At 45.7% G+C, this 71,892-nt stretch overlaps 2 protein-coding genes and 2 pseudogenes across 2 annotated transcripts; 2 read left to right on the forward strand and 2 right to left on the reverse strand.

Moving 5' to 3' along the window:
• Positions 1–7,245: 7,245 nt before the first annotated feature.
• Positions 7,246–8,013, forward strand: LOC135886178 (olfactory receptor 14A16-like). Its single transcript, XM_065414032.1, has one exon. The coding sequence runs from the start codon at positions 7,246–7,248 to the stop codon at positions 8,011–8,013; it is 768 nt and encodes a 255-aa protein (XP_065270104.1).
• Positions 8,014–23,317: 15,304 nt separating this feature from the next.
• Positions 23,318–35,283, forward strand: LOC135886179 (histo-blood group ABO system transferase 1-like). Its single transcript, XM_065414033.1, has 5 exons — positions 23,318–23,349; positions 24,297–24,335; positions 31,474–31,509; positions 32,362–32,496; positions 34,599–35,283. The coding sequence occupies exons 1-5, from the start codon at positions 23,318–23,320 to the stop codon at positions 35,281–35,283; spliced, it is 927 nt and encodes a 308-aa protein (XP_065270105.1).
• Positions 35,284–51,680: 16,397 nt separating this feature from the next.
• On the reverse strand, positions 51,681–52,595 carry LOC135886986 (olfactory receptor 4D1-like; annotated as a pseudogene).
• An 11,801-nt stretch (positions 52,596–64,396) lies between these two features.
• On the reverse strand, positions 64,397–65,336 carry LOC135886830 (olfactory receptor 4D9-like; annotated as a pseudogene).
• Positions 65,337–71,892: the final 6,556 nt, after the last annotated feature.

Below are 71,892 nucleotides of genomic sequence, written 5' to 3' on the forward strand. Positions count from 1 at the left end.
TTTCCTTAGCGGGTTCATCTAGTGGTACTTGCCAGTACCCTTTGGTTAAGTCTAAAGTAGAGATGAATTGGGCATGTCCCAATTTTTCCAATAGCTCATCTGTGCGTGGCATTGGATAGTTGTCAGGACGAGTTACAGCATTTAGCTTACGGTAGTCCACGCAAAAGCGTATTTCCCCATCTGGTTTGGGAACTAGAACCACTGGAGATGCCCATGCACTGGTAGAGGGGCGGATTATACCCATCTGTAGCATGTCCTGGATCTCCCTTTGTATAGCCGCTTGGGCATGAGGTGACTCCCGGTAGGGTGGGGTTCTAATTGGGTGAGCATTACCTGTGTCAATGGAGTGGTATGCCCGTTCGGTCCGTCCTGGAGTGGCTGAGAAAATCGGTGCAAAGCTTGTGCACAGCTCCTTGATCTGCTGTCGCTGCAGACGTCCCAGGGTCGTGGAGAGGTTCACCTCTTCCACGCCACCATTCCTTTTTCCTTCATAGTACACACCTGCAGGCCACTCCGCGTCATCAGTTTCCTGGGCTGTAAACTGGCAAACGTTTAATTCTCTAGAATAAAAGGGCTTAAGAGAATTAACATGGTATACCTTAGGCTTTATGTTGGAGGTGGGGGAGGCTATGAGATAGTTAACAGCTCCTAGGCGCTCCTGGACCGTGAATGGTCCTTCCCACGACGCTTCCATTTTATGGGCCTGGAGCGCCTTTAAGACCATGACTTGGTCTCCTACTTTGAAGGACCGTTCTCTGGAATGTTTATCATACCAGGCCTTTTGCTCTTCCTGAGCATCCTTTAGGTTTTCTTTAGCAAGGGCTAAAGAGTGTCGGAGGGTGTTTTGTAGGTTGCTTACAAAGTCTAGAATATTAGTTCCTGGAGAAGGCGTAAACCCCTCCCATTGCTGCTTCACCAACTGTAATGGCCCCTTAACCTCGCGGCCATACACAAGTTCAAATGGTGAAAACCCTAAACTGGGATGTGGTACAGCCCTGTAGGCAAAAAGCAACTGCTGCAACACTAGGTCCCAATCATTGGAGTGTTCATTTACGAATTTACGTATCATGGCCCCCAAAGTTCCATTAAACCTCTCCACCAGACCATTGGTTTGATGGTGATGAGGGGTGGCAACCAAGTGATTCACCCCATGAGCTTTCCACAGGTTTTTCATGTTCCCTGCCAGGAAATTAGTTCCCGAATCTGTAAGTATGTCGGAGGGCCACCCTACCCTGGCAAAAATGTCTGCTAATGCCTGGCACACACTTTTAGCCTTGGTGTTGCTTAAGGGTACAGCTTCCGGCCATCGGGTAGCAAAATCCATGAAAGTCAGTACGTACTGCTTTCCTCTGGGTGTCTTCTTTGGGAAAGGACCCAGAATATCCACAGCTACTCGCTGAAATGGGACCTCAATTATGGGTAGTGGCTGGAGAGGGGCTTTAACCTGGTCTTGGGGCTTTCCCACTCGTTGGCACACCTCACAAGACCGGACATAATTAGCAACGTCCTTGCCCATTCCCTCCCAGTGGAAGGACTTCCCCAACCGGTCTTTGGTTCTGTTCACCCCAGAATGGCCACTGGGATGATCATGGGCTAAGCTCAAGAGCTTTACCCGATACTTAGTGGGAACTACCAGCTGTCTTTGAGGATGCCAGTCTTCCTGGTGCCCACCAGAAAGAGTCTCCTTGTATAAAAGTCCTTGTTCTACAACAAACCGGGAACGGTTAGAAGAGCTGAGAGGCGGTGGGGTGCTCCGTGCCGCTGCCCAAGCTTTTTGAAGGCTGTCATCTGCTTCCTGCTCGGCCTGGAACTGTTCCCTTGATGCTGGAGACATCAGTTCCTCCTTGGACTGTGGACTGGGGCTTGGTCCCTCTGGAAGCGATGCAGGTGCTGGGGCTTTTTCCATTGACTGTGAACCGCTGTCCGCTGGTGCACTATGTGGTATTTCAGGCTCTGGCTGAGCCTCTTGGGTAGGGTTATCTGCTGCTTCCGCCAGTTTAGGCTCGCTGGTGCCCTCTGCCATTGGAGTTGTAGACGGGGTTGCAAGCGCTGGACTCAGTGCTGGCAATGGTTCTGGTGCTGGTTGCGTTGCCAGTTCCGGTTCTGGGACTGGCTTTGGCTGGGTCTCTGGGATTGGATCCACTACAGCTGTTGCAGTCGTTGGCAGGGGATCCGGTTCCACCACCTGTGTTTGGGTCTCCGGTAACACAGACGGGGTCCTGGTGGACGGCTCAGGAACAGGGATGGGGGTGAAAGCTTGCTTAGCCTGGCTGCGGGTGACTATTCCCACCCTCTTGGCTAGCTTCACATGGTTAGCCAAGTCTTCCCCCAGTAGCATGGGAATGGGATAATTGTCATAGACTGCAAAAGTCCACATTCCTGACCAGCCCTTGTACTGGACATGCAACTTGGCTGTAGGCAAGGTTACAGACTGTGACACGAAGGGTTGAATTGTCACTGTAGCCTCCGGGTTGATGAGTTTGGGGTCCACTAGGGATTGGTGGATAGTTGACACTTGTGCCCCAGTGTCCCTCCAAGCGATAACCTTGTTTCCGCCCACTCTCAAGGTTTCCCTTCGCTCCGAGGGTATGAGAGAGGCATCTGGGTCTGGGGTTCTTTGGTGTGATTGTGGTGTAATGAACTGTAATTGGTTGGGGTTCTTGGGGCAGTGAGCCTTTATATGCCCCAGTTCATTACATTTAAAACATCGCCCTGCTAAGGTATCACCGGGGCGATGTTGGTTGATGGAGACTGGTGTGGTGGGGTGAGAAGGCGTCTGGGGTTTCCCTTGGGATGTGGGTGGGGCCTTGGGTTGTCCCCGGTGATAAGGTTTTGTTTCGGTTTGCCCCTTCTGATATTCGCTCCAACTGCTACTAGCTTTTTTCTTTTCTGTCACCTCCACCCATTTGGCTCCAATCTCCCCCGCCTCGGTTACAGTTGTGGGCTTCCCATCTAGGATGTACCTTTCTATTTCCTCAGGAACACCCTCTAAAAACTGCTCCATTTGCAATAGGAAGGGCAACTCTTCCGTAGATTTAACATTTGCTCCTGATATCCAGGCATCCCAATTTTTCCCAATGTGGTAGGCATGTCGGGTAAATGACACATCAGGTTTCCACCTTAGGGCTCTGAACCGCCGACGGGCATGCTCAGGTGTTAGCCCCATTCTGATTCTGGCCTTGTTTTTAAAAAGTTCATAACTGTTCATGTGTTCCTTAGGCATTTCAGCCGCCACCTCTGCTAAGGGTCCACTGAGCTGCGGCCTCAGCTCTACCATGTACTGGGTTGGAGGGATGTCGTATCCAAGGCCGGCCCTTTCAAAATTTTCTAAGAAGGCCTCAGTATCATCGCCTGCCTTGTAGGTGGGGAATTTCCTGGGATGGGAAGTGGTACCTGGAGAGGAGTTGTTAGGATGGTCTGATGCACCCTGCCTAGTCCTTGCTGCTTCCAGTTCCATCTCTTTTTCTTTCAGCTCCATCTCTCTTTTATGGGCCTCCTGTTTGGCTTTCTCTTCTCTTTCATGGGCCTCCTGTTTGGCTTTCTCTTCTCTGTCATGTTTGGCTTTTTCCAGCTCCATCTCTCTCTTGTGGGCCTCCTCTTTGGCTTCTTTCTCGAGTTTTTTAATTTGAAGTAGTTTCTGATGTTTTTTCTCATTTTCTTCTGCTTCTAGTCTGGCCAGTTCTAGTTTGCTAGCTGCTTCACTGGTAGTCATTTTCCTGCTTTCCTGTGCTGGGCCACACCCCTCTGCAGTTGACTGAAACTGGGATGTACTCAGCTCTGGCTGCTGCTGAGTTAACAGAGACTTTCTAACTAGCTACTCACGAGGATGTAAAAAGAAAAAAAACAAAAAAACAATTCAGCTTGTAAATTCCTTTTACCAGTCGTTTGCTCATTAATTGAACCCTTCTCTTAACAAAGGACCTTGTTAAAAAAAACGTAACACCTCTGCCTTCAGGCAAGGAGAGATAAGATATGCATCTACCTTCAGCTCTGCTCTCCAAGCAGCTAGAAGGAAAAAAAAATCTCTTACTGGCTTTTGGGTTTAAAACGATCCCACCGCTGTGCCACCATGTCAAGGCTGTATCCCTACTTTGAACTTTAGGGTACAAATGTAGGGGCCTGCATGAAAACTTCTAAGCTTATCTACCAGCTTAGCTCTGGTCCGCTGCCACCATCTTAAGAATTCCCTCCCTGGGAAGCCTTGAGAAACCTTTCACCAATTCCCTGGTGAATACAGATCCAAACTCCTTGGATTTTAAACAAGGAGAAATTGACCCTTCCCCCCTCCTTCCTTTCACCAACTCCTGGTGAATACAGATCCAAACCCCCTTTGGATCTTAAAACAAGGAGAAATTGACCCTTCCCCCCTCCTTCCTTTCACCAACTCCTGGTGAATACAGATCCAAACCCCCTTTGGATCTTAAAACAAGGAGAAATCAATCAGGTTTTTAAAAAGAAGGCTTTTATTTAAAGCAAAAGGTAAAAATCATCTCTGCAAAATCAGTATGGAAAATAACTTTACAGGGTAATCAAACTTAAAGAGCTCAGAGGAATCCCCTCTGTCTTAGGTTCAAAGTATAGCAAACAAGATAAGCACTCTGGTAAAAGGTACATTTACAAGTTGAGAAAACAAAGTAAATCTAAGACGCCTTGCCTGGCTTTTACTTACAATTTTGAAATAAGAGAGACTTGTTTAGAAAGATGGGGAGAACCTGGATTGATGTCTGGTCCCTCTCAGTCCCAAGAGCGAACAACCCCTTAAACAAAGGACACACACAAAAGCCTTTCCCCCCCCCAAGATTTGAAAGTATCTTGTCCCCTTATTGGTCCTTGGGGTCAGGTGTCAGCCAGGTTACCCGAGCTTCTTAACCCTTTACAGGTAAAAGGATTTGGAGTCTCTGGCTAGGAGGGATTCCATAGCACTGTACACAGGAGAGCTGTCACCCTTCACTTTATAGTTATGACACAGGCAACCAGCTGTCTATGTGGCCCTTGGGTGGAATCATCACAGAGGAGCTACCACTTATAAGTCTGGGTGTGTCTATGTTGTATTTCCAGGGAAAGTAGGAATCAGGCTGTTTTAAAATGTTAGTTTCATGCCCAAATTTTGAGTTGATCAAAATAGGGGAAGCAACTTGGCTAGAATTGTTGGATTTGGGTTGTATTTTACCTCTGTTTGCTCACAGCTTGAAACCTTTCATTAACAAAGACCCTTGTTAAAAAAATGTAATGCCTCTGCTTTCAGTCAAAGAGAGATAAGATCTACATCTACCTTCAGCTCTGCTTTCTAAGCAGCTAAAAAGGAGAAAAAAAAATCTTACTGGCTTTTGGTTTAAAATGATCCCACCGCTCTGCCACCATGTCAAGGTTCCCTCCCCACTCTGAACTTTAGGGTAAAGATGTGGGGACCTGCATGAAAGCCCCCTAAGCTTAATTACCAGTGTAGGTTAACAGTAAACTGGCACCACCAAGCGTGTTCCAAATTTTAGGGGAGAGCCACTTGGAAATCTGCCTGCTCTCAAATATTTGCCAAGTCTCTAACCCCCCCCTTTTCCTGGGCAGATTTGAGACTAATTCCTCTCCCCCAAGTCCTTACCCCCCTTTCTCAGGGTAGGCTTGAGAGTGTACCCTCACCAATTAGTCCTGGTGAAAACAGATCCAAAAACCTTAGATCTTAAAACAATGAAAAATCAACCAGGTTCTTGAAAGAATAATTTTAATTAAAGAAAAAGGTAAAAATCATCTCTGTAAAATCAGAATGGAAAATAACTTTACAGGGTAATCAGATTCAAAGAGCCCAGAGGAACCCCCTCTAGCCTTAGGTTCAAAGTTACAGCAAACAGAGGTAAACCCTCTAGCAAAAGGAACATTTACAAGTTGAGAAAACAAAGATAAAACTAACATGCCTTGCCTGGTTGTTACTTACAAGTTTGAAATATGAGAGACTTGTTCAGAAAGATTTGGAGAACATGGATTGATGTCTGGTCCCTCTTAGTCCCAAGAGCAAACAACCCCCAAAACAAAGAGCACACAAACAAAAGCCTTCCCCCTACCCAAGATTTGAAAGTATCTTGTTCCCGTATTGGTCCTTTGGGTCAGTTGTCAGCTAGGTTACCTGAGCTTCTTAACCCTTTACAGGTAAAAGGATTTTGGTGTCTCTGGCCAGGAGGGATTTTATAGTATTGTACACAGGAGGGTTGTTACCCTTCCCTTTATAGTTATGACAGGCATCTTATAGACTAACAGATGTATTGGAGCATAAGCTTTCATGGGTGAATACCCACTTCATCAGACGCATGTAATGGAAATTTCCAGAGGCAGGTATAAATATGCAGGCAAGAATCAGTCTAGAGATAACGAGGTTAGTTCAATCAGCCAGGATCAGGCCCTCTTCTAGCAGTTGAGGTGTGAACACCAAGGAAGGAGAAACTGCTTTTGTAGTTGGCTAGCCAGTCACAGTCTTTGTTTAATCTTGAGCTGATGGTGTCAAATTTGCAAATGAACTGAAGCTCAGCGGTTTCTCTTTGAAGTCTGGTCCTGAAGTTTTTTTGCTGTAGGATGGCTACCTTTAAATCTGCTATTTTGTGTCCAGGGAGGTTGAAGTGTTCTCCTACAGGTTTTTGTGTATTGCCATTCCTAATATCTGATTTGTGTCCATTTATCCTTTTACGTAGTGACTGTCCAGTTTGGCCAATGTACATAGCAGAGGGGCATTGCTGGCACATGATGGCGTATATAACATTGGTAGACGTGCAGGTGAATGAACCGGTGATGTTGTAGCTGATCTGGTTAGGTCCTGTGATGGTGTCGCTGGTGTAGATATGTGGGCAGAGTTGGCATCGAGGTTTGTTGCATGGATTGGTTCCTGAGTTAGAGTTACAATGGTGCGGTGTGTGGTTGCTGGTGACAATATGCTTAAGGTTGGCGGGTTGTCTGTGGGAGAGGACTGGCCTGCCTCCCAAGGTCTGTGAAAGTGAGGGATCATTGTCCAGGATGGGTTGTAGATCACTGATGATGCGTTGGAGAGGTTTAAGATGAGGATGATAGGTAATGGCCAGTGGAGTTCTGTTGGTTTATTTCTTGGGCTTGTCTTGCCGCAGGAGGCTTCTGGGTACACATCTGGCTCTGTTGATTTGTTTCCTTATTTCCTCGTGCAGGGAAATCTAATCTTGAGCATTTTCTTTGTTCTTCCCTACACAGGCAGGACATGATGTACTGAGAAGGAAAATGTTCAACCGAACCACCATGACCGAGTTCCTTCTCCTGGACTTCTCTGAGGGTCAGAAGCTGCAGATTTTACAATTTGTGGTGTTTCTAGTGATTTACCTGGTAACCCTGATGGGGAACCTCTTTGTTATCACTGCTGTAATCCTTGACCACCTTCTTCACACCCCCATGTACTTCTTACTGATAAATTTATCCATCCTGGACCTCGGCTTTATCTCTGTCACCATCCTCAAATCCATGGCCAACTGCATCATGAACACCAGGTCAATTTCTTATTTTGGATGCTTTGCCCAAGTCTTTTTCTTCATATTATTTTCTTCAGCAGATGTCTTCTTACTCACCATCATGGCATATGACCGATATGTCGCTATCTGCAAACCACTGCACTATGAGAGGGTGATGAACAGGAGAGCTTGTGTCCAAATAGCAGCCAGTGCCTGGATCAGTGGTCTTCTCATTTCTGCACTGCACACTGGGAGCACATTTGCCATAACCTTCTGTGGAGGCAACATGGTGGATCAGTTCTTCTGTGAAATCCCCCAGCTACTCAAGCTCGCCTGCTATGACTCAAACCACAGTGAAGTGCGAGTTATTGTAATTATTATCTTTTTAGGCTTAAGCTGCTTTGTTTTAATAATTGTGTCATATGTCCAGATCTTCAACACAGTGCTGAGAATCCCCTCTGAGCAGGGCCGGCATAAAGCTTTCTCCACCTGCCTCCCTCACCTCACTGTGTTCTCCTTGTTTGTTTCCACTGACACCTTTGCCTACCTGAAACCCACCTGAAGCTCTCCAGCAGGTGTGGATCTCATGGTGGCTGTTCTCTATTCTGTGGTGCCTCCAGTGATTAATCCGATCATCTACAGCATGAGGAACAAGGATATCAAAGCTGCCCTATGGAAAATGATTGGATCGAGGTTGTTCTCCAAGAATAAAATGCCCATATTTCTTCCATGGCCATAGTTTCATTCAGCATTTCTTCATAAATATAACCAACTGATGATACAATTGTTTTCATGTGAACATAGCATGCAATCTGTTTATGCGGTAGAAAAAATCCAGACTAGCTCCATTGAACTCAATGGAGTTACTGTAGGGTTTGACTGGTGTAAATAAATCTGTCTAATTAGTAGCCATAAGTAAGTCTTAAGTGCACTTCATAGAGTCTGCCTCTTCTGCAATTTTGGGGTAAAATATCTACCTGGGGTATTGGAGTTTTTATTTGTTTTTGCTTGATTTTGTCTTTTTTATGTTCTGTTTGTTGGGTGTTTGATTAGTGGCTTTGTTATAGATATTTGGGGTAGTCTGCTTTTGGGGAGGGTGGGATATGTTTGACTTGATGCCAGTGTCTTTTCACTGTCATCTATGGGGGAGCTCAATGTCATCAGCTCTGTGATGGGGTTTTCTGAGAGAGCTGACATTTCCCATAAAGCTGAAGAGATTGGAAAGAGTCTCCACCGCTGTCTGGATGGCTGAGTTCCCAATCAAATCATGATTGTAATGTTGCTGGGTTTTTATTCTGTATTAATGGTCTATTAGTCACTAGGAGTTGCTCTGTAATATTTTCTAGTAAGTTATGCTTTGCTCCAGCTATGCTAGATAAATCATTGGAGAAGGCTTAATGTAGTACTGGTCACAGATCCTGGCAGAAGAACTGCAGGTACCAAACACACTCGGATCTGCTGGGAAATCACAGCTGTTCCACAGGGTGTTTTAGCCCAGAGCCCCATGTAAGAATGGGAGAACTTCATGACTCCATGACAAGATAGGGACAGGAACAAGGCCCAGACCTGAGGGGGTGCACTCAGAAAGACCAAAGAAGGGGGCGGAGGTGGATATCCATGTGCTCTCTCATTAAGACTTTATCAGGGGTGTCACTTGCTATGGGGCAGGGGGACAGTTGCCCCCTCACCCCCACACTTTCCCCCAGCCAGCTCTGCAGTGTCTCCCCTGAGTCTGTGGGGCTCTTGTGGTTATGTCTACACTGCAGCTGCAACTGTGCCAGATTTACATGACATTGTAATCTAATGCACTGGGTCCCACGCCAGCACTCAAATGTGGCCAGACTGTCCAGCCATCATGATGGAGGGGCAGCCAGGCTAAATCTGCCACCCTAGGGTGTAATGATGCTGCCTCTGGCAGCACACACCTGAGAGTATCAATTTAGGACAAATTGCTTAGAGCAGGGCAGTAACAGCCCAAAGCTGGGGTTTCTCCACTTCTAAGGCACACCAACCCAGCCAAAAAGAGAGGACTTTGGTTTTACCCCATTGGCTAACCATAAATCATACAAGTACTTTCCTTAAACACTCCAGTTTCCCAGTATCACCACTAGTGCCACTTGTTATGGGGACGAATGGTTATGAAAACCAATACCCCAGTAAAAGAAAAAAATTCTCCCAATCCCAAAGGACCAAGCCCCAGACCCAGGCCAATATACAAATCAGATCTTACTCACAAATCATGCTGTTGCCAATCCCTTAGAATCTAAAATCTAAAGGTTTAATCATAAAAAGAAAGAAATATAGATGAGAGCTAGAATTGGTTAAATGGAATCAATTACATACAATAATGGTACAGTTCTTGGTTCAGGCTTGTAGCAGTGATGGAATAAGCCGCAGGCTCAAATCAAGTCTCTGGAGTACATCCACAGCTGAGATGGGTCATTCAGTCCTTTGTTCAGAGCTTCAGTTTGTAGCAAAGATCCTCAAGAAGTAAGTAGCAGGATTGAAGACAAGCTGAAGGAGATGCAGCAGCCTTTTATAGTCTCTTGCCATGTGGCCTCTGCTTTCTTTGTTTCAAAGACAAGCTATCCAGCACATTGCATGGAAAAACCTCTGTCCATAGGCACGTCCCTGCATGCCTTGCTGAGTTACAAGGTGTATCTGCCTTCTCTCCAGGGCCGGCTCCAGCATTTCTGCCGCCCCAAGCAAAAAAAAAAAAAAGCCGCGATCGGCGGCGGCTGTTCAGCGGCAGGTCCTTCGCTCCTAGAGGGAGTGAGGGACCTGCCGCCCCTGAATTGCCACAGGTGCCGCCCCTCTCCCTTGGCTGCCCCAAGCACCTGCTTGTTAAGCTGGTGCCTGGAGCCGGCCCTGCTTCTCTCAATGGGTCAATTGTATAGCTGATGGTCCTTAATGGGCCATCAAGCAGACTAGGCAGTGCTGATGCCAAATTGTCTGGGGTGTCACCCAGAAGCATAGCACAAGTTTGAAATACAGACAATATAGAGACAATACTTATAACTTTAAATTCAAAAATGATACACACATACAGACAGCATAATCATAACCAACAAATCATAACCTTGTCATAGACACCTCACTCGACAACCTTTGTACAATATTTGCTGCAAATATATAACATTGGTTGCAACAATGATCTATACGGTCACAGTTCATGTCAATAACGTCATATAGGGCTATGAGGAGTAGGGGTGGCACATTGTATTGAGCAGCTCTGTCAGCACCACCCCCTTCTCCCTGCAGGCCAGAGAGGAAGCAGCAGTGGCAGCCTAGGCAGCAGCTGAGCATGGAGCGACCTGGTCTCTGATCTCCGTCCTGTCCCGTGGCCCCTCTTATTCCCTAGGATAGAACTGGTCTGTCATGTCCCTGTCCCTATCCAGGATAGGAATGCCCTGCTAACCCCACACAAGCAGCTGCAGCCTCAGCGGGAAGATGGCAGCAGGGAGGAGGACACAACTCTGTCCCCCCTCCAAATTTTTCTGAAACGATGCCCCTGGACTTTATGGCAAGAATTTTTCAAAGGACACTAAGGGAGTTAGGTACCCAAGTCCCTATTGACAGATCCTGTGAGTAGAGGTTGGTGAAATTTTTCAGGTGAGCAGCTTATTCACCTAAAAACATGCACCTTGGGGTCGACAAAAAATAAATGTTGACTTTGGGTAGAGTTGGCCAAATAGTTTAAACTGAACCAAAATCTTTGGAAGGTTTTGGTAACATTGGAGCCAAACTAAATGTTTCGTTTTGATCCCCAAATTGTTTTGATGTCCAGGCTTTTGTCAAAAGCAAAGGAGGATTCACTAAATGAATGAAGTAGAAGTAGTAGGAGGTGGTAGCATTGCCTCCTTTATAAGCTTTAGCTCAGGGGTCAGTGTCATATACTTCTGTACCAGAGATGGATTGGCTACAGCATTTGCTTATACACACCAGATGTGTTCATCACAAGATCTGTTAATGTTCCGTCAGGTATGGCTGAGGTTTGTTTAAATCAGGTATGTTACACACAGTGACTGAACAACATAATACAGATTAGCATTCTGTTACAGTGAGAGTGCTGATCTGGGACATCAAAGACCTGCATTCGAGTCTTCCGTCTGCCTGAGGAGGGAAAGGGTTTTGAACTAGGGTCTCCCACATGACAGAAGAATGTGCACAACTATGTCTTTGGGCTGTACTGTGACAAAAGGGATCAAAATGAAATATTTCAGGTCAGAACAAAATATTTCATTTTGACATTACTGAAAGGCTTCATTTCTACAGAAGTGTGTGTGTGTGTGTGTCCCTGCAGCCCCCTGCAGGAGGGGATGAGCCCTGCTGTGTGTGTGTGTGCATGTTATCCCCTGCTGGAGGGAATGATGGTGGCTCAGTGTGTGTATGTGTGTGTGTGGTCCATGCACTACACCTTTCTGGAGGGAATGAGGATGGCTCAGTGGGTGGGTGGGTGTGTTAATAGAATATTTCCCTGTACAAAGTCCCCTAGAGACCAGACCCTCCAAGGAATTTAGCCCTGGTGGATCTGGGCTGCAGGTACTGGGCTACACAGGACCTGTAACACCCCAGCCCTGGGGAGGGGGTGCTGACATGGACCATCCAGCCAGAAACACAAGCCCCCCTCCCTCCCACACTCCCCTCCATTGTGGTACCCCCCACAGAGGGCTCACCCCACTTCCAGCAGCTCTTATCCCCTCTGCCCCTCCCTCTCCCGTGCCCCCCCCCGCCAGTGCCACTGTGGGGCAGTACATCTTCCCCTCTCATCTGCCAAATGCTGCCTGTCTGCCCTGCTCCACCCCTCTCACTCTCCCCTGGGACACAATTTGGCTCCCCTGAGTTCTGCACAAAATCTGCACCCCAAAGCAAGGCAGCTGATTGGGACAGGCCAGGAGTCAGCTGGTGGAGAGGTGGGGACTGCAGGGAAGCTGCTGTGACTGCTTGTACTTTCACTTTGTGCTGGTATGGGGAGCAAAGGGGAAGGGGGGTGGGGCCCAGCCAGATGGGTATCAGGTTGCAGCCTGTCCAGATCCCTCCCTTGTCTGAGATAGCTGCTGTACCAGAAAGCCTGTGAAGCTGGCCCGTTTTACGGTCTCTGGATTGTCCCGGATGTCCTGGTTTTTTTATTGTAACTCACAGGTAGTAACCTTAGAAGGGCAGGTGCAGGGAGGGAAAAGGAGCGTGGCACAGGCTGGGAGCTGCTGCATGGCAGTGCTGGCCTAGGGTACATTTTAACTGACCCCCTTTTCAGATTATTTTATTTCCCTGCTGGTCGAAGAATTCTTTCTCTGACTGTTTGCAGTCAAAGCTCAATCTGGTGTGTGTCTGCTGTCAAAAGGCGATTTTTTCCAAGGAGTTATGCAGAGGGAAAAGGTGAAAGAGGAAGTCAGCTCACAACATAAGGAGAGATTGTGATTAACCTGGTTAGCTGTTGCAGTTACACCCTCTAAAACAAGGCTGAGAAAGGAAGAAACAGCATCTGCTGCTGGCTTGCACCTTCTAAATTCTGCCAGGGAATCTGGGTAAGGCTGTGGAAAACATTATTATTAATAAATCTGTTCTTTTCTGTGCTTTCATTACATTACACCAACATCATGCGAATCAGAAAAGTACACCTGCTCGTTGTGATACTGATGGCTGGGATCATTGTATACTTCAGGTAAGTGTTTCAGTAAATACTCGGGCCTGACTTCCGGTGGCATAAATCCATTTACACCAATCAATAAGCTAGACTTTCATTTTTTCTTGGGGCTTGAATAGGCACAGGGAGAGAATAAATTCAGTAGAGCCGATTGAAAGTTTTTTTTTCAAATTATTCTTTTTTTTCATCCAAAATCTTTTCATGCAAAACCACTTATTAGAAATGGAAAATTTCCACAGAAAATATTGATTAAAATAAATATTCCCTTTTCGAGGAAATGGAACAATGTAGACTTTTCTTGGGAGAGGTAGGTTGTTCTTGTTTGGGGGTTCAGGTGTTTGTTTGGGGTTCTTAGGGTTGTTTGGTTTGGGAGTTTTTTTGGAGGGGGTATTTCATTTTTCTGTCATTTTGTCCTTATTCCCCCACTTCTTCAGACACAAAAGGGAGAGGGGAGAGAAAAGGGTAAACGGAAAGGGGGGGTGAGAGGAAGGAACAAAATGGAACATTTTGAAATAAAACTTTGGAAAACCAAATATTTTCAATAAAAAATTTCAATAAATAACAGAAAATTAGGGCTTTCAAGCAACTAAAAAAAAAAATCCTGATTATAGAATACCGTTTATTTAAATATTTTTGGATGTTTTCTATATTTTCAAATATATTGATTTCAGTTACAACATAGAACACAAAGTGTACAGTGCTCGCTTTATATTTATTTTTATTACAAATATTGTACTGTAAAAAAAACAAAAGAAATAGTATTTTTCAATTCACCTAATCCAAGTAGTGTAGTGCAGTCTATTTATCACAAAGTCTTTAATTTACAAATGTAGAATTATGTACAAAAAATAACTGCATTCAAAATAAAACAATGTAGAACTTTAGATTGTCTGAACAAGAAGTAGGAATGAGGGGACTTGTAGGTTCTAATGTTTTACATTGTTTTGTTTTTCAGTGCAATTATGTAACAAAAAAAAGTGTAAATTGCACTTTCACGATAAAGAGATTGAACTACCGTACTTGTATTAGATTAATTGAAAACCACTATTTTTTTGTTTATCCCATTTTTACAGTGAAAATATTTGTAATAAAAATAATAATTTAAAGTGAGCACTGTACTCTTTGTATTCTGTGTTGTAATTGAAATCAATATATTTGAAAATGTAGAAAAGCATCAAAAATATGTAATAAATTTCAATTGGTATTCTATTATTTAACCGTGCAATTAAAACTGTGATTAATTACAATTAATTTTTGAGTTAATCACGTGAGTTAAATATGATTAATCGATGGCCCTACAGAAAATCATTTCTTTTAAAAAAACTGCAAAATTAAAATGACTCCAAAATGTTAAATATTTCCCCCCACAGAATTTGTTTTTCTTCATTTTTATGATCAGTTCTACTCAGGAAATTGGTGCATGTACAGATTGCTCTCAGTTAAATCTGAGCATACTCAGAGTAACTCCAGTGAAGACAATATGAGTCAGAATAACAGGTTAAAGTTAAGAATGGGGTTAGAAAGTAGAGTTCAGCTAAGGGAGAATACAGAATTAATGGCAGCATTCATGCTAAGGTTTTAATTTTGCCTAAAAATATTTAGAGCCAAATCCCCAGCTGGTGTTCACCTATGTATGCTGGCTAGCATATATACATTATTAATGTGTGTGTGTGTGTGTATATATATATATATATATATATATATATATATATATATATATATATATATATTCTCACCATATACATATTAGTATGCATTAAGCAGAAAGCAGTTATATATGCTAAATTGCCCTGTACCTTTGTTATAATCCTGATCACTTATGCTAAGTATCCCACAACACCCTGTATTCACTGAAGTAAGTTTTAGCTTAAGTAAATAGGGAAACTAACAGGATTAAGTCATTTGAGTGTTTTACTGTGGCAAGCAGTGGTAGTTACTCTCACAGACCAGTACCTGGAATGGTCCAGAGGAAACAGATAATGTATGAGTGCTCTACCCTTGGACAAATGTAGGAAGTTCCTTCATGTACTTTGGTATCAGGAATGCATCTGTTCAGGACAAAAAGATAAAGGGTGTACCAGAGAAACAAGGTAGAAAGCTGATTGGTTAAATTTAGTTTGAGCTGGTGCACGCAGTACCCTTCTTCTTGTGAACAGGTTGGGTAAAAAGAGGGGTTTACGGGTGTTACTTTTGGAGCTCACCTTCTGTGTTAGGTGAATGTAACAATGCTGAATGAGACACCTTCCTGGAGACTGGGAGGTGACTCCTGGGAGAGCATAGGGAGGGAACAAATTAACAAAAAAAACCAACAACACTGAAGTATTGGGAGTGTGTCAACAAGAAACTGTCTCAGTATTATAGAGTCACATCCTCAGGTGCTGTGAATTGACAGACTTCAACAGAACTACTTTTCTCAACACCAACTGTGAATCTAGCCCTCTTGGAGCTATGGATCCGTTACTCCACACTTGTTGACACAATCCCAATACTTCACAGTGTTCTTTTTGCTTTGTTAATTTGTTCCCTCCCTACGCTCTCCCAGCTGTGACACTCTGAGTAAGGGCAAGTCTACACTAAAAATTAAGTCAACCTAAGTTACTTTGACGTACAGCCACTGCAGTAATTGAATCTGTTTTACACGTCCAGACTAAAGTGCATGTCCTCACCAGGAGTGCTTGCACTGATTTAAATGTAAATGTAGGGCATTGTGGGATTGTTTCTGAATGGTAGCAACAGTCAATGTAAACAACGCAATGTCTACACCGACAGTGTGTTGACCTAACTACATCGACTTAAGTGCTACACCTCTTGCAAAGGTGGAGTTATTAAGTCTGTGTAGTGGGCGAGTTACTTTGGTGGGATCCACATTTTAGTGTAGACGCTTACAGAGTTAGGTTGACGTAAGCTGCCGTCAACTGTAGAGAACACCAGGCCTCTATGTTTCCCAGATATGAAGAAGAGCCCTTTGGCGCTCAAAAGCTTGTCTCTCTCTCCAACCAAAGTTGGTCCAATAAAAGATATTACCTCACCCACCTTGTTTCTCCATTATTTTAGGTGTCAAAAGATTTAACACAATGTCTAGAGTCAAGGAAACACGAAAGCATTGAGTTGGCCCCAAAATCACAAGTTAAACACAAGGGAACAGATCCCCAGCTAGTGTAAATGTACTTCAATTGAAATCAATGGGACCAAGTCCCACAGGAGTGTAAATCAGCATAGCTCCACTGAAATTAATTGAGGTATGCCAATTTGTTCCAGTTGAAAATTTGGTGCTATTCTTGTAACCTTTAAATAATAACTAGTAGATGAAAGCCTATGCTGTTTCCTGGGTGTAATTCATAAAGTCATGTGTGTAAAAAGCCAAAAATGGCTGAGGACTTAAAAACTGGACAGCAGCAGACTGAATTCCATTGAGGACTGAACCCAGTGATATACTGAACAAAGATCCCTCCACCATTCTTGTAGATGTTTCTATCACTTCATGATGACTCAACAGACATTCTAGGCTTCAGAGTGTAGTTTGGGGTCATTGCGTGTGCTGCTTGTGTTGCGTGCAGGTTGTGTTGTGCTGGAAGAGTTGTGTAGATTTGTGCAGATGGCAAGTGAGGTGTGTGTGCTGCCATGAGGGGCTATATAGAGTTAGTCTGGATTTTTGTTGCTGTAATTGGCCCTACATTCCTCATACTAAAAGAAACATTCCATTTATATTAACATGTGGTGCTCTTCTGTTTCCCTAGTATATCAGACATCATCCGGACCTCATGCCAGCCCATAGGGTAAGGACATTTTTTACCTTAATCCAGATCTCCCATAGCCCTGCTCCTTATATATCTTCACTGCTGTTGTGTTGTGGCTTGACTCAGGGCCTGATTCTACTACCCTTCAGAAAAGCAGACTTTGAGTCCCTCAGGGAACTGATGGGCAGGATCCCCTGGGAGGCTAATATGAGGGGGAAAGGAGTCGAAGGAGACCTGGCTGTATTTTAAAGAAGCTTTATTGAGGACGCAGGAACAAACCATCCTGAGGTGCAGAAAGAATAGCAAATATGGCAGGTGACCAGCATGGCTTAACAGAGAAATCTTTGGTGAGCTTAAACACAAAAAGGAAGCTTACAAGAAGTGGAAACTTGGACAGATGACTAGGGAGCAGTATAAAATATTGCTCGACCATGCAGGGGTGTAATCTGGAAGGCCAAAGCACAATTGGAGTTGCAGCTAGCAAGGGATGTGAAGGGTAAAAAGAAGGGTTTCTACAGATATGTTAGCAAAAAGAAGAAGGTCAGGGAAAGTGTGGGGCCCTTACTGAATGGGGGAAGCAACCTAGTGACAGATGATGTGGAAAAAGCTGAAGTACATAAAGCTTTTCTTCCCTCTGTCTTCACAGACAAGGTCAGCTCCCAGACTGCTGCACTGGGCAGCACCGTATGGGGAGGAGGTGAGCAGACCTCAGTAGTGAAAGAACAGGTTAAGGACTATTTAGAAAAGCTGTACATGCACAAGTCCATGGGACTGGATCTAATTCATTCAAGGGTGCTGAGGGAGTTGGCTGATGTGCTTGCAGAGCCATTAGCCATCATCTTTGAAAACTCGTGGCAATCGGAGGAGGTCCAGGATGATTGCAAAAAGGCAAATATCATGCCCATCTTTACGAAAAAGATAGAAAGAGAATCCAGGGAACTAAAGACCGGTCAACCTCACCTCAGTCCTCAGAAAAATCATGGAGCAGGTCCTCAAGGAATCCATTTTGAAGCAGTTGAAGGAGAGGAAGGTGGTCAGTAACAGTCAACATGCATTCACAAGGGAAAGTCATGGCTGACCAACCTGACTGCCTTCTATGATGAGATAACTGGCTCAGTGGATATGGGGAAAGTAGTGGATGTGATATACCTGAACTTTAGCAAAGCTTTTGATACGGTCTGCAATAGTATTCTTACCAGCAAGTTAAAAAAGTATAGATTGGATGAATGGACTAAAAGGTGGATGGAAAGCTGACTAGATCATCTGGCTCAATGGGTAGTGATCAATGGCTCGATGTCTAGTTGGCAGCCAGTATCAACTGGAGTGACCCAGGGGTCAGTCCTGGGGCTGGTTTTGTTCAACATCTTCATTAATTATCTGGATGATGGGATAGATTGCACCCTCAGCAAGTTCGCGGATTACAATAAGATGCGGGGAGAGGTAGATATGCTGGAGGGTAGGGATATGGTCCAGAGTGAGCTAGAGAAATTGGAGTTGAGTTCAGGATTCTGACACAAGGAAGAAAGGAGAGCAGGAAAATACGAACCCTGAACTTCAGAAAAGCATACTTTGACTCCCTCAGTGAAATGATGGGCAGGATCCCCTGGGAGAATAACATGAGGGGGAAAGGAGTCCAGGAGAGCTGGCTGTATTTTAAAGAATCCTTATTGAGGTTGTAGGAACTTGATGTGTAGAAAGAATAGTAAATATGGCAGGCGACCAGCTTGGCTTAACAGTGAAATCCTTGCAGATCTTAAACACAAAAAAGAAGCTTACAAGAAGTGGAACATTGGACAAATGACCAGGGAGGACTATAAAAATATTGCTCAGGCATGCAGGAGTGAAATCAGGAAGGCCAAATCACACTTGGAGTTGCAGCTAGCAAGAGATGTTAAGAGGAACAAGAAGGGTTTCTTCAGGTATGTTAGCAACAAGAAGAAAGTCAAGGAAAGTGTGGGCCCCTTACTGAATGAGGGAGGCAACTAGTGACAGAGGATGTGGAAAAAGCTAATGTACTCAATGATTTTTTTGCCTCTGTCATCACGAACAAGGTCAGCTCCCAGACTACTGCACAGGGCAGCACAGCATGGGGAAGACGTGACCAGCCCTCTGTGGAGAAAGAAGTGGTTCAGGACTATTTAGAAAACCTGGATGAGCACAAGTCCATGGGGCCGGATGCGCTGCATCCGAGGGTGCTAAAGGAGTTAACTGATGTGATTGCAGAGCCACTGGCCATTGTCTTTGAAATCTCATGTTGATCAGGGAGGCCCCAGATGACTTGAAAAAGGCTAGTGTAGTGCCCATCTTTTAAAAAGGGGAAAAGGAGGATCCGGGGAACTACAGGCCAGTCAGCCTCACCTCAGTCCCTGGAAAAATCATGGACCAGCTCCTCAAGGAATCAATTCTGATGCACTTAGAGGAGAGGAAAGTGATCAGGAACAGTCAGCATGGATTCAAAAAGGGCAAGTCATGCCTGACTAACCTAATCGCCTTCTATGATGAGATAACTGGCTCTGTGGATGAGGGGAAAGCAGTGGATGTGTTATTCCTTGACTTTAGCAAAGCTTTTGATACGGTCTCCCACAGTATTCTTGCCAGCAAGTTAAGGAAGTATGGGCTGGATGAATGGACTATAAGGTGAATAGAAAGCTGGCTAGATCGTCGGGCTCAACGGGTAGTGATCAACGGCTCCATGTCTAGTTGGCAGCCAGTTTCAGGCGGAGTGCCCCAAGGGTCGGTCCTGGGGCCCGTTTTGTTCAATATCTTCATTAATGATCTGGAGGATGGTGTGGATTGCACCCTCAGCAAGTTTGCAGACGACACTAAACTGTGAGGAGTGGTAGATACGCTGGAGGGTAGGGATAGGATAGAGAGGAACCTAGACAAATTAAAGAATTGGGCCAAAAGAAACCTGATGAGGTTCAACAAGGAGAAGTGCCGAGTGCTGCACTTAGGATGGAAGAATCCGATGCACTGCTACAGACTAGGGACCGAGTGGCTAGGCAGCAGTTCTGCAGAAAAGGACCTAGGGGTTACAGTAGTCGAGAAGCTGGATATGAGTCAACAGTGTGCCCTTGTTGCCAAGAAGGCTAACGGCATTTCGGCTGTATAAGTAGGGACATTGGAAGCAGATCGAGGGACGTGATCATTCCCCTCTATTCAGCATTGATGAGGCCTCATCTGGAGTACTGTGTCCAGTTTTAGGCCCCACACTACAAGAAGGATGTGGAAAAATTGGAATGATTCCAGCGGAGGGCAACAAAAATTATTAGGGGGCTGGAGCACATGATTTATGAGGAAAGGCTGAGGGAACTGGGATTGTTTAATCTGCAGAAGACAAGAATGAGGGGGGATTTGATAGCTGCATTCAACTACTTGAAAGAGGGTTCCAAAGAGGATGGAGTTAGGCTGTTCTCAGTGGTGGCAGATGACAGAGCAAGGATTAATGGTCTCAAGTTGCAGTGGGGGAGGTTTAGGTTGGATATTAGGAAAAACTTTTTCACTAGGAGGGTGGTGAAGCACTGGAATGGGTTACCTTGGGAGGTGGTGAAATCTCCTTCCTTGGAGGTTTTTAAGGTCAGGCTTGACAAAGCGCTGGCTGGGATGATTTAGTTGGGGATTGGTCCTGCTTTGAGGGGGTTGGACTAGATAACCTCCTGAGGTCTCTTCCTACCCTGATATTCTGTGATGCTGTGATTCTATGAACTGGGCTTCTTTAGTCTGCAGAAGAGAAGAGTGAGGGGGCATTTGATAGCAGCCTTCAAATACATGAAGGGGGGTTCCAAAGAGGAGCTAGGCTGTTTTTAGTGGTGGCAGATGATAGAACAAGGAGCAGTGGTCTCAAGTTGCAGTGGGGGACATCTAGGCTGGATATTAGGAAAAACTATTTCACTAGGCGGGTGGTGAAGTACTGGAATGGGTTACCTAGGGAGGTGGTGGAATCTCCATCCTTAGAGGTTTTTAAGGCTCTGTCAGGGTTTCCTCCCCACTCTGAACTCTGGGGTACAGATGTGGGGACCCACATGAAAGACCACCTAAGCTTATTTTTATCAGCTTAGGTTAAAAACTTCCACAAGGCACAAATTCTTCCTTGTCCTTGGACAGTATCGCAGCCACCACCAAGTGAGTTAGACAAAGATTCAACAATAGGACCACTTGAAGTTCCTGTTTCCCCAAAATGTCCCCCCAAGCCCCTTTACCCCCTTTCCTGGGGAGGCTTGAGAATAATATACCAACCAAATAGGTAAACAAGGTGAGCACGGACCAGACCCCTGGGTTTTTTGGACACTAAAAACCAATCAGGTTCTTAAAAGCAGAACTTTATTATAAAGAAAAAAGTAAAAGAAGCACCTCTGTAAAAATCAGGATGGAAGGTAATTTTACAGGGTAATACGATTTAAAACACAGAAGATTCCTCTCTAGGCAAAACTTCAAAATTACAAAAAGCAGGAATAAACCTCCCTCTTAGCATAGGGAAAATTCACAAGCTATAACAAAAGTTAAGTTAACACATTTGCTTGCTATTACTTACAGTTTTTGTAATCTTGGATGCTTATTTCAGGTAGGGTTTTAGGAGATGGTTTTTCCTGCCCTGGTCCCTCTCTGTCCGAGAGAGAACACACAAAAAGAGCACAAACAAAACCTCCCCCCACAGATTTGAAAGGATCTTCTTCCCTTATTGGTCCTTTTGGTCAGGTGCCAACCAGGTTATTTGAGCTTCTCATCCCCTTACAGGTAAAGGAGGGATTTTATGCTACCCTTAGCTGTATCTCTATGACAGGCCTGGCTTGACAAAGGCCTGGCTGGGATGATTTAGTTGGGCTTGGTCCTGCTTTAGACAGGGGGTTGGACTAGATGACCTCCTGAGGTCTCTTCCAACCCTAATTTTCTATGATTCTATGATACCCTCATGTATGTTAAGCGGCAACTAGACCAGAGCGAAATTCGGAGTTCCTGTCCCCTGGGGAATTCCCAAGTTTCAACATTTATTTTTGACCCCAAACAGGGCAAAATATTTAAAACTTTCTACAGAACACAAATTTAAAAAATAAAACCAGTTTGCAAATTTCAAAACATTTCATTTTGACTTTTTCCATTGAAACAAATCATTTTGAGCTTCCTGAAATGGAAACACTTAATTTTGGTTTGTTGATGCACATTTCAACATTCAACTGCCTTTCCTTCTCTGTGATGGGTTGGATCACAGAAACCCCCTTGGGAACTGCCAACTGATGTGCCAAGACTACTTCTGCCCCTGCTTTCCTTGCCAGCTTGGGACTCTAGCACCCTGTCTTGTTGAGCCAGACACAGCCATCTGCTCCAACACCGACCCAGGGTCTGAACCATGTGCCCCAAAGCTGCAGACTTAACCTGAAAGCAGCTTACAGACATGTTCCTGTCTTTAACACTCAGTTGCCCAACTCCCAATGGGGTCTAAACCCCAAATAAATCTGTTTTACCCTGTATAAAGCTTATACAGGGTAAACTCATAAATTGTTCGCCCTCTATAATACTGATAGAGAGATATGCACAGCTGTTCCTCTCCACCCCCACCCCCACCCCGGTATTAATACATACTCTGGGTTGATTAATAAGTAAAAAGTGGTTTTATTAAATACAGAAAGTAGGATTTAAGTGGTTCCAAGTAGTAACAGACAGAACAAAGTGAATTACCAAGTAAAATAAAATAAAACACGCAAATCTAAGCCTAATACAGTAATAAGACTGAGTACAGATAAAAACCTCACCCTTAGAGGACTTCCAGTAAGCTTCCTTTTACAGACTAGTCACCTTCTAGTCTGGGTCCAGCAATCACTCACACCCCCTGTAGTTACTGTCCTTTGTTCCAGTTTCTTTCAGGTATCCTTGGGGTGGAGAGGCTATCCTTTTAGCCAGCTGAAAACCAAATGGAGGGGTCTCCCAGGGGTTTAAGTAGACTTTCTCTTGTGGGTGGAGACTCCCTCCTCTCTCCTATGCAAAATCCAGCTCCAAGATGGAGTTTTGGAGTCATATGTCCATCCATGACTGAGTTTCTTACCATCCAAGCCACATTCCTGGGAAAGCTCCAATGTAGAGTGGCATCTCCAAATTCATTGTTGGCTTAAGTGGTTCTTGATTGGGCACTTCATCTGCTGGCCAAATGCTTTACTAAGGCTATCAAGCAAGTAGACAGCCAATATTCCTAACTTCAAGTACAAAAATGATACATGCATACAAATAGGAGGAATGTATTCAGTAGATCATAACCTTTATATAGATATGTTATATGGCATATGTAGTATAAAACATATTCTAGTTATGTCATATATACAATCATAAGCATATTCCAGAAAGCCTTATGGGGGGCACCGTCACATTGTCATCTTATAGGAGTTTACAGTCCAGCCCACATTCTCTCCTAGGAGCCTGGCTCCCTGGGCCGACTAATCCTACTAGCTTGTGCTAATGCCTTTAGGAAGATACATCTCATAGCCACTTACGAGGATATGTCTTCACCACAGCAATTACTGCGGCACAGGTATGGCTGTGCCATGGTAACACGGTACTGTAGACATTTCTTAAATTGACGGAAGGCATTTTTCAGTTTACATGGTTAATCCACCTCCACGAGAGGTGGTAGCTAGGTTAAGCGACGAATTCTTACCTCAACCTAGCTGTGTCTACACCAGGTGTTAGACCAAGTTACTTATATCATACAGGATGTGAAATTTTTCAGAGCCCTGAGCAACATAGCTAGTTTGATCTAGTTTTTAAGTGTAGCCCACGCCTGCCTGACACTTTGATTTAGGCCTCAGTTTTCTAAAGTTAACTCTAATTTCAGCTGTCTATGATTTTTGGTCTCAACTTTAGATAAACTTGGAATGACTTTAAAATGAGTTGAGTATGTGGGTTATGTGGAAGATGAAATCAATGGGGGCTGTGCGTGCATTTCACCCCTTAAAAAAACAGCAAGACTGAGGTTTTCAAAGCTGCCTCAGGATCTGGGTACCTAATGGGGGCACAAATAGTAGCTCTGTCTGCCTATCCCAATATGGAATGTTGGCCTTTGTTCCCACTCAAATTTGCAAGCTGCAATTTTCAAAGCCAACCAAGGGAGTTGGACCCACACAATTTCTGTTGAAAAGAATGGGTGAATTGCCTAGCACTTTGGGGCCTCAATCTTGGCTGGCCCTTAGGCACTTCCACAATAAACATGTTAAATACAAATACTGGTGGCTTTGAAAGTCCTGGCCTAGATGACTCCAGTTGGAAATCCTAAAATTAAGGCCCCCAGAAAATAAATAAATAAAATCATCAGAATGTATTTTTGAATAGTTTGGTCTTATGGAACCAGATCCTCAGCCAGTGTAAATCACACGGATGTCCATGGATTGGCACTGATTCAACCCAGCTGTGGATCTGGTCCATTGTTTCTGTGATGCTAAGAGAGCAATGAAACATCTCTGATTTCTTTCTCATTCCTAGACAAACTGATCTGGATGAGACCTTCTCGGTGCTTCCACGGTAAGAATGGGTGCCCTGCATTCATTAATATATAGCAAAATAAACAGGTGAGTTTATGGCCATAGCAAACAAAGCAAAGAAGATCAATGCAGGTGTAGCCTGATCTACGAATTGTGTATTAATTATATTGATTCCTTAAGAAATCCCAATTATCACTCTGAGGTTCAAAAGGTTCTGGTCCCAAGATCAGGCCCAGTATCTTTTTAAAATTACTGTTCAGCTGGGAACCCCAATGTGCACAGTTGCAACCCTTACACTTTAGGAACCCGTCTGTATTTGTAATAATATATTAATACATTTAGCAAATTCACAAACATTCTAACCCAGCAAGGAGTTCAAAGTGCTGTCCAGAGCTGTCACAATGGAGCACTCTGGGATATCTCCTGGAAGCCAATACCGTTGATTTGCGTCTGCACTACCCCAAATTCGACCCAGCAAGGTTGATTTTAGCACTACTCCCCTTGTCGGGGAGGAGTACAGAAGTCGATTTTAAGAGCCCTTTAGGTCAATGGAACGCAGTTGGTTGTGTGGATGCAGTCATTTTTAAATCGACCTAACGCGGCTACATTTGACCTAACCCCATAGTGTAGGCCAGGGCTAAGAGAACGAGGCAGAGGAAAAGACAGGCTAGTGAAGGAGAAATAGAGCTCAGGAACAGGTTTGCAGAGTTGGAAAATGAAGAAGGGGCACAGCAGGTGGTCACTGAAGGTGGGAGGGCAAGAAGAAGAAGAGAAAAGCAGCTAGTCCTATAGGAAGAGGGGAAGAGTCAGTGGAGATAACAACGCCAAATATGAGCCCCAGGAGGATACGGGATGGGTTGCAGAGGATTGCAAGGGAGAATAGGAATTGAGAGAACTTGCAGTCAGAGGGAACAGGGGCTCGACCGGAGAATCACACCATCACAAAGAAGAGGCAGGTCTACATGATTGGGGACTCCGTACTGAGAAGAATAGACAGGCCTGTAACCAGAGCTGATCCAGAGAACGGAAGGGTGTGCTGTCTGCCGGGTGCTAAGATACGGGATGTGGACCTGAGGCTGAAGAGGATCCTAACGGGAGCGGGAAAGAATCCACTGATTGTCCTTCATGTGGGAACAAATGATATGGCTATATTCTCACTGGAATGTATCAAGGGAGACTAATTTAATAGTGAAAAGTGCAAGGTCATGCATTTAGGGATTAATAACAAGAATTTTTGTTATAAGCTGGTGACGCATCAGTTGGAAGTAACAGAGGAGGAGAAGGACCTCAGAGTATTGGTTGATGACAGGATGACTAAGAGCCACCAGTGTGATATGGCTGTGAAAAAAGCTAATGCGGTCTTGGGATGCATGAGGCGAGGTATTTCCAGTAGAGATAAGGAGGTGTTAGTACCATTATACAAGGCACTGGTGAGACCTCATCTGGAATACTGTATGCAGTTCTGGTCTCCCATGTTTTAGATGGATGAATTCATACTGGAACAGGTAGAGAGGGACTACTAGAATGATCCAAGGAATGGAAAACCTGTCTTACGAACGGAGACTCAAAGAACTTGGCTTGTTTAGCCTAACCAAAAGAAGGCTGAGGGGAGATATGATTCCTCTCTATAAATATATCAGAGGGATAAATACCAGGAAGGGAGAGGAATTATTTAAGCTCAGTACCAATGTGGACATAAGAACAAACGGATATAAACTGGCCATCAGGAAGTTTAGACTTGAAATGAGACGAAGGTTTCTAATCATCAGAGGAGTGAAGTTCTGGAACAGCCTTCGAAGGGGACAGTGGGGCAAAAGACATATCTGGCTTCAAGACTAAGCTTGATAAGTTTATGGAGGGTATGGTATGATGGGATAAATTAATTGCCAAAATTAGGCTGTCTTTGGCCTGGTCTACACTAGGAGTTTATGTTGAATTTAGCACCGTTACATCGAATTAACTCTGCACCCGTCCACACAACGAAGCTATTTAGTCCGACATAGTGGTCTCTTAAATTCGACTTCTGTACTTCTGTACTCCTCCCCAACGAGGGGAGTAGCGCTAAATTCGTCATGGCCATGTCGAATTAGGCTAGGTGTGGAAGGAAATCGATGGTAATAGCTCCGGGAGCTATCCCACAGTGCACCACTCTGTTGACGCTCTGGACAGCAGTCCGAGCTCGGATGCTCTGACCAGCCACACAGGAAAAGCCCCGGGAAAATTTGAATTCCTTTTCCTGTCTGGGCAGTTTGAATCTCATTTCCTGTTTGGACATCGTGGCGAGCTCAGCAGCACTGGCAACGATGCAGAGCTCTCCAGCAGAGATGGCCATGCAATCTCAGAATAGAAAGAGGGCCCCAGCATGGACTGATCGGGAAGTCTTGGATCTGATCGCTGTGTGGGGTGATGAGTCCGTGCTTTCCGAGCTGCGATCGAAAAGACGGAATGCAAAGATCTACGAGAAGATCTCAAAAGCCATGGCAGAGAGAGGATACAGCCGGGATGCAACGCAGTGCCGCGTGAAAATCAAGGAGCTGAGACAAGGCTACCAGAAGACCAAAGAGGCAAACAGACACTCCGGATCCCAGCCCCAGGTATCCCGTTTCTACGAGGCACTGCATTCCATCCTAGGTGCGGCCGCCACCACTACCCCACCACTGACCGTGGACTCTGAGGATGGGATATTGTCGACGGCCGGTTCCTCGGACATGTTAGCGGACGGGGAAGATGAGGAAGGAGATGAGGATTTCCCCGACAGCCAGGATCTCTTCATCACCCTTACAGAGATCCCCTACCAACCGTCCCCAGGCATTAACCCGGACACAGAATCAGGGGAAGGATCAGTCGGTAAGTGATTTAAACATGTAAACATTTATTTTTAACAGAACAGGAATATTAACAATATTAACAATGGGTTTTTCATGATTACTTTGCCCTAGGCGCTTAACGTTTCAGTCCTTGGCAGTGCAACTACTGAAAAAAAATCTAACAATGTCCGCTTTAGCATGATTGGTTTGCCCTAGGTGCTCTACTGTTTAGTCCCTGCCAGTGCAGCTACAGTAAAATCCGGTCTATATGTCCGGGGATAGAGCAGAAATCCTCCTGGGACATCTCCACAAAGCTCTCCTGGAGGTAATTGGAAAGCCTTTGCATCAGGTTCCTGGGGAGAGCGGCCTTATTGGGTCCTCCGTGGTAGGAAACGTTTCCGCGCCAGGAGACAAGCAAGTACTCGGGGATCATTGCCTTGCAGAGCATGGCGGCATACGGCCCTGGTCTTTGCAGGCTTTCCCGAAGCATCCTTTCTTTCTCGGTCTCTGAAATCCTCATCAGAGTGATGTCGCTCATGGTGACCTGCTTTGAATTAGGTAGGGGAATGTTAGTATTGGGACTGCTTGCCTGTTCCTTTACAGAACTGTAACCGGCGGTTTACAGCCACGCGGTGGAGGCGGGAGAGGGGCAGCATACAGGGATCTTTCCCTGGGACAGCCGCGAGGGGGTGGGACGGGGCAGAGTTCATGCTTGCCGGATTGCTGGCAGCAGGGACTGGCATTGCTTTGAACGTGAAAGGAATCCAGTGCTATTATTAAAGTTTTAAGCAGCCACAAGTCTACGGCTTACCATGTCAGCCTGCTACCCAAATTCCGCTGTCCTGCCCCGCTTGTCTGATCTGCACTGCAAGACCCCAGGCACTGAATGCGAAGGCCAAAAATTCGACCTTGTCCTGAGTGCGCATGTGATAGGTGCTGTGCATGGTCTTGTTCACAGAGAAAGACTATGTTCTTTGTTCACAAAATTTTTTATCTTTCTGAGGAATTCACTCCCTTTTTCCCATCCCACAGCTGCGACTGTCTCCCGACCTATCCTGGCATCACACTCCCAGAGGCTAGCGCAGATTAGGCGTAGGAAGAAGAGGACACGGGAGGACATGTTCTCGGAACTTATGGTCTGCTCCCGAGCCCAGGCAGCCCAGCAGACCCAGTGGAGGGAGAACTTGTCCCAAATCCACCGATCACACATTGAACGGGAGGAGAGGTGGCGGCAGGAAGACCAGCAGGCAACTCAAACGCTGCTTGGACTAATGAGGGAGCAAACGGACACGCTCCGGCGCCTTGTGGATGTTCTGCAGGACCGGAGGCAGGAGGACAGAGCCCCGCTGCAGTCTATCTGTAACCGCCCTCCCCCGCCACCAAGTCCCATACCCCCCTCACCCAAAGTCCCAAGAAGGAGGGGCGGCAGAGTCCGTGAAAACTCTCACTCCACCCCTGCAGACTGCTCAAGTACCAGAAGGCTCTCATTCCCCAAAATTTGATAAGTCCTTTCCTTCCCGCCTCACCCAAGCCCCCGTCCAAGTTTCATCCCCCAGTTTCATGTGTAGTTGCTAATAAAAAATACGTTTCTGTTAATTACTGTTTCCATCATGTTCTTTTAGAGGAGAGTCTGTTTGAAGGGGGGAAAGGGGGTTGGTAATTGGACAGGACAGTCACCTTTACCAGGGTACAGACGCGGGGGCAGGTTCAGCAGCAGGGCACACACACATTGCAGTCACTAGTTACCCTGGTCAGTCTGGGAGGTGGTTTTCATGTTCTGTGGGGGGGGGGCTATGTGACTTTGTAGCGGGGGAGGGCGGTTAGAGATCTTATGCAGCGGTCCTTATCCTGGATCACAGAGCCACGCAGCAGGGGATCTGTAACCGTCCTCCCCCTGGCACAAAGTCACATAGCCCCCACACACAGAGTCCTGAACAGGAGGGGTGGCAGGCTCCGCTGAAACAACCAGTCCACCAGTGCAGAGCCTGTCATTCCTCGAGTTTAGAAGCGTCCTTTGCATCACTACACTACACCCGCTCCCCACCACAGTCTGCGTCCCAGGTTCAACACTTTACCGCAAAAACAGTAATAAAGAAAACGGTGTTCATTAACAAATTTCAAGTGATTTTATTTTTAAACGTGTGTTAGAAGGGGGGGGAACGGGGTGAACGGGGTATGTAACTGGAGAGGATAGTGAACATTAACTGGGTAAAGAAACGGGGGCAGGTTCAGCTTCTCTGTAAACAAACTTAATAGTCACAGGTTACCCTGCTCACTCAGGAACCTAGCTTTCAAAGCCTCCCGGATGCACAGCGTGTCCCGCTGGGCTCTTCTAATCGCACGGCTGTCTGGCTGAGCATAATCAGCAGCCAGGCTATTTGCCTCAACCTCCCACCCCGCCATAAAGGTCTCCCCCTTGCTCTCACAGAGATAGTGGAGCACACAGCAAGCTGCAATAACAATGGGGATATTGGTTTCACTGAGATCAGAGCGAGTCAGTAAGCTTCTCCATCTCCCCTTGAGACGTCCAAAAGCACATTCCACCACCATTCTGCATTTGCTCAGCCGGTAGTTGAAGAGTTCTTTTTCACTGTCCAGGGCGCCTGTATAGGGCTTCATGAGCCAGGGCATTAGCGGGTAGGCTGGGTCCCCGAGGATCACTATAGGCATCTCCACATCCCCAACAGTTATTTTGTGGTCCGGGAAGTAAATACCTTCCTGCAGCCATCTAAACAGACCAGAGTTCCTGAAAACATGAGCGTCATGAACCTTGCCCGGCCATCCGACATTGATGTTTGTAAAACGTCCCCTATGGTCCACCAGTGCTTGCAGCACCATTGAAAAGTAGCCCTTTCGGTTAATGTACTGGCTGGCCTGGTGCTCCGGTCCCAGGATAGGGATGTGAGTTCCATCTATAGCCCCACCGCAGTTTGGGAATCCCATCGCGGCGAAGCCATCTATGATGACCTCCACGTTTCCCATGGTCACTACCTTTGAGAGCAGTAGCTCAATGACTGTGTTGGCTACTTGCATCACAACAACCCCCACGGTAGATTTGCCCATGCCAAAGTGGTTCACGACTGACTGTCTGGCGTTGCAAGCTTCCAGAGGGCTATGGCCACTCGCTTCTGGACAGTCAGGGCTGCTCGCATCCGGGTGTCCTTGCGCTTCAGGGCAGGGGACAGCAACTCACAAAGTTCCAGGAAAGTCCCCTTCCGCATGCGAAAGTTTCGCAGCCACTGTGATTCATCCCAGACCTGCAGCACTATGCGGTCCCACCAGTCCGTGCTTGTTTCCCGGGCCCAGAATCGCCGTTCCACAACATCAACATGACCCATTGCCACCATGATGTCCTCGGCGCGGGGTCCCGTGCTTTGTGACAGGTCTGTGCCACTCTCAGACTTCAGGTCCTCACCGCGCTGCCGTAGCCTCCTCGCCCGATTTCTCAGCATCTGCCTCTGGGAAAGGTGGATGATAAGGTGCGAGGTGTTGACAACGGCCATAACTGCAGCGATGGTCACAGCGGGCTCCATGCTCGCAGTGCTGTGGCGTCCGCGCTGTCACTGACCAGAAAAGTGCGCGAACTGATTTCCCGCCGGCGCTTTCAGGGAGGGAGGGCGGGAGTGACGGTTGGATGACAACAGTTACCCAAAACCACCCTCGACACATTTTTTCCCCCAGAAGGCATTGGGGGCTCGACCCAGAATTCCAATGGGCAGCGGGGACTGCGGGAACTGTGGGATAGCTGCCCACAGTGCACCGCTTCCAATGTCGACGCTTGCCCCGTTAGTATGGACTCACAAAGTCGAATTACTGTCCTTAGTGTGGATACACACGTTCGACTTTGTAATATCGATTCCACATATTCGATTTAAGTAAAATCAAACTACTCTCGTAGTGTAGACATACCCTTTGACTATTAGCGGTAAATATGCCCAATGGCCTGTGAAGGGATGTTAGATGGGGTGGGATCTGAGTTACTACAGAGAATTCTTTCCTGGGTGTCTTGCTGGTGAGTCTTGCCCACTTGCTCAGGGTTTAGCTGATTGCCATATTTGGGGTCAGGAAGGAATTTTCCTCCAAGGCAGATTGGCAGAGGCCCTGGGGGTTTTTCGCCTTCCTCTGCAGCGTGGGGCAAGGGTCACTTGCTGGAGGATTCTCTGCACCTTGAAGTCTTTAAACTATGATTTGAGGACTTCAATAGCTCAGACATAGGTTAGGGGTTTGATACAGGAGTGGGGGGTGAGATTCTGTGGCCTGCATTTTGCAGGAGGTCAGACTAGACGATTATAATGATCCCTTCTGAACTTAAAGTCTATGAGTCTAAATACATACAGTTATATCCCAATAATTCATGTGTTTTTTCAACAGAATGTCATATCCTCAGCCATTTGTGAACAGGCCTCAGTAAGTCCCCTCTTCTGACATTTTGTTTTAAATTGGATAAATATAAAAAATAAATAAAAAGAAAAAAGTATGAAATTTATTTGTAGAGCAGATTAGTGCTCAGCGATTACAGCAATGAAAGCAATCTAAGAACCTACAGAGTTAGCCCTGCCAACATATTAAATTAGATAGAGAAGTCTCAAAATTATTTCAGTTTGATATTTTGAATTCTGCCAGTTTGTTGAAAAGTGACTTTTTTGTTTGTTTGTTTTCAGTTGAAAACATTATTTTCAAGTGCAAAAGATCTATTTTCACTTAAAGGACTTTCTTTTTAGGGGAAAATGCAACTTTTTAGTAATTTTACCCTTTGGAATTTGATCTGGCTTCCTATTTAAATCATTTAACATTTCCACATGTCATAATGCAAAAAAACCATAATCTCATTTGGATTTTCAAGCGGCGCTATGCAGTCAAACCCCTGTGTTTTAATATGACACAAATGTCTCACTTCCCTCTGGTCCTTTGTAAATCCCAGCCATTTTGAACATTTAAGATGGTTTCTGAGTGACAAAATATCTTGGAATGAAATTGTGAATATATTTGTGTGAAATAACGTGAAGGTTCCCATTATTTTCTCCCTGTTATGTCGTGTGCTCAGATATACAGGAGAATATGTACAATTTGGGTTGGTTGGTAGTAGATACAGTTGTCACTTATGGATAAGTTGCTCCATAATTGTCCACAAGAGGGTCACTTGCACCTTACCCTGAAGCATCTAATGCTGGCCAATAACAGAGAGGGGATATCTGGCTCTTTGGACCCCGGTCTGATTCAGTCTGGCCGTTACTGAGTTTTCTCTCTCATTTCATGCAGGAGAACTGATGTCTTGCTGATGTCCCCGTGGCTGGCTCCCATCGTGTGGGAAGGCACCTTCAACAGAGACATCCTGAATGCCCAGTACAGACAAAAAAATTTAGTTGTCGGGGTGGCCACATTTGCAGTTAAAAAGTACGATTTCCCTTGCACAGTCCAAAACCTGTGACACTACACCTAGCTGTGCTGCACTATGGAGCGTGATAGATGTCCTTGAAAGGCTCCCTGTAATGCTCCTAGCTCCATTCCACCGCACACTGAGGCCTTGTCTACAGCTAAATCGGCACCGCTGGGATCGATGCAGCGGTGTCGACATTTGTAATTCACCTCAATGAGAGGCGGAAGCTATGTCGACTTAAGTTACGGTACTTACATAACGTAACTAGCGTAACTTAGATCGACTTATAGTGTTAGTGTAGACCGGATCTATGGCTGGGATGTGCGGAGAGCCATTAAAGCACAGTGACAACTGAGATTCTGGAACTTCGATCCACCCACCCCTTGTCACATAGCACCAGTCTCACTAACCCATCTCAACAGACCTAGGGCCACAAAATGAAATGTGTGGAATGTTAAAGCCCCAAGATAAGACTGTTAAAGGGGGTGGATTCCTTTATTCAATAACTCAGCTCCATTTCCTACTATGAAAGGAACGTAAGAATGGCCACACTGGGTCAGACCAAACATCCATCTAGCCCAGTATCCTGTCTTCTGACAACGGCCAATGCTAGGTGCCCCAGAGGGAATGAACAGAACAGATAATCATCAAGTGATCCATCCCCTGTCATGCATTCCCAGCTTCTGGCAAATAGCCATTGATGGACCTATCCTCCATGAACTTATCTAGTTCCTTTTTGAACCCTCTTATAGTCTTGGCCTTCACTGCTGGATGCCTATATTTAAAACAGTGAATATTTTTTAAGGCTGGGGATTTCAACAAAGACTTAAGGGCCAGATTTTTAAAGGTATTTAGGCACCTAACTCTGATTGATTTCAGTGGGAGTTAGGAGCCTAAATAACTTTGAAGACCAGGCCCTAAGGGAATTAAGAAGAGGCCAAATCAAATTGCCAGTAAATTATTATTATCATGGCAGCCTAGGTGTCCCACACACAGACCAGGAACCCAATTGCATCAGGACACTCACCTGGGCTGTGGGATATCCCATGGTTCAAGTCTCCCCTCTGCTTGAGGAGGAGAAGGGATTTGAACAGGGATCTCTCTGATGCATGTCTGAACCACTGGGCTGTGGGACATTCTGATGTGGCGCTCCCTCAATCTGTCTTGTTGAAGCTGTTTCACTGTGGATTAAATTAGTCATTGAGCCAGAGAGAGAGCACAAGCATGAGAATGACTCTATGGCCTGGTGGTTAGAGGTGTGTTTCCCAAAATGTGGGCCAAGAGGAGTAGTCATGCAGGTCTGACTAACCTATCTCTGGGCCCTAAGCAAACATATATTCTCCCAAGTGGATGTGGATGGGAGGTCTCAATAGGGGGGCAGGAAGTTTGGAGAGTGAGCCCACCCCACACTTATTCCACATGACGGAGGGGCATCCAGGCCAAACTTGAGTGACTCTGCAACCTTGTGTGCCATGTTGCAATAGCCAGAGTGGGGAACCGGGCTCAGCCAGGTTCAGTCTGTAAATCGTCCCCATCACACTCTGGCCTCCTTTATGGGCCAGGATTAGGGTTGTGGTGCTGGGTGGAGGGTGCTGCTGCAGGTGGTTGATGCCCCCTTCACGGGGCTAGGAGGGGGTGGCAGCAGAGGTGGTGGGTCACAAAAAAGGACAAAACTCATTGGTAGGCCAACTTTGTAAAAAGCTGGAGAACCAGAGGGTTAGAGTACCTCACCCAGGATAAGGGAGACACAAAACCCAGTCTCCCGATCCAGAGACTCACCAAATGCTAAAGCCCTGTTGTGAACCAACCCTACATGTCTTATTCTTGACTCTGAAAGGATCCTGGATCTAAAAAGTATTGACCAGTTTGATCCAGGGGCCTGAGCTTTGGAACTGAGGTCATCTGTGTTTCAGAAGAAAGGCAGGATGAAGGTTCTTATAAGGATCTTCTCATGGTAATATCAGAGAGGAAAAGCTCCAGATTGTGGAAATTAGATTCCCAGGACACTGCAGTTGGGGTGAATGCAAGGCAGTCTTTATAACCAGTTTATAAAGACATTCATAACTAGAACCACACTAATATCTCACTTCGTTCACTGTTGCACTCATTTGCCTTTCAGATATGTCCGGTTCATAGAAGGGTTTCTTGGCTCCGCAAACAAATTCTTCCTCTCCGGGCACAGGGTCAACTTCTATCTCTTCACTGACCACCCAGAGAAAGTCCCATCTATGAAGCTGGCCCCTGAGAAGCGTCTCTTCGTCATCCTTGTCCAGAACTACCCACGGTGGCAGGACATCTCCATGAACCGCATGGACATCATCAGCAGCCACATCCGCAGTTGCTGGCGCTACGAAGTAGACTATCTTTACTCCATGGACATCGACGTCCAGCTATTCGAGCACATTGGGGTGGAGATCATTGACACGCTTGTGGGGACCATCAGCTCCTGGCAATACACCGAACCCCGGGAGAACAACTCATATGAGAGGCGGCCGGAGTCGCAAGCTGCCATCCCCAGCGGGGAAGGGGATTTCTACTATGCGGCCAGCTTCTACGGAGGGAGCGTGTCTGAGGTCTACAAGTTGACCACAGCTTGCTTCAAAGGGATCACGGAGGACAGAACTAGTGGCATTGAAGCCAAGTGGCATGAGGAAAGCCACCTGAATAAATACCTCCTGTACCACAAGCCGACACGCCTGCTGTCCCCGGAGTACTACTGGGATGAGGAGCTGATCAGACCTCGCATTGTCAAGGTTAAGAGGTTGTCCTCAGTGCACAAGGATCTGAAAGAAGTCAGGTTCTGAAGGAAGAAAGAGATGGATGGTTGGATGCTCTGACAGATATGGCAATCTCCTGCAATTCCCTTGAAAAAAGTCTCATTGAATGAAGTTTAAGTATCTTTGGAGTGTGTTTTATTAAATGCAAAGTCATGTGACTTCTGGGATGAGGGTGGCTGCATAGCTTTACTACTCTCTTCCCCACCTCCTAAAATTCACAGCCATCAGCAGCTGAATCATTTTTATTTGTGTTTTTCCCCCCATCATATTAGACATTATTCTGAAACTCTTTTCTTTTAATTTGATACCATTATGTATGCCCCATCATTGCCAGCTTTTCTCCAAAATCCTAACAAAACAGAGAACTTTCCCACAGTCAAGATGGCCGATAAGGGAGAGGTTGCCCCTCTGAGACTAGATGAAATTATGGACTGGCTAAAACAAATTTCAAAAGGGCAGACTATCCTTAGGGGGAAAAATAGAAAGAGGATGGTTGCATGGTACTATAGATTTCATACGCCTAGAGCTGTCCCTCTTTGCTCCCAGTGCTAAGTGAGAGAGATAGAGACAGCTTCCCTGCCATCGTGTTTCTACCCTGAACCTTCTTTTTCTATGGAGAACAAAAGATAAGGAAGATACTGGGGCTGGGTTCTCCTTCACTTTAACACCAGTGTCACTATACTGACTGCAGTGGAATCACTCTGGGTTTATACCAGTTTCAAAGCAGAATCAGACCTGCAGTGCGTAGTGGTGATGTGACAGATATGGAAGCTTCTTGCAATATCTTTGATATACCTTTTTGTATTAAGTTTACAGATTATTGTGGTCCAGATTGTCTGTAATCTCTTTGAGGGGCAGATGGGATGTGAGCCCTGGGATGCGTTATGAACTTCAAGGGACTATCGTGAACAATGTGCCAGACAAGAATGGACTTTTGGAACAAACAGTGTGAGGTAGTTTGCTTGGAGAAGGTCTAGTGGGAGATGACTGCAAATTCCCCACCTCTGGTTATGCAGAAACCCAGCCTTTTGAAGCTATGTCCTGAGCAGTGAGCCATTGTTTCCTGATCACCTGTTACATGAGGCCAAAATCAAAGGCATGAACTCCATAAAAGAAAGATTGCACTATTCAAGGTTATTCCAGTTCTGCATCTGATACAGTTATGAACCGGTAACCACAGGGTAAACCCAGCTCTGGCTTTTGAAAGACTGATACCTACCAGAGGCTGAGGTTGGAATTGGTAACCTTTTTGGCTGAAGTTGGAGTTGGTAACCTTTTTAGCATGCATGTGCATTCTTTTATTTATATATTATTTATAATAATCCAGACCCCATTTCTCTGTAATGCTTTCACCTTAAGAATTGTTAACATGCTCTGGTTTGCTTCTCTGAACAAACAGAAGTATCACTCTCAGGATCCTTAAAAATCAATGGGCCAATCGTCAGCTGATTTAAAGTGTCATAGCTCCCATAGATCTCGAAGAATTTACACCAGCTGAGGATCTGCTCCAAACACTTATGATTATGAATACAAAACTCACTTCCTTTGAATATTCTGTACAGAGGCCCTGTTTCCGCAGCCGCTTCAGCACATTCTTAATTTTAATCATATGAGTGGCCCCATGGAAGGTTTACAGGTCAACTCATGCTCAAATCCCTGTTGGATATGGTTTAGAGATATAGATAGGATTTAAGGCTAACACCAAACTAGTGTCAGACTCTGACACTGTATCCGTTTCTCTCCTTTCTCAGTCAAATAAAGCCCTACAATTGGTGCATGGGAATTACTCTCCCCTTCTGGGGTCTGGATTATTAACATAAAATAGCAAGTATATCTCAAAGCCAGAATCTCCGGACCTTCTTCTCCAGATTCACCAGTCCATTATGTCCCTTCATGACCAATCTCTCCCTCCTGGAGGTCCTGTTCACCAGCATGGTCATCCTGAAAATGCTGACCAACATGGTGAGCAATCGGAAGACCAGTTCCTTCCCTAGTTTCCATGCCCAGGCCTACTTCCACGTCCTGGTCGGCTCCATGATGTTCTTCCTATTTGTTGTCATGTCTGTCTACTGCTGTGTGACCATCTGATACCTGCTGCAATACACCACCATTGTGAGCAATTGTATCTCCCTCTGTGTGATGGCTGCCTCTCAACGAGTGGTAACATTTGCAAAAGGACATAAATGACTTAGACATCAAGGTCCCATTTTCAAAAGTGCCCTAGTCACTCCGGCCAGATTTTAAAGGTATTTAGGTACCTTGTGGGATTTTCAAAAATATCTAGGCACCTAACACCCATGGAATTAAATGGGTGTTAAGCACCGACATGCGTTAGATAATCCCAAGTACCCAAATACCTTTAAAAATCTGGTTGTATTATATTTATATTTGTCAAAATCACTTTTGAAAATGAGACTTAGGTACCTAAATCATTTGGGGGGTTGATCATTTTACCCAATGGCAGTAAATGTTGGAGAATCTCATGTGTGGGTGTGTGCATGTGTGTGCATGTTTTTATGAGAGCAAGAGAGAGAGAGGAAGTATAGCCAGGTTTACTCTAGAAAGGTTTGCTGATATAGCAATACAAACAAACTCTCCTATTCTAAATGTACCATTACTTTTGCTCATGTAGCTTACACTGGGTCTCTGAGAGAAACAAGCCACACTGCAGAAGCATTTTTCAGCTGGTTTAGCCTTTTACCGGTATAGTAATGTAGTAAATACATTACTTCCTAACTGACATGGCTATGATGTTGAAAGGTTCTAGTGTAGATCTGGTTTATTTGTTTCTTTTTGTGAGATTACATTATAAGTGCATGTTTCTGAGATGTTGCTTTCAGTGTGTGTTTGCTAATCAACATTGCGCGTGTCTGTTTTTTTCAGCGTACTTAATTATGAGTGTGTTCTTGAATGTAAATCGACGTGCCTATAAATTTTACATTCCTGTGTGTCTTTGAGATGTGTACAATACCATGTGTTTGTTACTGAAATGTATGGTGTGAGTTTTGCGTGCATTACTAGTGTTTGTTCTGGTATGTGGGTGTGTTTCTGAGTGTGCACAATATTGTATGTTTATTAGTGAAAAATATGTGGCTGTATGTGCATTGTGAATGTGCATTTGTGTGTGTGTGTGTGTGTGTGTGTTTCTAGGTGCACATGACTGTGTATTTATGGGTGAATATTATTTTCTGAGTGTGTATGTTTGGAAGTGAACATTAACAGTGATTTAGCACTGAGCCCAATATAAAACCAAAATAGATAGATGTCGGAGGGGGGGGAATTTATGTCATTATTGTGACTTTTTTCCTGTTCATGGCTGTCTATGTCCAGATCATGATTTTTTAATAATTATTTATTATTAAACATTATTCACCAAAGCATGTCTATGAATATTTCTTACTCCACTGCTCACTTACTAGCAGCTCATCGTATGCACTTGGTGTTTGAACATTAAGCTCTGTTGCCTGGACACATTTTTAACATGCTCTGTTTCTTTTCTTAGATTTGATAAATTGAAATATTAGAAAGCTTAAAAAGAAGAGGCCAACCCTCAGCTGTTATAAATTATTACAGCTCCATTGAAGTCAAATGAGCTATGAATTTACCCCACCTGGCAATCTTCCCTGGACACTCATGAGTGTGAATTCAACCCCCTCCTCCCCCCCCGTCAATATTCCATACTCAGGCCCTGATACTGGAAAACTCTTCAGCACATGCTTAACTTTAACCATGTGACTAGTCCCACTGAAAACTTAGAATTAAAATCATGCCGAAGAGCTTTGCTGGATTACAGTTAGGGTTAGAGCCAGATTCACCAGGCCATTATGCCCACCCTTGTTTCCTCTGACAGGTTCTGTTCCAGCCCTGCAGGGCAGGTAGCTCCAGCCAGACCCTCATTCTGGCTGCTGTAGAGAGCTTCTTCCCAAGTCCTCCCTGACTCTGGGTCCCCTCTGGATCCACTGGAGGAGTCTCCTGATCCCTTGAATTCTTCTACTTTTTTCTCTTGGATCAGGATATCAGGCCCAGCTCTCTCTGCTCCTCAGATCTCAGAGTGGTGCTCCGCGAGGCCCACTCCAGACTCTGGGCCTCTCTGAAGAGACCTTCACTGGATCTGTCCTACCCCCTGGGCCCCTTTATTTTGATGGATCAGGCTCCCTCACATGATGTCTGGTCACCTGACCCAACCACAGCCTGAAGCCCAAACCTTCACCTGGAAGCAGATGACAAAGTACAGGTGTGGATGAGCCCATCTCCTCTGAAAGGGGGGATATGATAGAGGTATATAAAATCATGAGTGATGTGGAGAAAGTGGATAAGGAAAAGTTATTTACTTATTCCCATAATACAAGAACTAGGGGTCATCAAATGAAATTAATAGGCAGCAGGTTTAAAACAAATAAAAGGAAGTTCTTCACACAGCGCACAGTCAACTTGTGGAACTCCTTACCTGAGGAGGTTGTGAATGCTAGGACTATAACAGAGTTTAAAAGAGAACTGGATAAATTCATGGTGGTTAAGTCCATTAATGGCTATTAGCCAGGACGGGTAAGGAATGGTGTCCCTAGCCTCTGTCTGTCAGAGGGTGGAGATGGATGGCAGGAGAGAGATCACTTGATCATTGTCTGTTAGGTTCACTCCCTCTGGGGCACCTGGCATTGGCCACTGTCAGTAGACAGGATACTGGGCTAGATGGACCTTTGGTCTGACCCGGTACGGCCTTTCTTATGTTCTTATGTTCTTAAAAGGCCAGCCCACCCTGAGACACTGTGAATTTTAACTGGACCTAAGGTATTTAGGCATGCAACTGCTATTGACTTGTGTCACAGAGTTACCGGGTCAATGCTCTGGAACTACTCCATATGAAGCCAGTCAGGACTCTGGGGGAGCCTCCTCTCTCTGAGCATACTGTCTCCAGGGCAAGAAGCTTACACAGCTTCGACTTTCCTGGGTCTGACCTCAGAGCATTCAGCATCCCCTTCCACACCGTGCGCTTCCCGAAGTGAGTCTGCCCGGGTGGGGCTCCTGGGGAAGCCAGAGAGTCCTGCACCCCAACTGTGCAGTCAGATGTGACTCTCAGCCAGCCAGTAAAACAGAAGTTTTATTAGTCAATGAGAACACAGTATACAACAGAGCTTGTTAGCACAGAAAATAGTGACTTTCAGCCAAGTCCATCTTGGGAGTCCTGGGCTAGATGTTCTGGACTCCCCCTCTTCCAGTCCCCCCATGCAGACTGCCAGCTTCCAGCGACCCAACCTCTGACATCCCCGTGTTGCTCCTCCTCCTCCTCTTTGCCTCGTTTCCCGGGCACAAGGTGTCACCTGGTTGCATCCCCCTGCTGGGTCCCAGGTTACATAGGTGCAACAGCTTGGCAGCCTCACCTGCCCTGAGGGCCTTAGCAAAAATCACACTCCCAATTCGAACCACCGAAATATTGGTGCAGTACACTGGGAAACTAAGGTACACACAGTATAAGTCTCATATGCAACATAATGAGATGAATAAAACCCCACTTTGTCACATCTCTCCCCCCTCCGAGACCGAATTGAGCGGGGCCACTTTAGCCAGTGGTCTGGGGAAGTTCTGGCCCCCCTCTCCGGGACAAAGCATCGGCTATAACTCCCCTTAAAATGAACCACCTCCATGTTATAATCCTGAAGCTGGAGACTCCACCTCAGGAGCTTGGCATTGGCCCCTTTCATCTGGTGTAGCCACATCAGGGATGAATGGTCGGTGTACACAGTGAAGCGCCATCCAAATAGATATGCCTCCAACTTTTTAAGGGCTCACACCATGGCCAGGCATTCCTTTTCTATGGCTGCATAGTTCTGCTCCCAGGGCAGCAGCTTCCTGCTCAGGTACATGATGGGGTGTCACTCCTCGTTTCTGTCAACCTGCATTAGCATTGCACTCAGCCCTGTGTTTGAGGCATCGGTAAACACCATAAAGGGCTTGTCAAAGTCTGGGTTTACCAGCAGTGGGCCCTTGACCAGAGCCTCCTTCAGAGCACAGAGAGCCCTCTGGCACTGCTCTGTCCAGACCACCTTATCTGGCTTACCATTCTTACATAGCTCAGTGATGGGGGTGGCAATGGAGCTAAAGTGGGGTATGGACTTCCAGTAGTAGCCCGCCATCCCAATGAAAGCCTGGACCTGCTTCTTAGTCTGGGGAGCAGGTCAGTCTCTGATCACCTCCACATTGGCTGGGTCTGGCTTTAGGCAGCTCTCCCCACTTTGTGGCCCAGGTACGACACCTCTGACATCCCCACCTTGCACTTTCCAGCTTTTATAGTCAGCCCTGCATCCAGTCCAGCACTTGTTTAACCTAGGACACATGGTCCTCCCAGGTCTTGCTAAAAACACAGATATCATCAATATATGTCAGGGCAAAATTCTCCATCCCCTTGAGTAACTGAGGTGGCAGGTGCCCCCTTCAGGTGAAAAGATAGGACCAGGAACTTGTATAACACCAGAGGGGTGGTAAAAGCAGATTTCAGCCAGGCAACCAGATCCAAAGGTACTTGCCAGTAGCCCTTGGTGAGATCCATAATAGTGAGATAACGAGCCCGCTCCTAGCTGATCTAGGAGCTCGTCAGGCCTAGGCATGGGGTAGGCATCGAACTTGGTGATGGCATTAAGCCTCCGGTAATCCACACAAAACCAGATTGACCCATCCTTCTTGGGGACCAACACCATGGGTGAGGCCCAAGGGCTGGAGCCATGCATGTCCTTGACCTCTCTCTCCAGGTCCTGGGCTTTTTTCCCAGTGACCTTGAATGGGGAGCATCTTACAGGAGGGTGGGCTCCTGTCTCCACCTGGTGGACAGCCAGGTTAATGAGCCCAGGCCAGTTGGGGGTAGGAACCCAGCACCTCTTGGTTCTCTGCCTGCTGGGCAGGGGTTAGCTGGTCAGAGAGAGGAATTGATTCCAGCGAAGTGCCGGCCCCTGTCTCAGGGAATAGATCCACCAGGGGATCATCTTCCTGCTCCTCCCACTGGCCACACATGGCCAGTACCAAATTCTACCTGTCAAAGAACAGCTTCATCATGTTAACATGGTACACCCGGTGGCTGTGAGCCCAGTTAGACAGTTCCACTATATACTTCACCTCATTCAGCTGCCAGATGACCTTAAAGGCCCGTCCCAGGCAGCTTGTAGTTTGTTCTTTTTCAGGGGAATGAGAACCATCACCTGGTCCCCGGTGGCATAGGAGCAGGCTTGCGCTGAGAGGTCATACCAGATCTTCTGCTTCCCTTGGGCCCTGACTAGGTTCTCTCTGGCCAAGGCCATGAGCTTGGCGAGCTTTTTCTGGAAAGCCAGTACATACTCCACCACTGATTCTCCATCAGGAGAGGCCTTCCCCTCCCATTCACCCCTCATCAACTCGAGGGGTCCCCTCACTCTCCTCCCATACAGCAACTCAAAAGGAGAGACCCTGATTGATTCTTGGGGCACTACCCGGTACGCGAACAGCAGGTGGGGTAAGTACTTGTCCCAGTTCTGTGGGTGCTGGCTCATAAAGGTTTCAGCATCATCTTTAGAGTCCCATTGAATCTCTCCACCAGCCCGTTGGACTGAGGGTGATACACTGAGGCCCAGGTGTGTCAGACCCCACACTTCTCCCACAAGCACTGGAGCAAAGTTGACATGAAATTGGAGCCCTGGTCTGTAAGGGCCTCCTTGGGGAACCCTACACTGCTGAAAATGGTCAGCAATGTATCTGCCACAGTGTCTGCCTTGATAGAGGACAGAACCACTGCCTCGGGATTGCGAGTAGCGAAATCTACCACCACGAGAATGTATTTTTTCCCTGTCCTCGTTGCCTTGCTGAGGGGCCCCACTATGTCCACAGCCACCTTCTGGAAAGGCTCCTCTATGATGGGCAAGGGCCTCAAAGCTGCTTTTCTCTTGTCCCGGGTCTTCCCCACCCTCTGGCAGGGGTCACAGGACCTGCAGTACTGCTGGACGGCATCAAAGACCCTGGGCCAGTAAAAGTTATGTAGCAGCCTCTGCCTGGTGCGCTAGATTCCCTCGTGTCCCAAGAGAGGGACATCGTGGGCCAGGTACTGCCTGTGGCAATACTTCTGGGGGACCACTCGCTGTCTCTTGATCCCCCATGGTTTCACTTCCCCTTAGGGAGCCCAGGAATCCCTTCTCCCACAGGAATCTTTCCCGGCAGCCTTCCCCCAGGGGTTTTGCCTTACTGTGGCCAGCAAGTACCCTCAGCTTCTCTAAGGAGGGATCCTTCTGCAGCTTGGCCTGGAATTCAGTGGCTCGGGAAGGGATGGGGTCCTGCTCCCTCTTAGTGGCTGGGTCCGAGGCCAGAGACACGTCAAGTCCTGTCCCCAGTGGCTCCTTTCCCACTGGGGTATGGTCCTACACCCCCAGCAGGGCACTGCCCCTGGTGTCAGGGCAGAGTGTCCTTCGCTGGCTCTGGTTACGGGTGATAACTAGGGTGCTCTGGGGGCTGCCCGGCCAATCTGCCATGTCACCCCCAATCAGCACCTTAGTTGGCAACTGATGGTGCACCCCCACATATTTTGGCCCCTCCTTGCCCCCCCATTTCAGATGTACCCTTGCCATGGGTACCTTAAAAGGGGGCCTGCACACACCCGTCAGGGTCAGGTAGGTGTTGGGCACCACCCAGTCTGGGGCTACCACCTCGGGCCGGGCCAGTGTCACCTCAGCACCCATGTCCCAATATCCTGTGACCTACTTCCCATCCACCTCCAGGGGAATGAGGCACTCACTCCTCAGGGGCGGTCCTGCGTCAACCATGTAGACTGTGAATTTTGAATCCAGAGCATCAAGCCTCCCCAAGAGGCTGGCCTGGGAGAATCCTCGCTCTTGGGCCATTGCTAAACTGCAGTGCCTCCTGCCTGGGGAGCCAGCCCCTCCTCCAGCTGGGCTCCCACCCAGTTAACCCTTTGAGGGCTCGGTTTGCTCATCCTGTCCCTGAGATTTTGGCACAGGGCCCAGCTGTGGCCCCTCTGGCCACAGTAATTACACATCAGGTCCCGTCGGTTCCCTAGGGCCAGTCAGTCAGGTCTGGTATTTGCTGTGCCTCTCAGGAGGGATTTATCCAAGACTCCCTTCTGGGAAGTCCCTGGGTGACCCCCCTTATGCACTGATGCGGGCCTGTCCCCCTGGGATTCCATTCCATATCCTGTCCTGCTGTCTACAAACTCGTCAGCCAGCAGCCCTGCACAGCACAGGTCCTTTGGCCTCTTGTCCACCAGCCACATCCTCAGGTCAGGGGGCAGAGTTCATATAGTCGCTCCAGCCCCATCAGTTCAATCATGTCCTCCTTGGTCTGGGCCCCAGACCCATTCACACACTTGCGGGTGTATTCCGCCATCAGCATGACCAGTTCTATATAGGTCATCCCCTGCGTCTTCTGCATACTCTGGAACCTTTTCCTGTACGCCTCGGGGGTCAGCTCAAACTTGCGCAGCAGAGCTTGTTTGAACAGTTCATAATCCCCTCCTTCCAACCCATCCATCTGGCTGAACATCTCTATGGCCTTGGGACCCAGTAAGGGGGTGAGATGCCGAAGCCTGTCTGCAGGGTCAACCTGTTGCACATTGCAGACCTTCTCAAAGGCAGTGAGGAAGGCATCTATATCATCCCCTTCCTTAAACTGAGGTAGCACTTTTATATCGTAGTTCCCTGCAGGCTTAGCCACCCTGGGCCCATCCCCACTCACCCCAGAAGGGGTCTCTATGCTTCTCAGCTCCACCATCACAAGTTCATGCGGCCTCTGTCTCTCACGGTTCTCCCATTCCTTCTCATGGTCCTCTAGCTCTTTCAGTTTCAGTTCCATTTCCAACTCCAACCGTCTCAGCTCCACTGATGGGGAACTCAGTCGTGAAGTTCACCTGCTGGTTCGGTAGATGGATCCTGGGGCTGCCTGGCTGCTTTCAGCCCCTCCCACGTCCCCAGCTGGGTCAGGAACTGGCTCCTTAGAGCGATCATTCTGTTCCAACCAAGCAATCAGCTGTGCCTTGGTGAATCTTCCAATGCTCAGCCCTCTCTCTCTGCACAGCTCTACAATGTCCTTCTTAAGGAGATGGTTATAGGCCATCTCCATGCTATTCCCAAGTGGTCATGGACTCACAGGCCTGTGCTCTCTCAGCTCGCCCATGGTCCTGGGAGGACCCCCTTCAGTGTGACAGCCCTTCTCGGCAGACCAGTCTCTCTCGGGGTTAAGCCGTAGGCTCCTCCACCTCCTGGAACTGCAACTCTCTGACCTTCAGCCTGCTAATCCCCCTTTGTTCTACTGCTCCCCAGTCACTTATTGCAGGATTCTCTGTCCCCAGGGTGAAGTTGATCCCACTTCTGCTACCAGTTGTCATGGAGTCACCAGGTCAATGCTCTGGAACTACTCTGTATGAAGCCAGTCAGGACTCTTGGGGAGCATGCCTCCTGTCTCTGAGCATACTGTCGCCAGGGCAAGAAGTTTCCACAGCTTCCAACTTCCTGGGTCTGGCAATGGAGCATTCAGCATCCCCTTCCGCATCATTCACTTCCCCCATAGAGTCCGCCTGGGTGGGGTTCCTGGGGTAGCCAGAGGGCCATGCACCCCAACTCCGCAGTCAGATGAGACACTCAGCCAGCCAGTAAAATAGAAGTTTTATTAGTTGATGGGAACACAGCGTAGAACAGAGCTTGTTAGCACAGAAATCAGCCAAGTTAGTACTTTCAGCCAAGTCCATCTTGGGAGTCCTGGGCTAGATGCCCTGGACTCCCCCTCTTCCAGTCCCCCCATGAAGACTGCCAGCTTCCAGTGACCCAACCTCCGACACCCCTCTGTTGCTTCTCCTCCTTCCGTTTGTCTTGCTTCCTGGGCAAAAGGTGTCACCTGGTTGCATCCCCCTTCTGGGTCAAAGGTAGGGTGACCAGACGTCCCGATTTTATTGGGACTGTCCCGATATTTCCTTGTTTGTCTCGCGTCCCGACCAATGTTAGGTCGGGACACTGGACAAACAAGCAAATACTCCGGAGCCCGGAAGTGCTCGCGCCCCCCCCCCCGCCCCGACTCCGCACCTTCCTTCCCCCATTGGCTCCCTCCCCCAATCCCCACCTCTTCCCCAGGCTTGCCATTCCTCCTCCCTCCAGCGCTTGTGGAGGGAGGCCCGGGAGACGCAGGGGAAGCGCGGGGCCAGGGTGAGTGAGAGTCCGGCCTGGCCTCGAGCGCAGGCAGGACTCAGTCGGGCGGTAGGGAGAGTAGGGGGGCAGCCCGTGGGGCCAGGCAGCGGCTGTTCTCCCCCCCGGGCAGCGGGACTCGAGAGCAGCCGCTGCTGCAGCTCCCACTGCCGCGGGGGGAGGAAGCGGCCGATGGCCAAGCTCGGCGGCTGCGGCTCTGGCTGCGACTCTCATTCACCCTGGCCCCACGCTTCCCCTGCGTCTCCCGGGCCTCCCTCCAGCACTTGTGGAGGAAGGGGTGGGTGTTTGGTTTTTTTGCCCTGCCCCCTCCCACCACGCCCCCCCCCCCCCCCCCGCGTCCCGATATTTGACTTGGGTGATCTGGTCACCCTAGTCCCAGGTTACATAGATGCAAACAGCTGGGCAGCCTCACCTGCCCTGAGGGCCTCAGCAAAAATCACACACCCAATTCCCACCACCGAAGTATTGGTGCAGTACACTGAGAAACTAAGGTACACACAGTATTAGTATAGGACAGTAAGACTCATATGAGATGAATAAAACCCCACTTTGTCACAACTCGCAATGGGAGTTCTGCCCATAACTCCCTTAGGCCTCTTTGAATATCCCATCCAAATTGCTTTAATGCCCATGAACATTTCTGTTGGCATTGTTGGAATATTCCCACAGGAGCCATGGGCTCAGCTAAATCAAATTCCTAGAAAAAAAGGTAACATTACTATTCACATGGGGTGATTTTGTTATAGTCACATTTGTTCCAGTGATACAGGCATGGTGGTCACTGCAGCTTTTGGCACAGATAAGTAACACTGTAGCTCACAAGTAGAGCTGATAGCAAATTTTCCGGTAAGACATTTTTGTCCAAAAATGTTGATTCATGGAACCCAAAATGGTTCATGAAAACCTTTCCAACCACAGGGGCTAGAAAATTATTATTTTAAAACTGAAAGCTGGGGGTCTGCTGCATTGTCATGACTCCTGGAGCTGGGGCTCTGGACACTGGTGGGTAGTGTTTAAACATTAATCCAGCCCCAAATGCTTTCCTAATATCATGTTTCCATGTGCACAATTGCTGTAGCTTATGCCAGGATGCTATATGAACTTGAATGGGCAAGGGACATGATCCCCATGACTGTGTTGTGTAGATGAAGTTGGTGTGATCACAAAAGAGAGGGAAAGTGTCCACAAGAAAACATCTCTAATGACCTGGTCCATCATCTGCAGAATCAGGGCTGACCTTAAAACATCTACATGGACATAAAAGTTTGCCCAGGTGGATAATATTCCAGGATGCAACCGTAAGAGTGGATGAAGCAATTAAAGTCAATGGGTTGATCACAAACTCTTCAAGAGAACTTGTTGAAAGTTTTCCATCTAAAGATTTTGTTTGTCAGAAAATGCTAATTCATTGGGGGAAAACAACTGCTTGCAGGAAAGGGTTGGGTCTGATGAATCTTCCGATTTAATTTTTTGTTCAAGACACAATACTTGTTTAAGTGTCCTGTTCTGACATTTTTTCAAGTCAGGATGATTTTTCAGTTAATTTATACTAAAGAAAAGGTGAAAATAATTTAAAACTTCAAAAATGAATCAAAACTTCCCCCAGCAGCAGGGAGCGCGTCGCCTGCTGGCATCCTTTGGGCATGTCTCAATTGGTCAGTTCCCTGCCACTGCAGGGGTGTTGGCTATTGGTCTCACCTCTGTCTCTTCTGTTCTCTGCTGGTGGTCACAATGGCTGAGTCTGCTGAGGACTGAAATGGTTTGGTTTAATTCAAGTCATGGAGCTCAACAGGCAAGTATTAAGGGGAAATTTAAAGCCTGTGATAAACAGGAGGTCAGACTAGATGATTGAATGGTCACTTCTGCCCTTAAACTCCATGAAACAATGAACTGTTCATTAGAGATGAAAATGCTCTGTGGCTGTTAAAAAGAGAAAGAGCCAAGGAAGAGGCCCACAAAGCTGGAAAGCGTGTACCTTCCATCAACAGCAGTTGGTCCAAATAAAGATATCACCTCATCCTCTTTGTCTCTCTCATATCCTGGGACCAACGTGGCATGACAGCATTGCAAACTGCAACTGCTAAGAATGTTTCCATCCAGTTCTCTCAGGCAAATCCATGAGCATTTTAGCAGCCAAGGGAAATGCAGGTGCTGAGTGTGCATTGCTTGGTTGGGATTTTGAACTGCACCTAAGTGACTCAGGTGCCCAGCTCGCTTTAATTTTGAATGGCAGCTGGGTTTCTAACCCCCTTAGGCCCCATTGAAAATCCCAACATTATATGCATTAAGATTGAAGACAACACATTTCCTGCCCTGTCTGAGATCTCAGTGCTGGCCCCATGCAGATGACCAGGACACCCTGGGAAGCCACATCTTAGAACTCTTCATTGGCCTTGTGATAGGCATGGGGGAGGGCATTTGCTACAGAAACCTTCCCCCTGTATCATTTCCAATGCTCCCACTCTACTGGAGTTCAGAGCCAGCCCATCCTGCACCCACCTGAACTTTTCTGGGTGTGATCAAGACAGCTGCTGCTGGGGGAAATGAGAATTCAGTGACCAGTAGTTTCTTTGCAAGGGGAATCGTTACAAGGCTGGCATGCACAAGAGGACCTAAGGGGTTAGATCACAAAATCCCAGACCTTAATACCACACTCAGCCCCATTTGAACTCCCCTTATAACTTATGAGAAGGTTTATATATTGTCTCTGAAAGGGAGGACTAGCTGTCTCAGAGAAGACATGAAAAATTCCCCTAGTGACCCTCAGTGACCCCTGTGTCTTTTAAGCTTCCAGTCTTTAGAATGGACCAGGCATTGCTGCTGTCTTTGGGCTGGTGGGTGCACTTTTGGGGTGCAGATCTTGTATCCCCTCCTGATAGGTATGACCACACGACCCACTGTCCAGCCTCAAGGTCCTGTGCTAATCCCTTGCTCCCCCCACATTGCTTCAGACCATCCTCACCCCAAATCCCACCCAAAAGGGTGGGCCTTGTCTTTTACTTCTTTGCCAGTCATCTGATAAGGTGTCTTGTAGAACGCTGAGAACAGTCCAGGACTCCAAGACATTATTTCTATTTCTTTAATAGCAAGAGGCACACACAGATCTATTCAAATACAATAAACCCTGCACACATCTGTCTGCCTCAGTTTCCTTACCAGTCAGCAGTGTTCTTTTGGCCAGGGCCAGAAGTCTGTGGGGCTGTCCACATTCCCCATGCTGCAGTGCACGTCTATGGTTCTGAAAGAAGGAGTCTTCCTCCCTCCTGTTTATGGTCTCTGAACTTGGTTGGACACTCCCTTGTCCCTCTGTAGCTAATCACAGGAGTAACATAAAGGCCTACAGGTGTCAACCATATATGATTATTAGCTTAGCAGAACTAAGGACTAGGTATAAAATGATGATGTAGGTAGTTGCTAGGTACATTGTATTTGACTGATAGTTTGTTCTTAAGTTGTAAGACAAGTATCACTGTAAACAAGAGAGTATATAGTGGGAAAAGGCAAAGTGGGGAACCATTTAAGTGGGGAACCATTAAAGAATCCTTCTGGCATTTTAGGGGACGTTTAAAAGGATGTTGAGCTTAACTGAAACTTACATGTACTAACCACAGATGTACCATGGCAATTTATTGACATAAATGCTAATGAATCTAACGTAAGTGGCTAATGGACCTATTGAAGATAAAAACCCCAATGTTGTTGAGGAGTGGAAGGAAATATAAAAAGAGAAAGTTGAACCCATCATTAATATGTATAAAGTATGATGTGTGTTGGCGTAACCCTGTACAAAGTAAAACTCAGTCTGAGAGGAGTGGGATACATGGAACGCATTGGTCTGATGACCACACGAGGATATCCTCACCTGTTCAGGGGGTCCCCACAAACAATGCTGCGAGTATGGAAGTGCTATCCATTTTGTATTGGCTCTATCTCCTTTGCTATGTTACAGTGTTTGTGATCTTGGATGTTTTGCCAATAAACTTTATAACAATTCTAGTTGTTTTCTCAAGATATTACTGCCAGAAAGAATGTGCCACTCTCAGAGCAGTGTTGGTTCGGGGGTCTCACAGGAGTATAAATGATTACAATTCATTTTTGGATCTGAAAATCCAATTCTGACACACAAGGAGTGTAGATCCATTGAGGAAGACATGCCCATTTATACCTAAACATTTTTCACTATACGGCACCCTCATTAGTACTTAGGCTTTAACAATATGGAACTTGTTGAGAAAGAAAAATAGAATCACAATATACCTTCAAAGTTACAAAATATCTCTCATCCTTTTATTTTAAAAATTTACAATTGTTTTCTTGATTTCTTTTTGTATAAATTTCCACCTGTTCTTTCTTTCTTTCTTTCTTTCTTTCTTTCTTTCTTTCTTTCTTTCTTTCTTTCTTTCTTTCTTTCTTTCTTTCAAGAAAAAGGAATAAATGTAGAAAAATTAAAAGAAGGTTTTAATTTTCTTGAAAACAAAAATCTGGAAAAGGTATGGAAGCCTTTTTTAAAAATGCTATTTATATATTATCAATGAATAAATTGAAAAAAATGCATCAGAAATGTTCCTCATCTGTATCTATAACTGCACTTTCAATAAGGATTAGCAGAAAAGACAACCAGAGACAAGTTTTGTTTTTATTTTTTTACCTGTAAAGTTAGAGGTAGAAATAGAAATATCAGGTAAGAAAATTATAACCAACCTTGTGAAAGTAACATCAGAATATTATTAAACCTCTCTGATGAGAAGTCAGATGATAAATGCACATAAGTGGCATATAAGAGAGAGAAGAATAAGTCAGAAAGCAAAAGATGGATCTAGTCAGCTCTTGGAACATTGTATAGTTATTTCCTCATCACAATCATCACATTAGTTAAGATACCTAATTTATTTAACAGATTTTTTTTCAGAGAAGCTATTGATTTTCATGAATTCCTTATTAGTTGAAATCATCCTTTGAATAATTTGAACAAGAAAATTTTCACTTCAAAGCCTTAACTATTGGAAGTCTTTTAGTGATACACACCCATTTCCACCAATTGGGGTCCTGGATCATTTACAGGCATGGATCTACGTCTGACTTATACCAACTGTTTTATTTTATTTATATACAGCTTTTTGCCCTCAGTCATTTGTGAGCGCTGTTTTTTATGAATGTGCAGTATTTGATTTCGTTTGATCTCACACACATTTCTCAGGCTACATACATTGCTGATACGTTGCTGAGATCAGGTTTTTAAGACAAATGGACAGTGAAAGAAAACTATGTCTCTGTTACCTTCACTGAGAACAGCATTCTGTTCATCAGTTTCCTCATGGCCTTCTTCATCTCGGTGTTTCTCAGCATGTAGATTATGGGGTTCAGCATCAGGGTGATTACAGTGTAAATGACTGAGATCACTTTGTCCAGAGTGAACTGCTTGAACGGCCAAGCATAGATGAAGATGTTGGGTATGAATTGTAGACAAACAACTGTGATCTGGGTTCCACAGGTGGACAAAGCCTTGCACTTCCCTTCCATGACGTGGGTCCTGATCTTGATTAAGATGACAGCATAGGAAATAAGCAGAATGATGAATATCATTGCACATATTGAAGACCATCTGCAGTTCAACCAGGTGAGTATCAGTACAGGCCAGTTTGATGACTTGTGGGACATCACAGTAGAAATTGTCCTGGACGTTGGGGCCACAGAATGGCAACTAGCAGATCAGTCCAAGCTGAACAACTGAGTGAGCCAATCCACCCAGCCATGCCAGTGCCACTATCCCCACACAAGTTAAGTACCGCAATGGTTTATAGATGGCCACATACCGATCAACTGCCATCCCCACAAGGCAAAATGACATTGCTCCAGTGATGAAGTGGAAGAAAAAAATCTGGAGGATGCACTCATTGAAGGAGATGGTTTTACGCTGGGTGAGGAGACCAGAGAGCCATTTTGGAGCATTTACTGATGAGTCACTGACATCCAGGAAAGCCAAGTTGACCAGCAGGCAGTATATAGGGGTGTGGGGCTGTGGTCAGTGATCACAGTGGTGATGATGGTGAAGTTTCCCAACCAGGTGTTCAAATGGTTGATGAAGAAAACCAAAAAGAGGAATAGCTGCAGCTCAGGACTCTGGGTGAGGCCCAAGAGGACAAATTCTGTCACTGGAGTAGTAAAGTTCTTCTCCATTTATTAACTTCAAAGTATGATTGCAGAGGGCACAGTGATAATTATTGATAATGATGTAATCCCAGCATCTTCCTAATATTAAATAAATATGAACTCCACCTTAACAAAAAACACTTGCTTGGGAATTTCTTTGGTTTACTGAATTCCACACTGTTTCCTCAGCCCCAGTGATGAGAACCCTGCTTCAGCAGAACTCAAAAGCTGCACCAGTCTCAAGGTCTGGGGTCCTTGGGAGTGTAGAGAAGTGTTCTACACACCCTCATAAGTCCCCTACCACTTTCTCCATTCACCTTCATCCAGCCCTGAATGGTGCACAGCTCCCATAGTTCGTAGATTCTGGATGGCACCTAGAGATTCAGGGTTGGAAAGAATTTGGATTTGCAGGGGGAGCTCATATAGTTGGGTACTTTCAGGGCCTGGGGGTTCTCATATGGGGATCTCAGCTAGATACTCACTAGATAGGCAGGGAGTAGGAATGGAAAATGTGAGAACCAATAACTTAGGGGATTCAGATGTCCAATTCATGGCCTTGTTATCAGAGATACTGAACACCTTTATTCATCCTTTACACAATGAGGGTCTTTGACCCTTTCTAGTGGCTACAGTAAGAGAAGGAATTAAGTCTGATTGTCTTAAGCAGGAATAGCATGTCCTCAATATCTCTGAAAAATCAAGTCATTGTATTTTGATATCCATGGATTCTGGTACTGAACCTTAAACAGCCACATTTGAAAACTGTGAACACATCAACATTTCCATGTATGTATTTAGAGTGAAATGTTCAAACCTGTCACAGAATTATGGATACTCACCTTCCATTAACATTTTTTGAAAATCTCTAGATCTAGTAGAAAAATTCCTTGTTTCCCAACAAAACACGTCCATGAAATATTTGATTTGGGGGGGAGGGGGCATTATGTTTAAATAAGTAAAGAAATTTATTTCCATGGTGTTCAAATCCAAGCCTTTACTTCCATTTTAAACCTTTTTTTTAAAAATTCCCATTCTACATTAAATTTTCATTTTGATTTTCTTTGGGGGAAACAAAAAATACTTTTCAGTTTTAATAATACTTAGCTCTTTAGAGTGGTTTTCATTCATGGATCTCAAAGCACCTTACAAAGGAGATCATGGCCACCTTGTTTACTGATGGCGATACTGAGGAACAGAATAGTGAAGTTTCTCAACTAATGTCACTTGTTGGCCAGCGGTATAGGTGGAAATAGATAGATTTCCCTAAGTTCCACTCCCATTTCTTTCTCTGCTTGGCCATGACCCTTTCAATCACCCTCCCCCCTTATTTTCTCCCTCTGTTTTTACGTTAGCCCTCTACCTATCCATAAGAAAATAAATGGGCTGTGGGAATAAAAAAATATATGAGAAAATGTTGTGTGTAGAGAGAGGATAAAACTGACTCTTATTTTCTCACACATGAGAAAGTAAGAAATGAAACTTTCAATTCACAATTTTGTGGGGGAGGAAAGGGGAAAAAAGAGATTTTCCTATCCAAAATTTGTGTTTTGAGAAAAGCTCAAACTGGGGCAAGTTTTCCCCTCCCCCCAAACAATGTCAGCCAGCCCTAAAAATCTCATCCTTAAATGATAGTGCTTTGAATCAACAGGGAGAGAGTGAGGATGGCTTTGTGGATAAATTGCTTGTCTTGTATTCTGGGAAGCGGGGTTCAATTTCTCCCCTACACTTTCTGGGACCCTGGATAACTCCCAGCCCCTCCCAGCCTGGGATTCTCAAAGGAGAAAAAGAGAGTTCAGTGCGGGGTATTTCACTCTGAATTTATCCACAGATTTGGGCTTTTTCCAATTTTCACTTCCCAGATCTAACCTGCCCCAAAGAAAATATTTTTCAGATCAGAGCAGCGTAGCCCTGTTGTAATAGGAAAACCTTGGTCATAGCTAATCTCACAAAGGTCTCAGTTTTATCATAAAGGGACTCTTTACCATTCTCCTCTTAACTCACTTATGCTCCTCTTAAAGTCAAAATCAATATCCAAAAATCCACCCACTAACCTCCAACTTCAACATCTAGAAATGTATCTACTGGCCTACCCCTGACATCAAGATAATGTACACAATGACTTAATACTTGATGACCATTTGCATCGGTGCACTCATCAGCCATGTATGCAAATTTTTTGAATGTGTTGAGAGAGTTCTTCACTTTTTCAACTGTTGAGTGTTTCACTGTTGCACCGCATGCTTCTAGCCAGTCAGTTGAGTTTCTTGCAGAAAGATAGTGAGCATTTGCTGGTCTTGTTCAGAACCAGTGTTCAACTTCAGGATGAACAAGTGGCAATGCACTTAACATTGGCCTCCAGTTTGTAGTGTGTGGTATCTCTTGCTTAAATAGAAAGTAGGATGCCACAGCCATGTTTATTCTCATGAACTGTGTTGTGTCTCCGGCATTCTTAACAGCCTCATTAAGTACTTCAAAAATTGGCTTTGAAAGTGGGCTTATAAGGCTTTCTGCATGTTGATGCACTCCAGAGGCCTGGTGTTTTGCAGCCTTTTCACGTAATTTGTCAGCATTGGCTTTGCTGATCGGTTTGACAAACCAAGCTCCTCCACTTTTACCAATTATAGCACTGGGAAGCTTTCCTTCTTCGTAAGCTTTTTTGCAAGAGGTGCACCAGTAGCCATCTTTTGTAACTTCAATAAATGGGAACACTTTGACCGACAAACATCGGGAACTGCCTTTAGGTTTTGGAGACACTGTGTCTTCAGTAGGTAGCTGTATTTGTACTTTGGGCTGGTCGGATGTAGATATACCACTTGAACCTTCAGATGACATGTTGATATAGTCTTGGTTCTTGATGTGTTCTTCACCTTGGTTAGTTTTTGAGGCCTTTGAGTGGAAAATTTTTTGTTTGTTTTTTTTTCATTTTCACTTTGACCTGCAACATATAAAAGAGATATGAATAAAGTAAATGTTTTGTTAGGATAATGCAAATTTAACATAAGGAAAATGCAAGTTACACCAAAACACATAACAGGTCTAGATTTCTAAAAATATATATATATATTTTAAAAATGTATTTAATGCAAATTGACTTTTGAAAACTAAGGCATCATGGGATAAGAGGGAAGTTCTCTCATGGATCAGTAACTGGTTAAAAGATGGGAAACAAAGGGTAGGAATAAATTATCAGTTTTCAGAATGGAGAGAGATAAATAGTGGTATCCCTGAGGGGTCGGTACTGGGACCATTACTGTTCAACATATTCATAAATAATCTGGAAAAATGGGTAAACAGTGAGGTGGCAAAATTTGCAGATGATACAAAACTATTCAAGATAGTTAAATCCCATGGAGACTGCAAAGAGTTACAAAGGGATCTCACAAAACTGGGTGACTGGGCAACAAAATGGCAGATGAAATTCAATATTGATAAACGCAAAGTAATGCACATTGGAAAACAATCTCAACTATACATACAAAATGATGGCGTCTGAATTAGCTGTTAACACTCAAGAAAGAGAACTTGGAGTCATTGTGGATAGTTCTCTGAAAACATCCTCTCAATGTGCAGCGGCAGTCAAAAAAGCAAACAGAATGTTGCAAATCATTAAGAAAGGGATAGATAATAAGACAGAAAATATCATATTGCCTCTATATAAATCCATGGTACGTGCACACCTTGAATACTGTGTGTGCAGATCTGGTCACCCCATCCCAAAAAAGATATATTGGAATTGGAAAAGGTACAGAGATGGGCAACTGAAATGATTAGGGGTATGAAACAGGAGGAGAGATTAAAATGACTGGGAATTTTCAGCTTAGAAAAGAGACGGCTAAGGGGGATATGATAGAGGTCTATAAAATCTTGACTGGTGTGAAGAAAGTGAATAAGGAAATGTTATTTAATCCTTCACATAACACAAGAACTAGCAGTCACCCAATGAAATTAATAGACAGCAGGGGTTTTTTTAAAAAAAAGGAAGTACTTCTTCAAACAACATAAAGTCAACCCGTGGAACTCTTTGCCAGGGGATGCTGTGAAGACCAAAACTATAACAGGATTAAAAAAAGAACTAGATAAATTCCTGGAGAATAGGTCCATCAGTGGCTATTAGCCAGGATGGGGAGGGATGCAACACCATGCTCTGAGTGTCCCTAGCTTGTTTGCCAGAAGCTGTGAATGGGCAACAGGAGATGGATCACTTGATGATTACCTGTTCTGTTCATTCCCTCTGAAGCACCTGGCCTTGACCACTGTTGGAAGACAGGATACTGGGCTATATGGACCATTGGTCTGACCCAGTATGACCATTCTTATGTAAACATTAATTATAATAATAAAAATGTTTAGTACAGAAACTCCCCAACATAATGACTTCTCAAGATAGCAACGATGTGAGACAACAACCTTGGCAAATAATGCCTTTTAAAAATCTTGGCCTACTAGGAAACATATTTATAGAAGTTTCCATTCCCAGTCACAAATCTAGCATTCTGGAGTAGTCACTAAAATGTAGTCCAACAAACAAATGTTTATTTAATGTGCCCCTCACTTTCCCCTCCACCGCACCCCACTCACCGGTATTGTCCTTGGTCAGTGGAGACTTAGAGTTCAGAGGTGCTTTCACGTGAGTTCACCTCCCAGGTGGGGGGCAAGAAGGCACCTTGTTCATTCCTCCAGCCAGGACCGGCTCCAGGCACCAGCTCAGCAAGCAGGTGCTTGGGGCGGCCAAGGGGAAGGGGCGGCACATCAGGCTCTTCAGTGGTGGGTCCGTCGGTCCCTCTCGGAGGGAAGGACCTGCCACCGAAGAAGAAAGTGGCGTGGTGGAGCTACCGCTGATCGCGATCACGGCTTTTTTTTTTTTTTTCCCGCCGCTTGGGGCAGCAAAAACCCTGGAGTCGGCCATGCCTCCAGCTGCTCACTGTTCACTCTGGCCATTGCTGTTTGTTGTGCCACCATTCACTCCACCGCTCTGTTGCCAATGGCCCTGCGCAGTCACCTTCTTCTGCCACCGGCCACTGTGACCTCTGAGAGTTGGTCTCTTGAGGTTCCCCCCAGCTCTCAGTGGGGGAACCTCACTGCTAGTGCAGTCTGGGCTGTCTCTTCCACAGAAACACTGTCCCCACAGCAGGACTAAGCACTTAAACATAAGAACATAAGAAAGGCCGTACTTGGTCAGACCAAAGGTCCATCTAGCCCAGTATCTGTCTACCGACAGTGGCCAATGCCAGGTGCCCCAGAGGGAGTGAACCTAACAGGCAATGATCAAGTGATCTCTCTCCTGCCATCCATCTCCATCCTCTGACGAACAGAGGCTAGGGACACCATTCTTACCCATCCTGGCTAATAGCCATTTATGGACTTAGCCACCATGAATTTATCCAGTCCCCTTTTAAACATTGTTATAATCCTAGCCTTCACAACCTCCTCAGGTAAGGAGTTCCACAAGTTGACTGTGCGCTGCGTGAAGAAGAACTTCCTTTTATTTGTTTTAAACCTGCTGCCTATTAATTTCTTTTGGTGACCCCTAGTTCTTGTATTATGGGAATAAGTAAATAACTTTTCCTTATCCACTTTCTCAACATCACTCATGATTTTATATACCTCTATCATGTCCCCCCTTAGTCTTCTCTTTTCCAAACTGAAGTCTACACTAACCCCCCCACTTCGGACTAAGGTACGCAAATTCAGCTACGTTAATAACGTAGCTGAATTCAAAGTACCTTAGTCCGAAGTTACCGCGGTCCAGACGCGGCAGGAAGGCTCCCCCGTCGATGCTGCGTACTCCGCTCGCCGAGCTGGAGTACCAGCGTCGAAGGCGAGCACTTCCGGGATCGATCCGGGGCACTTCCGGGATCGATCCGGGATCGATTTATCGCGTCTTAACCAGACGCGATAAATCGAACTCAGAAAACCGATTGCTTACATCCGGACCCGGATGTAAGTGAAGACGTACCCCTAGCCTCTTTAATCTTTCCTCATATGGGACCCTCTCTAAACCCTTAATCATTTTAGTTGCTCTTTTCTGAACCTTTTCTAGTGCTAGAATATATTTTTGAGGTGAGGAGACCACATCTGTACACAGTATTCGAGATGTGGGCGAACCATGGATTTATATAAGGGCAATAATATATTCTCAGTCTTATTCTCTATCCCCTTTTTAATGATTCCTAACATCCTGTTTGCTTTTTTGACCGCCTCTGCACACTGCGTGGACATCTTTAGAGAACTATCCATGATGACGCCAAGATCTTTTTCCTGACTCGTTGTAGCTAAATTAGCCCCCATCATGTTGTATGTATAGTTGGGGTTATTTTTTCCAATGTGTATTACTTTACATTTATCCACATTAAATTTCATTTGCCATTTTGTTGCCCAATCACTTAGTTTTGTGAGATCTTTTTGAAGTTCTTCACAATCTGCTTTGGTCTTAACTATCTTGAGTAGTTTAGTATCATCTGCAAACTTTGCCACCTCACTGTTTACCCCTTTCTCCAGATCATTTATGAATAAATTGAATAGGATAGGTCCTAGGACTGACCCTTGGGGAACACCACTAGTTACCCCTCTCCATTCTGAGAATTTACCATTAATTCCTACCCTTTGTTCCCTGTCCTTTAACCAGTTCTCAATCCATGAAAGGACCTTCCCTTTTATCCCATGACAGCTTAATTTACGTAAGAGCCTTTGGTGAGGGACCTTGTCAAAGGCTTTCTGGAAATCTAAGTACACTATGTCCACCGGATCCCCCTTGTCCACATGTTTGTTGACCCCTTCAAAGAACTCTAATAGATTAGTAAGACACGATTTCCCTTTACAGAAACCATGTTGACTATTGCTCAAGAGTTTATGTTTTTCTATGTGTCTGACAATTTTGTTCTTTACTATTGTTTCAACTAATTTGCCCGGTACCGACGTTAGACTTACCGGTCTGTAATTGCCGGGATCACCCCTAGAGCCCTTTTTAAATATTGGCGTTACATTAGCTAACTTCCAGTCATTGGGTACCGAAGCCAATTTAAAGGACAGGTTACAAACCTTAGTTAATACTTCCGCAACTTCACATTTGAGTTCTTTCAGAACTCTTGGGTGAATGCCATCTGGTCCCGGTGACTTGTTAATGTTGAGTTTATCAATTAATTCCCAAACCTCCTCTAGTGATACTTCAATCTGTGACAGTTCCTCAGATTTGTCACCTACGAAAGCCAGCTCAGGTTTGGGAATCTCCCTAACATCCTCAGCCGTGAAGACTGAAGCAAAAAATCCAATTAGTTTCTCCGCAATGACTTTATCATCTTTAAGCGCTCCTTTTGTATTTTCATCGTCAAGGGGCCCCACTGGTTGTTTAGCAGGCTTCCTGCTTCTGATGTACTTAAAAAACATTTTGTTATTACCTTTGGAGGTTTTGGCTAGCCGTTCTTCAAACTCCTCTTTGGCTTTTCTTATTACACTCTTGCACTTAAGTTGGCAGTGTTTGTGCTCCTTTCTATTTGCCTCACTAGGATTTGACTTCCACTTTTTAAAGCAAGTCTTTTTATCTCTCACTGCTTCTTTTACATGGTTGTTAAGCCACGGTGGCTCTTTTTTAGTTCTTTTACTGTTTTTCTTAATTTGGGGTATACATTGAAGTTGAGCCTCTATTATGGTGTCTTTAAAAAGGGCCCACGCAACTTGCAGGGATTTCACTTTAGTCACTGAACCTTTTAACTTTTGTCTAACTAACCCCCTCATTTTTGTATAGTTCCCCCTTTTGAAATTAAAGGCCACAGTGTTGGGCAGTTGAGGTGTTCTTCCCACCACAGGGATGTTGAATGCTATTGTATTATGGTCACTATTTCCAAGCGGTCCCGCTATAGTTACCTCTTGGACCAGCTCCTGCGCTCCACTCAGGATTAAATCTAGAGTCGCCTCTCCCCTTGTGGGTTCCCGTACCAGCTGCTCCATGAAGCAGTCATTTAAAGTATCGAGAAATTTTATCTCTGCATTTCGTCCTGAAGTGAAATGTTCCCAGTCAATATGGGGATAATTGAAATCCCCCACTATTATTGGGTTCTTAATTTTGATAGCCTCTCTAATTTCCCTTAGCATTTCATCATCACTATTACTGTCCTGGTCAGGTGGTCGATAATAGATCCCTAATGTTATATTTTTACTAGAGCATGAAATTTCTATTCATAGAGACTCTATGGAACCTGTGGATTCGCTTAAGATTTTTACTTCATTTGAATCTACACTTTCTTTAACATATAGTGCCACTCCTCCCCCTGCACGGCCTGTTCTGTCCTTCCGATATATTTTGTACCCCGGAATGATTGTGTCCCATTGATTGCTCTCAGTCCACCAGGTTTCTGTGATGCCTATTATAGCTATATCCTCCTTTATCACAAGGCACTCTAGTTCACCCATCTTATTATTTAGACTTCTGGCATTTGTGTACAAGCACTTTAAAAACTTGTCCCTGTTTATTAGCCTGCCTTTTTCTGATGTGCCAGATTCTTTTTTATGTGGCTGTTTATCATCTGATCCGGCCCTTACATTATACTTTTCAGTCCTCTGCTCCTGACTATAACCTGGAGATTCTCTATCATCAGACTCTCCCCTAAGAGAAGTCTGTGTCCGATCCACACGCTCCTCTGCAGCAGTCGGCTTTCCCCCATCTCCTAGTTTAAAAACTGCTCTACAACCTTTTTAATGTTTAGTGCCAGCAGTCTGGTTCCACTTTGGTTTAGGTGGAGCCCATCTCTCCTGTATAGGCTCCTCCCATCCCAGAAGTTTCCCCAGTTCCTAATGAACGTGAACCCCTCCTCTCTACACCATCGTCTCATCCATGCATTCACACTCTGAAGCTCTGCCTGCCTACCTGGCCCTGCGCGTGGAACTGGGAGCATTTCTGAAAATGCCACCATAGAGGTCCTGGATTTCAGTCTCTTCCCTAGCAGCCTAAATTTGGCTTCCAGGACATCTCTCCTACCCTTCCCTATGTCATTGGTACCTACATGTACCACGACCACTGGCTCCTCCCCAGCACTACACATAAGTCTATCTAGATGCCTCGAGAGATCCGCAACCTTTGCACCAGGCAGGCAAGTCACCATACGGTTCTCCCGGTCATCACAGACCCAGCTATCTACATTTCTAATAATCGAATCTCCCATTACTAACACCTGCCTTTTCCTAGAAACTGGAGTTCCCTCCCCCGGAGAGGCAACCTCAGTGCGAGAGGCAACCCGAGAACCATCTGGAAGGAGGGTCCCAACTACGGGAAAGTTTCCCTCTGCTCCCATTGACTGCTCTACTTCCCTGGGCCCTTCTTCCTCCTTAACAGCACAGGTGCTGTCTAAGCGGAGGTGGGACAATTCTACAGTGTCCCGGAAAGCCTCATCAACATACCTCTCTGCCTCTCTCAGCTCCTCCAGTTCCGCCACCCTGGCCTCCAAAGTCCGTACATGGTCTCTGAGGGCCAGGAGCTCCTTGCACCGACTGCACACATACGCCACCCGCCCACAGGGCAGGTAATCATACAAGCAACAGTCGGTGCAATAAACTGGATAGCCCCCACTCTGCTGCTGGGCTCTGCCTGCATTGTATCCTAGTTAGTGAAAGGGTGGTTTACAGAAGGGAGTTTTGGAATGTGGTTTGGTTTATAGGTTTTAGGGGGGGGGCACGGGGATGGGGTTACGGCTGGCGAGGGACTCCCACTCCCTTCCCACTCCCCTTCTAAACTCCCTTGCGAAACTCCCTGTTAGCCGCCCCTGGTCGCAAAGCTCCCTGGTTGCTTGTGCGCGGCTTTATAAAGCCCTGGCCTGAGTGAATGCCCCGCCCACTGATTAAGGCTCAGCCAATTACCAGAGGCTTCGAGCTTTCAAACCTGCCTCCAACTGCCAGCCAGAGCACACGGTCCCTCAAACAACTAAACAACCAAACACAAGCTCAGCACACAGCAAGTAACCCCCAAACACAAACAAACACACACTACAGACAGTCACTTACCCCACAGATGCTGTATTAGCTCCTCCTTCACCTGGAGAACTCCCTTGCGAAACTCCCTGTTAGCAGCCCCTGGTCGCAAAGCTCCCTGGTCGCTTGTGCGCGGCTTTATAAAGCCCTGGCCTGAGTGAATGCCCCGCCCACTGATTAAGGCTCAGCATATCCAAACAGAAATTATTGAGATCAATACAGAGGTAAATAGGTGACATATAATGGTAAAGTCTATGACTCTATATAGCTGCTCTTCAGTATGCTGGCATCTTGTTCTAACAGAATTTAGTGCATTGATTTTTTTCCCCCTAAAAGGTTTGGACCAACACAAAAAGGAAACAACCCTGTGTCATACCGACACTTGGGAGGTGAAATTTAATACTGATAAGAGGTAGGCATTTCCCCTCCCTGATTTACAGCAACCAGCAATAACTAAAAATTCACAGAGGGTCATCAAATGCAGTATAGAAATTACAGGAGGAAAAAGACATACAGCCATCAGCCAGCTACTCTGTATTAATGAATTTGTGGAAATTAATACTGTCAAAGTACACACGGGAAGCATGAATATACCATCGTTTGCTTAATAGCAACTACACATTTTATAATCAAATGCAGGAATCCCAAGTTTTATTAGAATATTAACAATGATGGACCCACTAATTAATGGAAAGGACACCTCAAAAAGCCTGATTCACCATGGTTGGCAAGGCAGCTGAAGGCCTTACACTCAACTTGACAGCATTTCACTGTCTGTTTGTCTATAATGTGATGACTCTTGAATAGCACATTTGATCAGTTCTGAAATTTCAGGGAATGTTTTACGCATCAAGGGCTGGAACCCTGTTGATTTTTGGGAAAATCAGAAACCAAAAGAGGAATAATATGGAACACATGGAGCTCCTACCATATGATTAACACAGCCACAGCTGCAACCACCTCTGCAATCATCGATAAATCATAGAACTGGTGGATGTCAACATTAAAGCGTTTAACATAACAATACTTCATCTCATCTCTGCCAATCCTCCCAATAGAGTTTAACATCTTGACACCCTGCATTACCCAAAGAGAATGAAGACAGATAACTAGCAGAAAGACTAGGGGGAAATGTGTGGGAAATGAGGAAATGGGGGTGTGCACATAGGCATGGAGGGGAGGTGGAGAAAATAGAGACCCTGGTATGTGGAGGGGGGGTGGGATCCAGGGGTGAAAGTAAGGCGGTACTGGCTGGTAAGGTATACCGGTAAAAAGTGGCTGCCGGTACTGGTCCATACCCAGCTGACTTTAAAGCACTGCCGCGGCTTAAGGACCCTGCTTAAAGACACTCCACTTAAGCTCATAAAATATATATAAGAAATTGAGTCATAAAAGCTAGAGAAAATGTGGAGGAATAGCGGTCTGTGTGTATATATGCTGGCAATGCCCTAACATAATCAGACAGAAATAACAAAACATTTTAGAAGAAAATAAATAAATCTTTCAAGATTATTAAAGTTAGGCCACCTATCAAACTCATAGATATAGTACAAAGTTGGTTACTGACTCAGGAAAGGACTGATTCACCATTATTTCTAGTAGCCAGATCTATGAGAGCTCATGTTTGGAGTAGGACAGATCCACCAACATTAGTAGCATGAAGAAATAAAGTCCGGGCAATCCTTCCAATGGAGAAAATGGCAGAGATCCCTAGATCAGGGTCAAGTAGAACGCATAAGGAATTAATACCATGTTTGGAAGCTGAACAAAATGAATACAAACTTTATGCTAAGAGGTTGACCAACACAATATATGTAGGCTTATTATTACAAAATGGAAAAAAAGATCATTCAAGATAAATTCTGACTCTATCATTTCCTCTCTGAGAAAAGGATTCTTCTCATCAGTCTCCTGATGGCCTTTTTTCATCTCAGTGTTTCTCAGTGTGTAGATCATTGGGTTCAGCATCGGGATGATTACAGTGAAAATGACTGAGACCAACTTTCCGATGGGGAATTTCTGGAAAGACCTAGCATAAATGAAGATGGAAGATATGAATTGTAAACATACAACTGTGATCTGGGTACCCCAGGTGGACAGAGCCTTGTGCTTCCCTTCTGTGACATGTTTCTTTATTTTGACTAAGATGGTGGTGTACAAAATTAGCAGGATGATGAACATTACTATGACAAGCATCCCGCTGTTGGAGACCATCAGCAAATCGACCAAGTAGGTATCCGTGTAGGCTAGTTTGATTACTTATGGGACATCACAGTAGAAATTGTCCAGGACATTTGGAGCACAGAATGGCAACTGAAGGATCAGTACAATCTGAACAATTGAGTGAGCCAATCCACCCAGCCATGCCCCTGCCACCAGCCCCACACACATGTCCTGGTTCATGATAGTCAAGTACCACAATGGTTTATAGATGGCCACGTACCAATCAACAGCCATCAATACAAAAACAACAATCATAGCACCAGCAATGAAGTGGAAGAAGAACATCTGGAGGATGCACTCATTGAACGAGATGGTTTGGCACTGGAAGAGGAGACCCAACAGCAATTTGGGAGCAGTGACGGAGGAGTCACTGACATCTAGGAAAACCAAGTTGGCCAGCAGGAAGTACATCGGGGTGTGGAGCCATTGATTGGTAATTACCGTGGTTATGATGGTGAAGTTTCCCAGCCATGTTGTAACATAGACTATGAAGAAGATGACAAACAGGAATTGCTACAGCTCGCGACTCTGGGTGAGGCCCAAAAGGACAAATTCTGTCACTGTGGAGGTGAGGTTCTGCTGTTCCATTTACTAGCCTCAAAACATGTCTACAGAGGGAAATGTAATAATTAGTATGAAGAAGTTTTTATTACTCCCTCCTTGAATTACTAATATTAAGTCAATGTCAACTCCTCTTAACAGAATTTAGTTTAGGAATTTTCTTAGCTTACTAAATTCAGTCAGTCTCAGTGGAGGACAACCATGCTTCATCAAACCCTAGGAGCTACACCTGTGCTCATCCTCAGTTCTGGAGTAATTGGGAGTGAAGAGGAGCATCCTACACACCAATTCAAGTCCCTGGCTAACCACTGTCTCCATTCAGCTTCATGCAGTTCTGATGCTGTACACTGCCTGGGGCCCAGAGGATCAGGGTTAGGAAGAAGGTGGGTTACTCTTAGGCTGGACTTCTCAGAGTCCAGCGGTTCTCAATAAGCAGGTCACAAAGAAGTGTCAGGATGACCAGATTCATCGTCAGCAAGGAGGTCCCATGTAGCTCCTGGTCTAGACTGAAGAGGAGTTTGACTGGAAAATTTTAGAACCATTGATTTAGGGGAATCACACACCCAACTTGTGGCCTTGATATCAGAGGTACTGAGCATCTGTAACCCATATTAACCAAGTGCTGGTTGTTGTTCCCTTCTAGTGGCTACAAGAAGAGAATAAATTAACTGTTATAGTATTTACCAGGAATTGTATGGGCTCAACACATCTGAAATAAATCCAGTCACTGTAATTAGATGTCTATGGATTCCGGTGTTTAATTTTAAATACCCGTATTTGAAAGCTGTGAACAAACAAAGATTTCCAAGTATGAATTCAGATTTAAATATTCAAAACTGCAGTGGGGTAATGGATGCACAACTACTATTAACATTTTTAAAAATCTCTAGAAGTGGTTGGGGGAAAAAATGTTTCCAAAAAGACATCTCCGTGAAATAATCAATATTTCTAATTTTTTCATGGTTTAATTCCTAAAGCAAAGAAAATGATAATTTTCAGGTCATTGGTGTTCAAAATTCAAATTTTCATTTAATTTCTAAACAAGTTCATTTTGTCAAATTTCAAACAAATTGAATTTTTAATTTTTATTCTTCTTTCTTGGGTGTCAACCAAAAAATCTTTTAAAACTCTTATTATGAACAATACCACCAGAACCTAGCTCTTTTCATATATAGACCTTACGAAGTTGGTGGGTATCGTTATATCCATTTTACAGTTGCAAGAACTGAGGCATGGAGAGTTTGCCCAAGATCACCCAGCAGGGCATTGGAAGAGCCAGGACTAGACTCAAGGTCTCTGCAGTTCTGGTTCCATGCTCTCTCCCATAGGCCATGCATATTTCAGTCTGACACCAATCCCAATTTTTATCCTTTTTTTCCCATTAACTGAAGATTTTCCTAGACAAAATTTGGGTTTTGAGAAAACCTCATTTTTCTGCAGGAAATATTTTTTGTCAAATAATGTCAGCCTGTCCTAAAAATCTCCTCCTTAAAGGACAGGGCTGTGTCTTTGTGCACCATCGGGGAGCTGTGTTTGGTTACTCCTCAGCCACGGACACCTTCCGGGACCCTGGGTAACTCATGTCCCCACTCAGTCTAGGATTTTCAAGGGGGATTAATGGAATTAGGTGCAGGGAATCTCACTCAAGGTTTTATTCGCAGGTCAGGGCACTTCCCTGGGCTTTTTCCAATTTTCATTTCCTAGCTCCAGCCTGCTTCAGCGATAACATCTCTCAGACCAGAACAGCATGGAGTCGCTACCATAGGAGAAGCCTGGTCAGACAGAGCTAGTCTTACAAAGGTGTCATATAGTGTTGGTGATAAAGGCTCTGCGGGGTGTTCTCCTAACTCACTTCGGTTCCTCTAAAATCCAAGCCAATATCTGAACTGCCCCCAACACCCACTTCCCCTATGCAATAACAATGCCTATCACCTTGTACAACAAGAGTCATTATTTCACTCAACCTGTATGCTGTTGATCGCAGAGCCAGCTGCCACCAAATAATTGAAGATGATCTGTGAAAATCAGATCTCATAGCTGATCCTTGCTCTCCGTACTGGATCTGGTTCCAAAGAGGAGACGGCCGTAGAAATCTATCCCTTATATCCTATCTGACCCATGCACCAAGACTGGGGATAGGATCAAAGACTCACTGAACTCTTCTGAGCTTTACTGAGCCAGATCAAGAGAGTTCCTGCTTCGAAGATTTGAGAATTCAATCTCCAGGGGGAATGATTAATAAGCTCATGGAGTTTTTCATTTTGATGATGTTTATTTTTAGTCACTAAAAGGGAACAGGTTTTGGAAATTTACCAACTTGACTGGGCTTGGCACAAAGAGGCAATGTGGGGCACAGGAGCTGCTTACATTGACCTAGCTGTGGAAGTGTCTTCAATTAAATTTGGTTCCTGCCGATGCAAGTGCCCCACAATGACGATTTAGTAACAACACCTCCCCAAGTGGTGTAGAGACACAGTCGATGTAATTAGGTCAATGCAGTGTCAGGGTAGACACTGCATTACTTACATCAACTCTTAGTGGCCTCCAGAAGCTGTCCCACAAGGCTCTGGTCACCGTTGTGAACTCCGCTGCCAAGGGGTCAGTGGACAGGAAGCTGCCCCTCCCCTTTAAAGCCCTGCACATTTTTATAATTCCTTTTCCTGGTAGTCTGGCTTGGTGAGCACCAATGTTCCTTCTAATTTTTTCCATCCATTTGTGGAATGAATTTTGTTATGTGCGCCAATATCGAGGCAATGTGTGGATGTGAGTCACCAGTAAGAACAAAAAACCTAGATACAATATATATATATTTTTTAAAAGTTATCATAGATATGGAAAAAGAACAAAGAATATTTAAACAAAGGATTAACAAGTGCTGATTCTCACCTCACAGCACAGCACAGCCCAGGGTGGGAAAGTGACCTGAATGCAGGACCCCTGGTGTTGTATATGTTAGGGGGACTGTGCGTGTGTGAGAGAGGGAATGTGTGTGTGTGAGACAGTGTGTATGTGTGCTGAGGGGAGTATGTGCGTGCCTGAGTGAGTGTATGAGCGTGCTGTCTCTAAGAAAGCACTCAGGGTTAGGAGCCTGAAGGCTTGTTCAGACACAAGCAGCTGCCAGCAGCTCCAGACCCATAGAGGCAGGAGCACAGACAGATTCCCCCTGTCCCATCACCCCAGTTCAGGCACGGGGAAGGGGAGGGGGAGGAACGGAGGTGGGGAACAGGAGCAGTGGCAGCTGAACATGGTAGTGAAGCATGAAGGAGGAGCGGCACCCCTTCTCCAGAGAAGTCACCTGGCTCAGCTGGTCATCAAACTGCTCCCTGCAGCTTGGGTTCCTCCACCCTCTCCAGATGCTGCTACTCTGCCTGCCAGCCTGCTGGCTCTCGGCAGATCAGGTGGGATCAGGCAAACCCTGTGCACAGCACCCTGTTTGGTGGGCTGCCATGGGCCGCCAGCCCTGCATGGCTGTAATAATCAAGTGCTGGGGGATCTGCTCCTGGCTGCAACTGCCAGCTCCCCACCCACCTGCACCACACCTGGGGTCCCAGCTGCCAGCGCCGAGTCTAGGGTCCTGGCTGTCCACCCCGCACCTGGGGCTCCATGCCTGACCACGGCTACAGGCCTCGGCCCCTGGCCAATGGTCCACTCCCACCCCTGCCACCAGCTGTGGCCCCAGCCTTGGCCCCCATACCCCTGTCTGCATCCCCTCTCCCAGAGCTGCACAGCTCCTTGAGTGGGGTGCAGACAGGGGCAAGGGGGGCGAGGTACAAAGTTTGGTGACCACAGCTCTGATTGAGCAATAGAAATGTGGACATCTATGAGCAGATCGCTTGGGGGATGCACAAGAATGGCTAGAAGAGAGACCAGCAGTAATGCTGTGTGAAAGCCAAGGAGCTGCAGCAGGCCAGGGATGCCAACAATCAATCCAATGCTGAGCCACAGACGTGCCGCTTTTACAAAGAGCTGCATGCCATCCTTGATGGAGACCCCACCCCCAAGAACCCCTTGGATACTTCCGCGGAGCCTGAGTCACAGACCCCTGCCATGAACAGTGAGGGGGAGGCGGTAGATGAGGAAGAGGAGGAGGGTGGGGCAGACAAGTGGCGTATCCAGCTGCACAGTGAGACAGGACATGTTTCTGACACCACTGATGTCAAGCAAGTCATGACCGTTTAGCACTGGCAAGCCTGATGCAAGGGAAGGAACCTCTGGTAAATATGATGTTTACTTTGAAAAAAAAAACAGGGATGGAACCCCCATCTTTTGATTTGCTCATTTTTACTTGTTCTTGAAGAGGTAGTGAAATAAGCAAGAGAAGTAGAGTTGCTATCTCATTTTCATTCCCCTTTAGAGTTAGGAAGTGGGAGCCACACAGGGCTGTTCGTTTATGTGCATCAGGATGTCCCATGAATTCTCCGCAGAAATCTTGACGAAACTTTCATGGAGGTGTCTGCAATCCCCAGCCAAAGGTCTCTGAGGAGGGCTGCCTTATTTCTCCCACCACAGTAAGACACTTTCCCAGCTCAACGGGTAATGATCAATGGCTCCATGTCTAGTTGGCAGCCGATATCAAGCGGAGTGCCCCAAGGGTCAGTACTGGGGCTGGTTTTGTTCAATATCTTCATTAATGAGCTGGAGGATCACGTGGACTGCACCGTCAGCAAGTTTGCAGATGACACTAAACTGGGAGGAGTGGTAGATACGCTGGAGGGTAGGGATAGGATACAGAGGGACCTAGACCAATTGGAGGATTGGGCAAAAAGAAATCTGATAAGGTTCAACAAGGACAAGTGCAGAGTCCTGCACTTAGGACGGAAGAATCCCATACACTGCTACAGACTAGGGACCGAATGGCTAGGCAGCAGTTCTGCAGAAAAGGACCTAGGGGTTACAGTGGACGAGAAGCTGGATATGAGTCAACAGTGTGCCCTTGTTGCCAAGAAGACTAATGACATTTTGGGCTGTATAAGTAGGAGCATTTCCAGCAGATAGAGGAATGTGATCATTCCCCTCTATTCGACATTGGTGAGGCCTCATCTAGAGTACTGTGTCCAGTTTTGGGCCCCCCACACTACAAAAAGGATGTGGAAAAATTGGAAAGAGTCCAGCGGAGGGCAACAAAAATGATTAGGGGGCTGGAGCACATGACTTATGAGGAGAGGCTGAGGGAACTGGGATTGTTTAGTCTGCAGAAGAGAAGAATGAGGGGGGATTTGATAGCAGCCTTCAACTACCTGAAGGGGGGTTCCAAAGAGGATGGAGCTAGGCTGTTCTCAGTGGTGGCAGATGACAGAACAAGGAGCAATGGTCTCAAGTTGCAGTGGGGGAGGTCTAGGTTGGATATTAGGACAAACTTTTTCACTGGGAGGGTGGTGAAGCACTGGAATGGGTTACCTAGGGAGGCGGTGGAATCTCCCTCCTTAGAGGTTTTTAAGGTCAGGCTTGACAAAGCCCTCGCTGGGATAATTTAGTTGGGGATGGTCCTGCTTTGAGCAGCGGGTTGGACTAGATGACCTCCTGAGGTCCCTTCCAACCCTGATATTCTATGATTCTATGGTCACTTTAGCAGGCACCATTGCAGTACACAGACTAGCAGCATATGTGCCCAGGAGGCATCAGGACACATGCAGCAGCTGTACTCTCTCTGCCTCTGTACCTCAGGAGTGAGAGATCAGCTAAAATCACTACCACCTGCAGAAGAGTGGGCCAGTATTCAGTTCTATTGCTCTATGAACCTAGAATTATGCCAGCAAACTATTCTCTCCTTGTCTCCCAAAGCTCCAGATTGCCAGATTCACCAGGGCTGGTGCTGTGATTAGCGCCATGCTCTACCAATCCCTTGGTGAAGTAAGAATGTAGTGCTTCCAACTTTTGGGGAGCAAGGGAAGTGAGCTCAGCATCTCAAGTTTCAATTTCCATCGTGAATACACTAACAATGGTACCTCTATGTATTATATCTGCAGCTGTCACCATTGCAGCCTTCAGGGTCTCCTCTCTCTGCACCCGAGGAATCACTGAGCCAGATACAGAGGAAAAAGAAGAGGCCTCAAGATGATGTGTTCCAGGAGATCCCGCAAGCCAGTGCTGCATCAGAGAACAAGCACAGAGCCTGGAGGGTCACTCTTGCAGACAGCCTGGAGAAGGATAGAGTGAAGGATAGACACAGGGAAAGGAGAGGGACATGCAACAGGAGATGCTTGTGCTTCTCAGAAAGCAAACAGAAATGCTGCAGACTCTGGTGGACCTGCGGGTTCAACAAATCCATGCTCGCCTCCTTCTGCAGCCCATAAAAAACTCAATATTGGGACTTCCCAACCCTCCTTCCTGTCAATGTCCCACATGGCATCAGGGGTCAGTGAACTACCCTTACTGCTCCACCTTGGGGGCCATTAAAGAAACTGACAGCTTCACATACACTGACCTGTGATAGCCATGCTTGGTTTATGTGTATCTGAGATGGAAATTACTGTTCTTTCCCCTTCATAAATTGTGTTCCCTTAATTTATTACATTCTAAATGATTTTTAAATTGCCTGCTTCATGTTATAGAATAAAACTCTATTTTTGGAACAAAATTCATC

This window comes from Emys orbicularis, chromosome 12 (assembly GCF_028017835.1).
Source record: "Emys orbicularis isolate rEmyOrb1 chromosome 12, rEmyOrb1.hap1, whole genome shotgun sequence".
NCBI classification, from domain to species: Eukaryota; Metazoa; Chordata; order Testudines; family Emydidae; genus Emys; species Emys orbicularis.

Excerpts from the sequence above, each read along its gene's own strand:
- LOC135886178 (XM_065414032.1), top strand. The coding sequence starts at position 7,246 with ATGACCGAGTTCCTTCTCCTGGACTTCTCTGAGGGTCAGAAGCTGCAG.
- LOC135886179 (XM_065414033.1), top strand. The coding sequence starts at position 23,318 with ATGTCTTCACCACAGCAATTACTGCGGCACAG. Across the intron at positions 23,350-24,296 it reads CAGCAATTACTGCGGCACAG|ACAAACTGATCTGGATGAGA; the intron begins GTATGGCTGTGC and ends TCTCATTCCTAG. Across the intron at positions 24,336-31,473 it reads ACCTTCTCGGTGCTTCCACG|AATGTCATATCCTCAGCCAT; the intron begins GTAAGAATGGGT and ends TTTTTTCAACAG.